At 46.3% G+C, this 72,089-nt stretch overlaps 3 long non-coding RNA genes across 4 annotated transcripts in view; all 3 read left to right on the top strand.

Moving 5' to 3' along the window:
• The first annotated feature begins 30,157 nt into the window (after positions 1–30,157).
• Positions 30,158–41,639, top strand: LOC120842631. Its single transcript, XR_005715979.3, has 2 exons — positions 30,158–30,216; positions 41,501–41,639. It is a non-coding gene; the product is annotated as an uncharacterized LOC120842631 (long non-coding RNA).
• Positions 41,640–46,735: 5,096 nt separating this feature from the next.
• On the top strand, positions 46,736–48,096 carry LOC121047151. The gene is made up of 2 exons (XR_005798466.1): positions 46,736–46,814; positions 47,576–48,096. It is a non-coding gene; the product is annotated as an uncharacterized LOC121047151 (long non-coding RNA).
• Positions 48,097–64,236: 16,140 nt separating this feature from the next.
• LOC115329594 overlaps positions 64,237–72,089 on the top strand; it is an 8,347-nt gene continuing 494 nt past the window's right edge. Inside the window, exon 1 of one of the 2 annotated variants that reach the window (XR_006077302.1) lies at positions 64,237–65,033. This is a non-coding gene — a long non-coding RNA (uncharacterized LOC115329594). The remainder of the gene's footprint in view (positions 65,034–72,089) is intronic. The other variant, XR_003920137.3, reaches the window with a different exon arrangement.

Here is a 72,089-nt window from a genome sequence, read left to right as displayed (position 1 = left end):
TTTCCTTTTGAGCGGCATATTTTTACGTTTAAAGAATAACCCATGTGATGAGAGTTATTAATCTTTACAAAAGGTTTACAAGACGGGCACTTCCGTTTGGATTCATACAAACAAAAGCTTCGCCATTCTTTCATGGCCGCCGAAGTGGCCGAAGTCTCTGCTCCCGCCTGTCTCGCCTACCTCGACTAATCGTTTCGCCGAAGTGATCAGTGTTTCGTCGTTTTGTGCTGACCCAGGTGCTTGAGTGAGACTTCTTGAAGTGAAGTAGTGTGTGTTTAGCGGCTGTCGCAGGTGTTAGTGATAGGAAGCGACGCGGGGTTTTGACTTTCATAGCGCGGTTCTTTTGTTTTCCTCTTTGCTTGCTTAGCGTGCTTTTTCTTTTTTCTTTTTTTTGTTTGTTTGTTTTGCTTGTTTGCGCGTGCAAATGCTAACTTTTCGGAGACGTCAGATGCGTGATCCCGACAGTGAGCCTTCCAGCAGCCATGTCGCCCCGAAAGGAATGCTATTTGGCTGGAGGCAATCGGGCGTTCGCGTAGCGACCAACGTGTCTAGTTACGTTCTCGTCATATCGCTCTGGAGGCCGTCGAGATTCGCCCCTTGTGCACCTAACGTCCGCGACTAGACAGAAAATAAAAAAAAAGCACTATGTCCACTACGTAAAAATGGTCTCAGTTCATGCATCTGTAGGCAGGTACGAAATCGTGCCCAAATTTATTCACACCGCACGATGCAACACGTCGCTGTGCAAGCGCAGTCCAACACGAAGCATAAAAACGGCAGATTTAGGACAACAATTCGGAGTCCATTGTTCAATTAAAACGACGTAATTTTCTTGAAAACAACCGCAGCTTTTTACTCACGGTATGCGTCGGGAAACTTCCACATTTTGAAACAGAACGAGGCAGATTTACTTTTAAAAATGCTCCCAGCGTCCTCCCGGCCCAGCTTGGCTGGATCAGCTGACGACGACGGGACTTAACTGGTTGAACGTCAACCCCACAACCAATTTGCGCTCCGTGTTAGCACCGCATTACACACACCACGAACGTTTCAGCTCTGTCGCATCGCCGTGTTGCACCAAACAGAACGAGATCGCCGAAACCAACGCAGCGCTGTCGTGAACCTTGGCTTGTGGTTGCGCACTCGTGGATTCTGTGACTCCCTTCGCTTTCACGGCGCGCACGACGATTTCGAACGATACTTTCCGTCTTCCGGGAACATCACAGGGGCACTTCTCCGGTCACGTCTTCGCTACACGGCCTGGCGTAGTTGCCAGATCTTGCCGGAAGTCGAGACGCTGCGTCGTTCAACGGTTCAACTCCGCAACGCAAGAAGATTGAGGGGCGGGGCGTACTCCTCTTCCGCGGGGGTCGAAAGAGCGGGAGTTTCAAATATGGAGAGGTTCTGACTCTACTAAATTACGTCCTGTGGCGTAAATATTGATAAAAAAATCATTTTTTTCGCGGAACATTTGTTTTGTGACATGCTTGTCCCAATTAGGCTGTTTAAAAAAAAAACTTTTTTTTCTTTGCAGTTACCCTTTAAGGAAGACTGATTTTATGCAAGCTCTGCATGCTGTGTTGAGCTTCACAAAGTCGCGCCGTGTCTCTTTTGGTGGTCACAATTGGTTGATTGGCCGATTTTGGCTCAGGCAGCGCTTCCTCTCCTCAGCCTGCCAGTGTCCAGTATTAGTGTTGAGAGGGCATTCTCGAAGCTCAGGGCCATATAGCAACAGGAAAGAAAGAGTGCGGATCAACCAGGAGAACCTCGGAATGTACATCTGGGTGTACCATTATAAGATACCGCAATCCCGATGTACAGAAGGTGAAGTTCTATGTTTTTCGGGCATAGGCTTCATATCTGACTTCTTCGTGCTTCTCAGGTTTTTCCTTGTTTCTTTTAGAGCTGCACACATTTGCCAAATAAAGTGCTCCTTTCTTTTTCAATGTACCTATGCCATTATTCTTTGAGTGATCACAAGTATCAGAGCTACAAGGATCATCCGATCCGGTGTCCGTTGGTGTTTATTTTATATTCACCGAAAAAAGCCGATAAACTTTTGTGGGCCGAAAAACACCGAAAATTGAATTTTAAAATAAACACCGAAAAAAGTACGCCGAATTTTGAAAAAAATAGAAACCGAAAACGCAGAACCCTAGATATAACATGATCAAAAGCTTTTCAAGCCAAGGAAGTAAGAGTGATGCGCGACATAAATAGGAAATATACGGAAACGCCAGTGTTCCAAGGCTATATGGCGCCAGTCCCAAGTGTGCAACCCAGCCTTGACTCGAAGAGTTCTTTGTGTAAAAAAAAAAAAAGCAAACGGCCTGACGTTTCTTTTTTTTTTTTTTTTTTTAATTAAATTACGCTCGGTTTTTTGGTGTAACATGAATGCATGGATTGCGTGTCGGATGCGGTTCCAAATTTTGCAGATGCGGTTCGGATGCGTATACACAAAGTCTGCGGGTGTGGATCGGATGCGGGTGATCAAACAAACTATTATCCGCGCAAGGTTCTAACCATTTAGAAGCTTGGCAATCGAGACTACATTTCCTCCTCGCGAAGAAGGACATCAAATTAATGTTAAGCAGTCAATATATATATATATATATATATATATATATATATATATATATATATATATATATATATATATATAAACGTTTATATCCTTCTCGGAGACCACATACGATGGTGTGAAGTGCCCGTGTTGTATATATATATATATATATATATATAGAGAGAGAGAGAGAGAGAGAGATGTGTTTTTCTTCACAGCGTGCTGAAGTTGTACCAAATTTGAAAACCTGTAATTTTTCATAGTTTTTTTTTTTTCAATATATAAATTATACTTCGCTTGGAAGACAATGACACGTGCTTTATATGGCATCAATTTGAAATTTGAATCCGATGTACTCCAAAAACTCTACTCGAGAGAAAAATAATGAAAGATTGGGGCTGCAAAGGCATGTTCGGGAATGTTTACAAAATTCTTTACGATAACTACTACAATAAACATTCGTTTATATTTTGACTGGTTATGTTATACATCGATTACCCAAAAAAGTATCGACGACCTGTCGCTAAAGGTTCGGGGTTGATCGCGAATCGAACATGACAGTCGTCAAAACTCCGCCTTCCTTTCCTTTTCCTTTAGGATTTATTTGCCTGACGGTCATTCGTGAGGGTTCTCGAAAAAAATCGAAGAACAATCGCCAGCACATTTTCCGTCATTGAGGATTTTTCTGAAAAACACAAAATTTCGAAATCAGAAAAAAAAAAAAAAAAGACAAAAAAAAAAAAAAAAAGAAAGAAAGACGGTGTTTTACAAATAAACTTTATATAAGCACAGTGTCACTGGTCCTGAGGGCATGCCTCTTCAGTTTCCTTTGAAATATATAGAACCACTCACAAAAATAGGTTTGCCCTTTGAGGTTCCTTCAGGACAGTGGGTCACGGTACCCGAACTTTATTTTGTTTTTGAAGTTTTTTTTTTTTTTTTTTTTTTTTTTTTTTAATTATAAGTACACAGGAAAATTAAATCCGAATTTAAAATATGGGGAATTAGACAAAAATAAACTCTGACAAACCCACAATTATCAGCGAAAATAAAACCCCCCTAAACACCCTCCGAATTCACGAGAAATAAACTCCGAAAACACGCGGAATCCTAGCCGCATTTGTGACAAGATATAAGAAATTGAAAAGAAAATACGGATGCATCTCACTGCCTACATTAAAATGATTTACTGATCAACCTTTGAGAAACTTAATTGTTCATATGCCACATTTAGGGTGACCATATTCCTCAAGGTAGACAACGGGACATACCAGTGGGGGGCGGGGGCTAAAAATTGAGATTGGGGGAAAATTTTAATGAAATAACTGCTCTCATTTCAAAACGTTACCATATTGCGCTAAGCCCTGGTCTAGGAAACAGTCACACTGCTTCGCGTCCTTCGTTGGTGTGGGTGTATTTTGCCGACGACTGAAGTTTCCTAAGCAGGACTTTTTCTTATAAGGCTCGGTTGTAAAAGTCTGCGCAATTATATAGACAAAAAAAAAAAAAAAGAATTATATCTCGAAAACGGGACATGATTCTTTATTAGGACAAAAAGACGGGACAGCAGAGGCGGATCTCAAAAACGGGACTGTCCCGGTCTGTCTGTGCTAGATCGCAAACTCAACGATGAAGTTAACTCAATCGGTCGCTGATTGGCCGCCCTTTTGGTCACGTGATGTGACGTTGCGATTGAGTTTTTCCCTACGGATTCCGATGAAGTTCGAGCTGTGCTGTTGAAATAGTGAAGTTCGCGGTGACGTCAAAATGTCGTCACGATTGAGTTTGGCGATGGAGATAACTTTGTAGTAGTCGGGCAGCAAAAGTTGCCAAAGTCAATGAAGATGGCGACGTTCATGCCCGCGGACGGGGCGGACCAAAGCGGACTATCGCTACGTTTTTATGTGTTCGCCGTTCAAGGTTCGTCAGGGACGTAATCGGGGAATACTGCCCGACACTCGCTGGTGCTGACATTTGCCGTGGAAGCTTTGGCGGCGTCACGAGGGGCCCCATATCGCGATCCAAACCAACGCTTCTTTTTGCGCCTGTAGGTCGTGCGGCTGCGGATGTGACGTATTTTCGTGACGTCGCGCCGCTTCTTCGCTTCTTCCGGGCGCGCATAAAAAAGTTGGTTGATTTCAACTTCTTTCTCAACGCGCACAAAAACGCGCGGTGACGTAGTAGGACGCTCCTGTGTCCCGGCCAATCGGTGGAGGGCAAGCTAGTTCCGGCTCCGCGTTTCTCGCCGTCTGGCTGCCCTCTCTGGTCTGTCGCAGTTGCACTTTGCTTGTGCGCTCGTGCCTGCGTGCGCGCGTGCGCGCTCGCCCGAAGTTTCGCCCGTCCAAACCAAAGCGCACGGTTCTGACTCAGAAAGCGCGCCCGGAAACAGCAAAAACACCACGAAATGCGTCACATCCGCAGCCGCACGACCTACAGGCGCAAAAAGAAGCGTTGGTTTGGATCGGTGACCGCCGAGCAGCCAGGGTTGCCAGGTTGGGCTATAAATAGCCATATTGGGCTAGTTTTATTTGCAGTTGGCGGGAGGAAATGGTAGTTGGCTATTTGGCTAGTATTGGGCTATTTCTGACCTGTGCATTGGGCTATTTCTGACCTGTGCATTGGGCAATTTCTGACCTGTGCTGGAACCAAAATGCCTGAAAGCACTTGGGTTTATAGGTTAAAATGTGTTTTTTAGAGTAGATAGATAGTCTTTATTCGACCCTGGAGGGTCGCAGCACCACAGAAAGGCCATTGGCCTGTACCTGAGGCCTGTGGTGCCGCAGTATAACAGGAACTTAACACATCAGTAACAAGGACATTAACGGTAATTAATGTTTAACGCAAAGGTCATATGGGATGGTACGTGTCAGTGCGAAAAGGAGGTGTCCGTCACTGCCGGAGAAAGCCTAATGCCTCCTTGCACCAGGCTTTCATGTCCTCTTTCTCTTGGGGGGCGCTTCAGTCCCTTAACCCTGATAAGTATGCGACAGCAAACAAATTCGTCTTCTTTTTGAGCGCCTTGTGCAATTGTTTACCTCCGAATTTTGTCCGAATGCAAGCATGTCTTGTTATTCCTCCATCTCAACAAGTGACGGCGCGATTCCTTGCGGCCTTAGCAGCACCTGTTCTGCGCATTCTTTAGGTTTTCTGTTGACTGGCTTGCACCTATACTTTGTGTTTAATTCTGCATAGTTCTCCCGTGACGTCATTCTTGTCATCATGCCCCGATAGAAAGCGTCCCAATACAGTGGAAGGTATGTTGTCATGCGCTTGTACGAGCGTTTCAGGAAGTTCGCCGAACGTGCAAGGGACGCCATTTCTGGGGCATTTGGTCGATACAAATGTATTGTGTGTCTTTTCTGCTCAAAATAAACGTTTCAAATGATAAGTTTGTTTGTTTGTTTTTTTTTGGCTATTTTTGGGCTATTTTTCTGGATCGACATTTGGCTATTTTTGGGCTATATCTCGTAGACGTTTGGCGGGTTGGAGTTCAAACACCTGGCAACCCTGCGAGCAGCAAGTGCTCTCTTTGAGGCTTGAGCGTTGCTGGCGGCACGTTTTGCTGCGACGAAGACGTCACCGTGCGTCGGTGTGCTGCGAGTCGCATTCTTTGGATGCTACAGAGGCGATAATCGATAACCCGGGGCTGAAGGTGGGTGGGCTTCGCGCGCCAAGTGAAGACGGAAAGACGACGACCAAGAAGTTCAGCGATGCGAATTCAGCGGTGTTGTCGGTAAGTGCTCAATACACATTTTCTCAATGCGCTTGCACGAGAGCTCTCGGTAGAAAACGGGTGCCTCGTTCACCGTGATGAGTGTCGTGTGAGATAGTCGCACGGATTCAAGCTTACTCGTGATTGCATGTGTATCATCCAAATGTCTCAGGCCTCAACATCTGGAAATTGTTCTGCTGCAGCACGTTGTGTACGTTTTCATTTTATGATTGCAGGTTCAAACTGGTACAGTATCTTGTTCTTTGCTTGTGTTGTCTGAAACGTTTCTGCTGCTTTTCTGCCACACCGGGTAGGGCGCCTCGTCAAGCTGCAAGCCATGCAGCTTGACGTTTGACATTATATGCCCCATCTCCCACCTTTGTATATAAAGAAAAATAAAGAGATTCTAAACTCAATTGACACCTCTTTGCTCTGAAGGCATAATTTTGGGTATTGTGCAAGACAAGTGGAATATCTCCACTTTTTTTTCAACTTTTTTATTATTACATTTTCAGCCTTTTTGGGATGCTATGCAACTACTATCTCCAAGTAGAGGCTGCATTAGCATATAGAATTTCTATCTAGTCTTGATGTGCTTTTGGACAACTGAAAAGGTTATGAAACATTCATGTCAGATACCGCCTCACTGTTGTGTGCAGGTGACAGCGACAAAACCCTGAAGCCGTGCTTGCACACCAATTCCTCGCAACCCCAATGGATGCCCTGCTGTTCTGAGGCCAAGCTTAACAAAAAGCATTGCTTAGGATTCTGTCGTAGAGCAGTGAATAGGATGCTGAAAAGCAGGTTCCGGTGGTTGCAAAGGTGCTGGGCACAGCAACATCATTTGACTTTCTGCACAATGCGGGCTTGTATAGCTCTATTTTGGGGCCTCTCCCTTGAGCCCCAAGAGTCCGACCCCGAGGACGGTTTAAGCTTTGACAGCAGAGGACACGCTGTGCAGTGCTGAAAATCTGAGAGGTGGCCACCCCTGCAAGTATGTGCTGCCTACCAGGGTCTCCCTGCTCAAACTTGAAGCCTGGCAGCTGTTGAGGCTACTACAAGCTTTGTCTCTCGTCACATCTGCGAAATATGCTTGTGTGTATCTGCTTGCAATGTTTTGTCATACTTTGTAACTTGCCAAATTAAGTAGACACGGTAAGTCCCTTTGGCTGCAGAGTGGTCTACCTAAGAGACAGTTCAAGCAGAGTTTTGGTATGGCACCTAAAAATGGAAGTTTGTAATAAGGTGATGTTTCTGAAAAAGCTTTTTAACACAATATTTTTGGCAGGTTAACCTTGCAAAAATGCAAACCGCATAACTGAAATGTCGAGGCATTAGAATAGAGAATAATAGAGGGCCTCCTCATGGGTGGCATCTTGTTTCCCATTGACTGCATAAGCATTCTGGCTCTAACAGTACATTGTTCCAAGCATAGAGGAAGAAAAGGTGAAGAATTAACTGTGGTTGCTGGTATCTGGACGATTGAACTTGCACCACCGTGTCGCCGTTAATTGTGAAATTTCTGGTTCCCTGTATATGAAATATACATCGACATCTGAAGTCGAGATACGAGTCCCGGCATATAAACAATTGCACCGAGATTTCCTGACCCAAAATTTGTATTCGATGTATGACAATTTTGTCGGGTATGACCAAGGTAGTGCTGCAAACCTTTATTCCATGCTATACTGAAATCATGACAGACGCAAAATGGTGCCTAGGGAGCATGTTTTATTGTGCATGGAAATTCTGCACCCCCATGAGGGGCAGCACGAGTGTGGTCAGTGAAGATGACTGCTGGCTATCTGCAGCTGCTTGTCCCTCCACAGCCTGCAAACAAAGTACACGAAAAGGGTGAATGTTGATAAAAACAAGCATTTTTAAAGACCATGTTACAGAAATTGCATAGAACAAGAGAATCCCAGGGGTGTGGTGAGCAGTAGTGTATGGCATACCACTGCTTTTATCTTCTTTTAGAACTCTTATGCAGTGCTGGAAATATCAAGAATGCGAGACTCCTGTAAGGCATTTTGTTTATGCGGGCACCTCCCTAACCAAGGAACTGCTCAGACCAGCAAGCTCATGCTGTGGGTCTTCCAGTACAACACGCAACCTATGAAGCAAGCAGCCTTGAGCAATGTGCACCTAGCATGATCCAATTACTTTGCAGCAGACAGGCCTGCTCTGTCCATCACAGGAAAAATGGAAAGCGAAAAGTTGGAAATCACTCACTTCGAAACACAACACAAGGTCCAAAAATGAAGAGGAGCAAAAACAGAAGAGTCCTGCATTCACTTTCCTTTATGCTATAACTGTCTGTCATAACTGATTCCCAATGACAAGTTAACTGTTGTTCCCGTCAATGTTTTTGGTGCTGTGGAAGTCCAGCTCTTCCGCATTGCATTGAGCAAACAACAAAGACTGTGAGCCCAAGCTGCTCTGGGTGTAACTCAATAAAGCAAGGACGAAGAAACTTGGCCTGGAATAATTCATTAGTGCCATATGACACAGGTTTTCTTTCGACGGTTCTCCAAACAATGCTTGCCAGCCAATTTTAGACCTTGACTGCACTTCTCTACATCTAGGGCACTCGTGCTGTAATGTTGGGTGCCCAGCAGCATGTGCAATGCAACCAGCTGCTCCCTCTGAGTGGGCGGGAGGTCCTAAACAGTGCAGCTGGGGGCAGTTCAGGCCCTCACCATCCAGGGTGGCAGTGTACAGCTGCAGCTGAAAAAGATTAGCACAAGTGACCGATGACCGGAGTAGCAAAATTGCGACAGGCAGCGCTATTGTTCCCGAGCGCGCCGATAGCAAGTGCCAGTCATGTTCCATGTCTCAAGGTTGGTGGCTGCCAGAAAATTGAGGGATAAGATAGCTTTCGGAATGCAAGCTTTAGGATGGGCTGCTTTGTGCCGGCCACCACCGTGTGTCGCGAATTTGCTGCTCCGGTCGTTGGTCGCTTGTGCTTATCGTTTTCCGCTGCAGCTCTACCTGATGACTGGTGCACAGCTGACATGACACAGTTTCAGTAGCATACATACATGGTTTGCAGGTAATGTAATGTCAGTATAAAAGACAAGACCTTTGAGTACTTCCAAGGGCACCGTGTTGGTGACCACCACTTGGTACATGTCTGATGTGGTTAATGGCAGAGGCTGCTCATATTGCCATGCACGTCTCCGAGCAAGCTTGCCCGTGGCCGAATGGTTATTGTGCTTAGCTTGCACACAAAGGGCTGAGGTATGATGCCTGGCCGCACATGCACCTTTTTGTTATTTCTGTAAATGTTGCATTCTGGTTTAATTCAAGAATCCCATTGCTTGTTCAAAGTCAGAATGTTCTACGCACCAAACTTTCTACACGGATGTACATGAGGGGCTCGATCGTGCTAGTCCGCCGACCTTCGATGCCTGTGATGCTACCTCTTTATATTTTTGTTTTCGGCACAAGTTTGCCAAATTAAACGTTTAGTTTCTGTTCATTCGTCACCTGACCATCTGTCATTCACGAAATTTTGGTGGATGTGCGGGACATTAACAAAAAGGTGCATGCGCGGCCAGAAATCGAACCTTGGCCCTTCGTGTGGGAACCAAGTACGAGAACCATTCGGCCACGGGCGCGCTTGCTCGGAGACGTGCGGGGAAATACGTGCTAGTGCACGCACTTGGGCTAAGCCTAGGCAGAAGTTTAAACCGTCAAGTGATGATGACAAAGTTTGTCCGTGTTTGTCCAGTTCAGTATGCAGAAAATATTGCTCTGTGTGGTGGCGAGAACCATCTGCTACTTACTCTCAACTGTGACAGATTGTGATATCTAGCCAAAGGTGGAGGACGTGAATACCCGAGTGCAAAAAATGAAGAGAAGTATACGGAACTGCACGCCAATGACTTTGCCGAGTTCGACAGGCAATGCCCAGCCAGGTGCGTCCTGCTTCCACAGCCCTTTGCAGCAAATATTTTTAGAAGTGGACCTTTTATATAAATAGCAAACACCGGTTTTGGAATTGGTGAGCCAGTTTTGTCTTAGTGTCATTCCCTTGTCAATTTCATGGCAGTGGGTAGATGTGGTGTTGCCGGGAATGTTCGGTGGAAGCAGGTTGCTGTTGGGAAACAGGACCGGAGGCACCGTCTTTTTCCTGACACAGTCTCATTAATTGGATCTGTGTCTTGTCCGACACAAAACTCAAGTAACCATGTGTGGATTGTCTCTGCACCATGTGTACACTTAAGTTTTTGTAAGTCTTGCTGAGGTGTCACCTTGCTAGAAACATCAACACGGTTGGACCTACAGTCACCTTGGGAGCTACCGACCAGGCACAATATGTTAATGACAGCATCTTCTACATAGTTATGCACAGTGCAGGTCATGTTCACATTTTTGTGCAATTGCTGAGATGGGTACAAAAGCTGTCACTTTGGGCCACTGGAGCCAGCGCAGTTCACCATGATCACAGTGTAGCAAAGCTGCAACCCCACAACATCAATGGCCACCAGCATGAGGCTACCGACGACACTCATGCATAATACATGTCCTGACACAGGCGCAAACCACGTATTATGGAGATGAATCCAGACTGTTTTTTATACCTACCATTTGGTGGTGGTGGAGCTGCCATCTGTGCTGGGTCCTCACTAGCACCTTTGGCCACAGCAGATGAGTCCTGCATCATCCAATCAAACACAAGTTAATGCACAACAAATTGGCAGCCTTTCTGGTTCCGCGTTGATGTAATGCCCATTGCCTACACTTTAGAATTCAGGTATCGGAGTGCCTCATGCACAGCTCTAGAGAAATTAACTCGTCAGCTTGAGCGCTACGATCCGAGCTTTCAAAGAAACATCACGAGGCAGCACACTCGTGCAAAGTCAATAAGACCAAAAACAACACAGTGTCTGTTTACTACACGTAGCAAGTTTTAGGAGACCGTTACCGTGTTCTGCGGTGGCCACGGTACGGCTGGTAAGGCTTTAAGCGCGCTGAAAAGCGTGCTTCAAAGTTACAGCGCGAGCTCCCAGTAGCAATTTCGGTGCGCACGGCAACGGTACGCTAAAACCGCCCATTGAGATGCCATTCACTTACTTACCGACACTGCAGCCGAGATGCCGTGTGGCGACGGACGAGGCGCGTCCGCCCTCGAAATCATGCGCCTTCTTCCGTGTCTTAGCGAGGAACCTTTCTCATATGGGCCAAGATTCTGTCCTACTCGAGTTCAGCGAGGACACTTGGTTCACGTCCCCCACCAGACTGCCGAGTGGTAATCGTGACGTGAAAAAGCCCGACTTGACAGCAAAAATTCAAAAAAAAATAGGCAAATTTTCGTACAGACACACGAGCACTTAACGTGCGACAACCACCGTCGGTCATGACGGTCATGACCAAGGTATATGTACATGGGTAGCGAAGCTTCCATAGAAGCCCACATGTCGAAAAAATGGCGGCCCATGGAGCTGCTTTAGCGCCATCTATGAGTCGTGAGGACACTTCCGGCGGAACAAAAAATCAACAGGAAATTACGACACTTCCGGAAAAAAACGTGACGTCATGCGTGCGTGCGGTTTGGCGCGAAAATTAAACACAACTAATTCCAGAGATCACAGGTAAATGAACGACATATACACTAAAAAGTCTCAAACATAGCTCCGTGTTTGAGCTTTGTTTGATACTTTTTAGTGTATGTCGTTCTTTTTACCTGCAGTCTCGGCTTTTTCTTGGGGTGTTTACTCTATACTGGAATACTGGATCGTTTACACCCTTATTTGACCTTGCTCTTATATTTTGTTTGAATTGTTTTTTTTTTTCTGCAGCCGAATTTTTTAGCCGACCTGCTATGAGAGTAGTTTCATTTCGTCACAACCATCGTGTCTTTGCACTGTGGTCAAACTCCAGCCGCAGTGTTTTGCTTTTTGTTCCTTCAGGATCTCTGGGAAGTATGTGAGAAACCTTAAAGCAAATTTTGTAATGTCACAAAAAAGAGTGAATCAAATTGCTGGAGTGTGTTGGGCGTATGAAATACACAACAGTAACTCTAATGCAAGTCCAACGTCGCTTTAACAGTCGCGTTTTATTTGTTTTATTCACTTACAATCATTCACTCAGATTACTCACTAGAATTATACAATCGGTATAAACTATTTTCAAAAGGTCATGGTCGAAGAAAATTAGTAGATCGGTACATAAGGCACACTGTTATAACATAAGACATTGTACAATCGGCTGGATGTTGTCAGGACATTGACAGTTGATAGGCAGCCACTAATAACTCGGAGGTTCCACAGTGTTTCGACGACAACTGAGGCCACCACTGTAATACACAGAAAAGCCCCACTTTTCTACACATTCCTTGGGCAAGGTACCATAATGCTGAAAATATCTTAACTTGCATCTGCTGGTGCTGCTACACTGCAACGCAGCGATTGTTTGGTGCAGGTCAAGGAAGCCAAGTGGAGTAAACCCTCTTGGAGCCCTGTGGTATGCTGCACTTCATAAGCCAGTGTTGCTTCACAGCTTTAAACTTTATATATGTGAATAAGTTAGAAGACTACATTACTCCTCAAGAAACCGAAGAAAATGAAAGGCTCGAATAGAACATGCCTGCACTGCTTTGAAAAGTACTCTGGGTGGTCTCACATACGTAGTCTGCGCACTTGCAGCCTAGCTTTACACTTTGCTACTGTATGAAATAGTCAGCATTTTTTTTTTCTCGCGCGAACCAGTGCAGAATGACTCTGGCAATCAGAGAAAACAAATTATCATAAACACTTTCGTCACATACAGTCAGAGACTTTGAAATCTTCTGGTTAAAAAGGACACAAAGAGTCCGTCCTACGTTCTCCTTTGAAATTAGGTTGTTGATACATGTCTCGAAGACTTCCTCACAAGCTTCAACAAATAATATGAAAGAAGCAGAAGGAACTGAGAGGATTCTAAAGTGGGAGTCAACAGTTCCTTTCACACTCAAATACAAGAGCACTTGATTTCCCTAAGAAAAACACGCATTTTCTGTCCTCAACTCATATTTCTGGGATGTTCCTACACAGAAATGAACCTTGAGGAATATCGATGCCAGCCACCCAGCAAAATAAACCATGTTGTTCTCTCCTATTGCCAAGGGGTAGTTTGAAGGCGAATCGTCTGCCGTGGTAAGAAAAACTGTGCTTCCTAAGGCAAGACGAGGAGAAGGTGCCAAAAGGCTTGCTGGGAACGTATAGCAAGGAGAGACATGTCATCAGCACGGTTTGATTTTTCCGACAGCTTGAATAGGTTGCTAATCAAAAGGTGCCTGAACGCAGCCTGAAATTGACGGAAAGTGGAGTTCGTTTTTGCACCTGATTTTGAACGTATAACAGCAAAAGTGTTTTCAAGGGTGTCCTTGTTCAGATGGCGGCTTAAAAGGTGGGAAAAACTGCAATTAACCGCGAGGTGACTGCTGAGCAGCAGTAGATATTTAACTGTTAAGCAGAAGCCACAAATGCAGTGTGGCTGCCTTCCACATCCGAGTACTTGCAGGCTCTTAAAAACCAGAATGCACTCTTTCAGAAACTCCTCATGGATAGAGCCGTTACAGATTGCAGAGGCATATGGCGTCTTTGCAGATTTCTGCGAGCTATTTAGGCTGTCAAAGAGACGGTCGATTCTTTCAACGAATCTCGCTGTGTGAACAGCTGTGGCTGGCAATTGCTAAGAAGTAACGAGGGCATACATTGCAGCTGCGCAGTGATTGCTAAACACTTGAGCTGCTAGCTTCACCGACATCTTTGACGAGAAGGTCAAATTAAAATGCTTCTCCTTCAGCTTTGGCATACAACCGGTCTCAAGTTTACGGTCCTTTTCATAAGCTTCCTTGATGTAGGAACTTTACACTATATAATCACCAACTTTTTAGTCGTATTTAAATAACATGTTTCGTAGTCACTTCAAAAGGTGCGGAGCATCGAAAAGGAAAAAAAGTGGCTTGCCATTGATCTCTACGTAAGGCTTTTCGGCAGTTACGATGCTTGAAAAAGAGACACGTTCTGGCACCGTTCATCGCATACAACAGCTACCGGCTTCAGGCCAGCGTCCACAAGGGCGCTGTAGCACTGGAAAAAGAGATCTTTTAGTACATCTGAAGGTGTGCCTTTGTGAGCAAAAAATAGCAAAGCGGCTGCTTCCACGGTGTTCGGACTCCTTTCGCCATGAACATAAGAGCCTTATTTGCCAGTTTTTTGCCTTGCTGTCCTCTATGTTCTTTAAGTCTTTGAAACCTGTCAGACGAGGGGTTGTATGAAAGCTCTTTTTTGATGTGCATTTCATCAAAGACTATGCTGCAGGCCCGATCGGCTCGAGGAAAAAAAGCTGCCCGCCTCTTTATCAGCTCGAAAATGCTAGGGTAAAATCCAATCTTTAGTGGCACACCCTGAAGCCATAGCTGCAGTGACCTTACTAATGGCAGCCTGAGCAGTCGCCTGCGATACTTATAGCCTTTGGGGCTATGAAAGTAGAGGCCTAAAGCCAAGGCTTTGTTGTGGCTGCACCATCTCTGGCCAAACCGGCTCACATTGCTCATTCTAAGCTGGGCTTCAACGAGTGCGGCGACACGAGGAGACACATGAACGCGGACACTCTCAACAACTTTGGCAACAGTCCTCATCTGACGTTGTCGTTGCAGCCTTCTTTGCAGCCTCTTGTTACGCTCTTGAAGCTGTCGCACCTTGGCTCTCAGGCGTTCACCTTCTTGTTGCCGATGCTGCGGCTTTTGCAGGGTGCTGCAATTTGGCAAATGACCCCCAGATTAGGTTTCCAAGAAAAACTTGCAATCGCCATCAATTTATTAAATGTGTAATCTATTCACGCTCAAGAACATTCCTCAATGATCTGAAGTGTCTTTAAACAAGAACCGCAAGTTTGACAAACTACACACGCAATTCAAGTTTAGGAAAGCAATAATAGATCTTTATGTCGGACTAGGCGCTTCATGTTGGCCAGAGACCTGATAGTCCAAAAAGACAAGGGCGCACACCGAAACATGCAAGTCGGAATAGGCATCCAAACTGTGAAATGCATTTTCTTAAAGCTTGACCATACCTTACTTATGCCCACGGCATTGTAACAGTGAAGCGCTCGCACAACAACAGGCGACTAAAGTTTGGCAGATAGGACAAGGGACCATAACAGGCTCAGCATCACACACATATGACCACGGCAGCTTTTCGATAACATTAAAAAACACTGTCTTACTTGAGGTTTTGCGGGAAGACTTCTAATTCAGTGAAACCGGTTCAGCTGTTTTGATTTGACGGTGTTAACACCTGCGTGTGGAACATTTTTTTTTTGTCTTTTTGTGTGCTTGACAATGACAATACCATGAAATAAAAATGTGGTGAACTTTGAACAAACTTCGATTTGTAGCTGCCAGCTAGTCGATCTGGTGTTATGTGACCCCTTGCGTCATCTGCTTTCAAGATAAAGTTTAGTATCCCCTGGTGTTTTTCGAGCCTTGGCTTTTTATTTTTGCGGCCTGATATCTTATAACTAAGGTGTGTACTTTCCGGTGTTTATTTGTGAGAAAAATCGGCGGATGTTTTTCGGTGTTTATTTATTTTCGACACACCGGTGTATTTCGGTGGAACGTCTCACGACGAGGCTAAAATCGGTGATTATCGGTGGAAAGAAATGCGATTGATCACAGACAGAGAGGTCCAACTTTATTCACATATTTCATACACTTCTGCAGAGAAGCATATATTTCTCACACTTGGCTATTATAGTAGATGCAAGCATACTTCGAGAGGCTTGCATCCGTCATGGCAGCACGTTCCTTGCGGTTCGCAACCCGCAATTTTGAAAACGCACGCTCCACATTTGCGCTGGACAGAGGAAATCCCAAAATGTCCAGCGAGGCTTGGGACAGTAGTGGCCAGTCAGGTAAATGAAGTTTCCAAAATAACACTGGATTAACGGTGCTATATAGTCACAGCATACTGGCGGTAACAAAGAAACTCTGATTCTAGGTCACTCAGCTAGCTCTCGTCTCGGAGGACCAGCCGATAGATACTTTCATAAGGCACAAATCCCTCTGGCAGCTCCACGTTTAAGCAGGGATTAACAATTGGCACGCGGAACCAGAACGACGATTCATTCATGATATCTGTAGCGTAGTCATCCTGAGCTTTCCGCTTACTTCCCATCCTGGTGGCCTTCTACTCCGCGTGACGACGAAGGGAAGCAAGTCTCACGTTGAGAAAACCCGCAGACGCGGGACGGACGCGCCTTCTCAAACACGTCTGCAATTTTTTTTACAGAACGGTCCTTTTATATACAGCCGAAAAACTCCCCCGCCAACAAAACCCTTTTTCCGTTTCCCCAAAAGCCCATGGAAACTAAACATATAACAAGGAACGCATCTCACTTCTGAAAGGTCAGTAGCCCTGTACGACGACACGGATGTTGGCAGTGTCTGCCAGGAACCACAGCAACCTCTGAATACATGGCTTGCACCGACATCACTTGGCCAGACACAATGGGGAAACGGCACGTGAGAGCGTACCCTCCACTGCGTTAATTTTTCCACAAAAGGGGGCCATGGGCGTCACAATGGGAGAAAGGCGTGTGAGAGCTTAGCTTCCACTGCGTTAACTAGACGCTTTTGACCCCCACAAAGGAGGGCGGACTGACGCCACGTGCAAGCCTTGTATAGACACTGGAAGAATGCAGGATCCACCAGATAACACGTTTGACGAACCTCTACGGGGAAAGGGCTTCGCTAGGTCGGGAACGTGCAACGACCGGTGTTTTTCGGTTTTAACCAGGGCAAAAATGTCCAGCCACCGGTGTTTTTCGGTTTTAGCCGATTTTGTATTTTCGTCACCGACGGATGTTTATCGGTGTTTTTCGGTTAAAACCGGAAAATACACACCCTACTTATAACTTCACAAAAAAAAAAAAAAAAAGTTTGCATCATAGAAAGCACTCACATTTGTGAGAAGGCCCAGCAGCACAGCCAGAGAAAGAGTCTCTAGGCGACGGTGAAGAAACCAAAATCTCCATGTCAGCCACGTCCCCGCTGGACTCTTGAGCAGGAGCAGCATCTTGACGTAGAGCGTAGCTGTGATCAACCACAAAAAAAAAAGAAAAGCTTTTGTAAAAACTGCAAGTAAGAAAGCAAGTTCAACAGAGTGGAAAGTTGGACGAGTTGGTCGTTCATTTAAGCTGGCAGAAACAGTGCCTCTCTGTGTACTTTTACTGCGCCTGTATGTATACTCCTTGTTTCCTGTTTTACGTCAAGTTGCGCTGTTTCTACCACTTGAGAAAGCAACCTCACAAAGAAAAGGGAATAAAAAAGACAGCACAAGCAATATTCGGCCACCACTTATTATTGGCTCCTAGTCGACTGTTCTCTAGTAAGGTGCACGAGTATGTGTGGTCCAATGAAGCCACAGAAATCCGCTCTGCAAATTTAATGTGAACTTAGCAAAGGAGAAGAGGAAGTCCACCCTTATTCCCCTATTTGAACGCATAAAAAGTATATTCACCTTCTTTTATGACAGGTTTAATTCAGAAGACTGGTCGTCAGGGTGACTACAGGAACTCCACCAGTCTGAGTGGCCGGAGTATGTGCAGCTCGATGAGGCTGGCGAAATCCTCTCTGCAAATTTAGCGTGAAGTTGGCCATGGAATAGTAGTTTAGTTCCTTCCTATGTGTCTATTCTAACACACGACAAAAAAAAAAAATCACCTTGTTCCCACGAAAGTTTCATTTCGGAAGACTGGTCAGAAGACAGAAGCTCCGTGAGTCTGAACTGCCGAAGCATGTGTAGCTCAATAAGGGTGTAACACTCACCTCTGCAAATTTATGGTGAATTCGCCTATTTTAACACAAAATGTAAATCACTTTCTTTCATGGGCAGCTTTATTATGGAAGACTGGGTGTCGGCAAGGCAAAAGATGCTCTGTGACGTTGATTATGTCACCTCAAGTAAAACATGTCATTATAAACGGGCCTGAAATGAACTTCTAGCAGTACCTCTGTCCATGTTCAACCAACTTTTCCCAGCTAATCTCACCTAGTTCTTTTGCAAAATGCTCAAGTCATGAAGACCATGAGGTAATGCAGTGGTGCTGGCAGTTGCTGCCACTTTATGTTAGTTTCAGTGAAAAAGCTCACCATGCAAAACTGCTGAACCTGGAGAGCTTTTGCTGGAAATGTCGCCATGTGTCGTCTCTGCAAATAATATGAAAATGTAACGAGCCCACAAAAGCAATATTTCAACCCCATGTGGTAACCATTTTTCTAAGAGCGGGTTAACCATGCTTAGTCACAAAGTGCACGGAAGGTTTATTGGTCTGCTTACTTTTTGTGGGAACACACTTGGCAACGCATTGTGACGGAGGTGTCCAGGTGTGCTATGTTGCGCTTTTTGCACTCCCAGGAGACTTGGAAGAGGGAAGTGACGTCAACGACACAGCAAATGCAGATTGGATGTTGACAGAAGAAGACGAAATCAACATCCAATCTGCGTTTGCTGTGTCGTTGACGTCACTTCCCTCTCCCTAGTCTCCTGGGAGTGCAAAAAGCGCAACATAGCCCCCCAGGGCGCAGGAGAGCTGACTCCTCGAAATGTAAGGAGCAAACTACCCTGTCTCGTAGCTGCCATGGAGTCTTCACCTGTAGACTTCGGTTGTTGCAGAACCGAACCCAGGCTTCGCGCCTGCAGATAATGCATGGTGCTATGTGGGTGCCGTGAATACTTACGAAAAAAAAAATGTAGCCAAAATGTCCGCAAACCAAAGCAAATCAGTGCAAGGACCTTAACAAATGCATGACATCACTGCTCTGTGTACATGATGAAGAGTAAAAACACGAGTCTTACGCACAGATGCCCTATTATATATCTCTGTTGTACCACTGATAACCACGCCGATGATCACGACACTAGGCTCCTCAGAGCCAGGCCGGTACAGGTAAATTTTAATCTCGTGGGCACTTTTATAATGACGGCACACAACGCTGCGAAGTCAGAGTGATTTCGAACTTAAAACATTCCTAGTATCACATATTACGCCTTCAGGTGTAGTTTCTTGTGCACATCCAGACAACACCAATAGTTTTAGGTAAAACTAACAAGAGTTAAGAGGAGACCGAACAAGGGGCATACATCACACAGCAGGCATGTCACTGACAGTAGCGAAGTCTCACCTTCGAGAGTCGAGGGAAAACGGGTGCAGCGAGATGCCAGCCGTGCGGGTATTGCTTTCACACATTTCCACGGAGCACCGTTTCTTTGCGTATCGCGCTGTGCTCATCGTCGCAAAAGACGTTGAGCCCCTTGGGCGCAGTAGCGTCCAAGATCCAAGCGCACGACAGCCGAGTTCCCGCGCAGGTAACTGGGCTAATCACGCCCGAGCAAACAACAAAACTCCCGAAACGGTGTTAACTGCCGCTAAAACAATTAAAAGCTAAGAGCACGTGGATGCCCAAACACAAGCAAGCAGACGGACGTCAGCAGACTGCCTTTGCGCGCGCCCACGAGGTCTACAAAAAACTGCAAATATCGCTATTGCTAGTCGGCCTTTTTGCTAGTGGCGTACAGAGGACGCTAATAAGAAGTATGCATAATATTAGCAAAAACAAAAACAGTTTTGAATTTTGTAGCGCGTTAAATATGATTGATATTATCTAATAATTATATTTAGCTTGTTTAAAAATACCAATGATTATACTTCTAGTCACAAACTAATTAATTTTAATGTTTGTCCCCACCTCTCCTAGTCGCGCTTCAATCGCATCCTTCACGTGACCCTCCAGGTCGATGTCGCTGGCGATTTGTTTTGAACCGCTCTTTGGCCGAAGCTTCACCACTGATCTCTATTTTAGTTAGGGGTGTCGCGAACTTTTGTCGAACCAGATTTTTTGGTCGAACTTTCGGGGTTCGACTGGGTCGAACCGGTTCGACGAACCTTCGACCTTTTCACCAGATTCGACCGGTTCGACTTTGTGGACAGTGTGGCCAGACCTTGATACAATCATGTCTAGGTTTGGAGAATGTTTTTTTTATGCAAAGGGTTATTTTATTGTGTGAACAGATGCAATTAAAAGAAACTAATTCTATTCACTGAAGAAGTTAATAAATTAAATTTTAGTACTGTATTGACTGAAATAGCCGATCAGCGCTGCACTTAATTCACCTCTTAGCCATTACCATCCAATCCGAAGCCAACTGGCTCGTCTGTCACGAGACCGGCGACTAGAGAGAACTTCGGCGCGCACTTTATTGGATGAAATTTTGTGACGTCACGACCAATAGGAGCACGGAAACAAACGCGGTCTCCTCAACGCCCGGAGAAACATCGGAAACATCGTGCCTGACGAACCGTCGTCGAACGAAAGGTGAGTGGTTTGAGTTTTCCTGTGATGTGATCTCTATGTGTGTTCGTTCCACGCGTCCGAGCTGTTTCTTCGTTTCAGATCTATTTTGCGCCGCTGCCTACATTGTTTCAGCCTGCGTTCACGATTAAAACAACCATCGCAGAAAGCTGAAAGCCCGCCGAAGAACGGCTGACTTGCGAGCTAAACCTAGTTCAACAAAACCATTTGATCCGACAGAATAATGTGCTTGATATTACATTTCATGTCAACAAAGAGCTGCGCTGTCTGTCTTCGTCCCTACATGTTTTATTCTTTCGTGTTTTTCAAATCTTTACCAACCCGCGTCCAATCGAATGCCCCGATCACAACAAATAGTTGGTCGTGCTCCGATGGCCCTTATCATCAGCCGGTAAGGCAGTTACGTTTTTCGTTTCTATGTTCTGACCCAAGTAACGTCATATTCTCAAACTGTGAAATTCTATCACCAACTCAAGTTTCACATTCTGGTGCACCGTGCACTTCAGCTTCCTGCACCCCGCGAGGTTTCCTGCGATCGTACCCTGTATATTATGGATTTCTCGCCGCACGCGAGTGCTCTCGAAGGCGTGCTATACACTCTGTAACATAGGTTGTGTGCAAAAAAGGCACAGGCGCGAGCACAAAAGCGCCCTTTTTGCACGAGCAGCCGTGCAAAAAGAACATTCTGCGGAGCTACGCCCTCGCACCCGTGCCTCTGCTACACACAACTTATTAATAACCGAGCCGTTCTCGTTTTTGTTTTCCATATTACTGTGAAAGGAGTGTCATTGTTGTTTTCTTCTCAAACAAAACTCACACGCTAGACAAAGGCAAACATATAGGAGTCTGCACATTCACACCCTTTTCTCCCTTGTGCGACAGGTTATAGCAGGTCGCGATTCAACACCGTTTCTTTTGAAGCTGATGGGCACCACAAGGCGTGAAAGAGGTGACTTGCAGCTTTGCCAAGGCAGCAGCAAGACACTACAAGCCTTCGCATTAACTGGCTAGCCAGTGCCGCTCTGTTCTGAACAGCACTGCGTGCCATGCAGAGGGTTTGTGCAAGCTCGCTGGGTGGCGACGCTAGCCACGGTAAGTGCATCCTATGCAGCTTTCTTTTAGGGATATATGTGGCTTGCAGGCCATGTCGTGCATGCGCCACCCGAGGGACAGCAGTGCCAGTGGCAAGGCTGTGCTGATGGTAATCACCACTGCACTGTGTTTTCATTCAATAACTACTGACAAGCAACCAAGTACTTCCAAGAGATTTTTGGTTGTGCTTTGATGAACTCCAGCTCGCTTATGAACAGGTGGATGGCACAGCTGGCCTTTCCTAATGGACTTTATGTCTGTGTTAACAATGCAACGAGACTTCTTTTTAGTTGGGGGCGTTGTTTCTGCTGCGGATGACTAGCGTTGCAGTAGAGAAATATGCGGAATAGTGTAATGTTTGCATTAGTTACCTAAATTAGTGGCGGGAATAACTGACCTACATTTCCACCGACTGCATTTCTCAGAGGAATAGCCTGGACTAGATAGCTCGCTGCACTATGTCCTTCCTCCTTAGCCTGTACAACTCGGCGTCTTTTCCTGATTGTCTTATGTGGCTGCTTCTGTGTTTGCCTAGGCACTCGGTTGAAATAGTGAAAGCTGTCTGCATTGCACATAACTACCATGAAAGCCAGTGTGGACGTAGCTGGGGTAGCCCCCAATATGGCTTCTCTAGCTCGACACAAGTAATGTTCCTACCTCTGTCGTGTTCGCACAAAAAAGACCTGCTTAAAAAATCCAGCAATTTTTTTGGGCAACCCCACCTCAGAGCCGTATATGGGGAGAGTTTGGTCAGTCTATGATCTCGCCGCCGTAACGCTCTCCTCCCAAGTGAGCCAATCAGGGCGCGGCGTAGAGCGAGAGGCATGAGCGCATGCGCGTAAACTCCCGGCTGCTCCCACCTGAGTGGGGAGGGCCGCCATCTTCGATCATTCTCCCGGTGGAATGCGTGGGATCGGCATCTAAATCTCGATTATTGCCTTTTATATCGCTGGCTCTGGCAAGAAAATGACATTCAGTTATTCCTCGGTGCGTTAAAAAGCTAATAAATGAAGATTTTTCGGCGTATGGCTACAAACTTTTATTCAGTGGAAAAAGAAGTCGGCCTGTAGCAGACGACGCGTAGCCTCAGCAGTGCTCTTCTCCGACCAGTCTCCGACAGCGTTGCTAAAAATGGCGGTCGTCTCCTTTCTGCTCCCTTCTTTCTCTCTCGCTCCTTCGGCGCTCTCATTTCATTTCATTTAATTTATTATACCCTCAGGGCCCGAAGGCATTACAGAGGGGGAGAGCAACAAGAAGGTTAATGCAAATAACATAATACATATTTAGACACACTCAGTAATAAAGTAATTAGTTATTGTACTTTTAAAGAGCTCAGAGTCCGTGATAATGGCGATCGACCGGGGAAGGTCGTTCCACTCCTGGGATGTACGGGGAACGAAAGATGAATAAAACGTGGTTGTGATAGAGTTAGGAATGCCCACCTTATGCTGATGATCAAGACGGGAGGAAACATAGACAGGCCGAGCAATTAATTTGTCCTCCCTTTCATTTATTTTTCTCCTCTCCGGCGCCTTCGTCACCACACCCAGTGGCCAAACTCTCCCAATATACGGCTCTGCCCCACCTAACCGCATTTTCGAAATTGCCATCTTTTACTCTTTCTGGTATGCTATTTACTATCACGAAACTCAAAATAGTTATTATGAAATCGGCAAATGAAAATGACGCCAATACCAAAATTCAAATACCGTAAAATACCGGGCAAGCGCCTACTCAAACTCTGGAGATAATCGCAAAAAAATGGGGGATGGGCACTTGTCCGGTCATCAATTTTACATATAAATGTACTGTACGTATTTCCTGAGATCTCACAAATTTGGTAATGGGCACTTAATGTGGAATGGGCGGATGCGCGCGGTATTTTATGGTATACTTGCGCTTTTCATTGCTGTGACATCATGGCAGGCACATAGCCAGGATTTTGTTTGGGGGGGGGGGGGGGGGGGGGGCCTGTTTATGACAAAGTGCTGTATGAGGGGGGTTTACAGCCCAAAGAGTGAACCCCTGCCTTCCCATGATGTCACTATTTCAATGTTGCCAGTAGAGCTTTTCACTTTGAAAAACACGATGATGACCCTAATTGTAAATTCTGTAACTTCGCGAAAAAAAGTTATTTTGGCCAAATATTTGGGTTACTATTTTAGCGATGTTTGTTGGTGTGTTAAGCAAGGTTTTAGGCAAATTGGGGACAATGAAGAAAATGCCGGAGTACCCCTTTAAAGGAGAACTCCGACTTTTCGAGCTACCTAATCCAAGGGCATAATCTGAATGCGGATGGCTTCCTGATTCCGAAATGCTATCTCATTCTCCCAGATTCACTCTAGTTAACCGAAACATCATTCTCCCTAGTTTTTCCCCAGTGTTCCCCGCCGCCCAAGCGTCACGTCACTTTGTGCAGCAAGGCGTGCGGCCGGCAATCGGGTACACTCGCGCCCGCCCTTTCTTGCGTCTAACAGCAAAAAAATCTGGGCGTTCGTGCTGTTTAAAGTTGATAATTATATATATTTGCACAAAGTATGGCCTTGGTCTATGTGCATAACTATAAGAAAGTAAAAGAAAAACGGGAGCAATTGGAATTTCATAAAACCATTTTTGCAACTCGCTACGCTCAAGCCGCGCCTCGCTAGTTTCGTGATATCGCTGGTAAATCCATTCTCTTTTTATTAGAAGATGGCTGGTGAAGAAAGGTCGAAGAGTCGCACAATAAATTTTTTGTGAATTGCCAAAGCACCGCGGAAAATGCTCGGAATGTGGGTACAGATGCACACACGCTCATATGACCTGAAGGAACGTGCCATTTGTTTTAGATTTTCTTTTGAAAAGTTACTGTTGCAGGCGTCAGCACGTGTGACTACTCTTGTGGCATGAATATGCTCCTTGGTGCTTAAGTAATTTAGCAAAAGATCTGTAAACCATTTCTGAAAAGCGCTTCTGGTCGGTGGCATTTTCAGCGTTCATGCGTGTGGCACATACATTGCTTGCCTTCCAAAGCGATGAACATGTGCATGCTGAACTGGGACCTAAGACATGTAGACTGTGATTATCGTAAACAATGAAAAGTATAGTATGGAATGAACTGCGTTCGTGTAGATCAGATGGCAGGTTACTGGTCATGACGATTGTGTTAAAATGACGATTAAAAGAACTTCGCAACCACCAAGCCAAACATCAAGGTGCAGGGGAATGCATATAAAATACACAAATACACTGTTCATCTCCAAATAAAGAATATTTGCTTGAAGATACAATAGTGTGTGAGGTACAGAAAGACATTATAAATCTTTTAATTCAAAATAGGGAAGGGGGTAATTCTATGTAAATTTTTTTTAAGTTAAGTTCGTTTGGCACAGTTTTCATCAGTTGTAAATTTGCATGCCTCCCCTTAACAACATTAATATTTTCATAATTAAAAAAAAAAAAAAAAAAAAAACTTTTCAGCTCTATATAAAATTTTTTTGCAATATAATAAATTAGACATTTTCATCACTTCTTCTGCAGCGAATATTGCACGCCAACCATTTGACAAACCAGGCAAGGATCTATTGTATATTAAAGGGGTACAAAAACAAAAATCGAAATATTCAAATTTCGTTCGGAAATGAGTCAAGCAGGACAGATAATAACCGTAAATGATAATCGCACGTTTGTATTTTGAACGACTGGCTATATTTTTTGTTCCAAACTGTGCACTCGAGCAAGCACTCAAAGAGAAGTGAACGGAGAGCGCGATGCGTCGTGGGATATCCGACGCAAACAAAAACAGAAAAAAAAGATTCCCCGCATTGGTGACATAGCAAGGCTGGCGTGGTTATGAGCTTTGCCCTTGGTGGCGTTGTCAGCGTTATGGTGGTGTTAGTAGTGTCAGCGCGTAACAACCAAGCCGTTCGAAGTACCCGTGGAGCGACGAGCATGTGGCTGGCCCAAGGAGCACATAGCTTCCACAACACTGTCAGCTTAGGGCTGAACGTTGTGGGGAAAGCAACTTTTGTTCGAGTTTTGAGCGACGGGCTAATCTTCTAGGGGGACAATGGATGTGTCCGGTTGCACGAACGAGGGTCCGAGAAAGAGGGGAGTCCTTCCTTTCAGTCTTCTTGGATTGTTTGGTACAATGCGCAATTTGTGAGTTGAGCTAGGAGGAAAGCTAGAAGGAAAACGTTGAAATGCCAAAGAGCGGCGCTGCTCCGAAAGAATCTGCTATGTCACGACTACGTAGCAAGTTTCCCATTGTCGCTAGATTACCTCCCAAATAGGCTCCGCATGCATCCACCAGGTGCACATTGAAAGATTGTTTATTTAGCTTGAAAATTAGTTTTCTTGTGCCTTTCAACGGAAGACTGGTGTTTTTGAGGTTAGGGTGCAAGCTAGAAAATGAGCGCTGGAATTTCGTTTTCCTACCCCTTTAATGGAGCTCAACACCTGATCCATGGACTTCTGTAATAGCAGACAGGAATAGCAATATGTCAAAAGTCATGTCTAAACTCAGACTGGAACTTCGTTTATACATTTCTCTTCTCGTTTTCAACATATCGGCTGCGTGAGTGAAACTCTTAGAGTCGCCCGAGCTAGATTCGACGTCCCAAACAAATATAGTGTTTCTAAAAAATTAAAAAAAAAAAAAAAATTCTGAACTAATTGGGAGTAACAAATGTGACTTTGCAAAATGTTGACTATAGTGCTAGATTCTGTACTATTTTTCTCGGTTCTTAGCGCTCCTCTTTGGACGGATGTTGTAATGGTCACAGCCGGCTTGAGTTTGCGCTTGCCACTCTTGAAGCTGTTCCAGCTGCTGAAGGATACTCAACTCGCAGCACGCGGCTATAAAGTATTTCGAGCAAAAGTGAAAATGTTTCATGTGACACTAGTTCTCTCGCCACACAGCTCGCGCAAAAGCTCCTTGACATGGCTGGCCTCCATTGCTGCTGGGGAACACTTTTTTTTTTTCTCCCACGAAAACAAGGGCAAAAAAGAAGCTTTTTCCCGGCACTGTTTCTATAATCTATAGCGGAGCACAGATTGCAAAGAAACTTTCAACCTTGAAGCTGCGAAAAAATTACCTCGATCGCTGGCGTTCGGAAAGCCACTTCGCGGCTGCCCGAGTCGCTCGTCCGCCTGCACATCCGTGATGTACGTGGGTAGGGAAAAATAGGGATTTTTCATTGATGCCAGTAGAGTGTCGCCTCCTGGAACCGTCCCGGCCGGCATAACTTGAAAGTTAAATAACTTCACGGAAATATATATATATTTTTTTTAATATTTTGGTTATCAGTTAAAAAAGGCTTATTGATGCGGTCTGCGAATTTTTAGCCAAATCGAAGTCTACCAAAAAATCAACGGAGTTATCCCCTTTAAAACATAGAATGCACATAGTACACAATGGAGAAATTGCTTGCCAATCATTCCCTTAGGAGTGTGAGTCGAGCCCCTTCGAGGCAGTTTGCTGCCGCAGCGTGCTCTGTAATCCCCCCAAGAAGAGAAAACAAAATGAATGACCAGTAGGATTTCTTTGTTCCAAGGCTTCTTGAGGCAGGAAAGGCTAGGGAACCAGTATTGTTGCTTCTTACTACCCGGTACGAGACTCAAATCCGACAAGCAGGGAAGTCGAAAGGCCTCTTAAAGTGCCCTCTTTCTGCTTCCTTGTGCCTTGAGTTTTAGCTGTGTCTACAATTCACGCTCGCCTGCATGCCTACTCTTTTGGTCTCTTGGTTTTAAAAGCGCACAAAAGACGAGGACAGAGTAAGAAACACAAACGACGGACAAGCGCTTTCGTTTGTGTTTGTGTTTCTTACTCTGTCCTCGTCTTTTGTGCACTTTTAAAACAAAGATGAATAACTACCAACTAGCCCAACTTTCCACCCTACTGCAGTTCTTTTGGTCTCTTTTTTGTTCACCGTGTTACTGAAGTTTTCTGTCGTTGCTGTCCCAGAATTGCTTTGTGGATGCACAGAAATACAATGTGCTCGACGCCTGCGGCTAATTGGTATTGCTTTTCCCGGTACCACGGCATGAAGGAGGTGGCCTCTCTTCCTTCCAAGCAGCTGCGATATACTATAAGCACTGGGTTACAACTGCAGCTAGCCCATGGGTACCGTTCTGCATCCTGCACTACATGTAGTTCCGAGAGCCATGTGAAAAGGCAGGTGTGACCTTTTGAGGCACTGTCACTTTGTTTTGTGCATTTTATGCCGCTTTTTCAGGGCTACTTCTTTTTAAGATTCAAATATTAGAAAACGGACTCAAGTGAGAGAGGGGTTTTTCTGAGAAGACTGGCTTCTTTGCTAAACCATTGGGGCTGGTATTATATCTATAGAGTTCATGTACACCTTACGTTATGTACTTTTTTTTTTGTTTTATTTTACTTGGTACTTATACTTCCATGTTACACGACAGCCACTAAAAAATTAAGAAAAAACAAAAAAAATGTTGACTTGTCGGTTTTTTTGTTTTGTTTTTTTGCAATATGTTGGAAGAGTCAATGATGTGGTCGGTCATTCATGTTATTTTTTCTACACGCATGTCCAGCCTATGTTTACATAAAGCCCCAATTGCCTCTTAGCAACGGAAATAATCTGTGCGACAGACTAGGCGGCAGCATTGTGGACGGAAACTGGCCTGATTATATCTGCCATGTTTAGAAACTACATTTGATGTCAGGTTATGAATTCAGTGGCAAATTCCCCCCAAAAGAATCTACGTCACTGCCAGCCAATCGCTGCCGTCAGTTGTCGTGACGTCACATCCAGCAAAGAAACTGCAAACTAGTATTATTTTTTTTTTTAATGGTAGGCCTCTGCTGTTGATGCCACATAGCACGTCAACACTCAAGCAATTCTTCCGCTCTTGACCTCTCCGGTTTCACCTTGCGAAGTCGTGATTGTGTCTGCTTTTGTTTGCGGTATTTCCCATGTGTCGACGTGAGAAGGCAGCGGTTGTATCGCCAAGGAAGTAGCAATCAATCTGTGCATTTGCTCCAGCGGCACAGTGTTACAAACAGGACTCTTTCACCAAGGGCAAAGTCTAACGACCGGCCCTACAGTTGCCAGCATCGTGCAGCCGTGAATGCGTAACTTGTCCGAACGCTTTTATGCTTTCGTCTGTGTACAGTGACAAAATGACTCGCTGAATGCGAAATGCCGTACAGCAAACTACAGTAGAGTCTCATTAATTCAAACTCTAGGAAGTCACAGATTTTAGTTTGAATTATCAGAAATTCATTTAAATATGATACTAGACGGCATTATGATTTGTTACATGGATAGCTACTCATACAAAGCAGATTTTTGCCAGTTTCCTCTACATAGGCCTAATTATAAGCAAGTACAGGCATAACACATTAGTGAAAGAGCTGTGACATTAAATTTATTCATCCGGCAAAAAATTTGTCGATTGTGGACCGTTTAGTCAGCACATACGATCTCAAAATAAAATTTTTAATACCAGCCAACACAGGTAGCTCTTTATGGGACTCTTCCTTTGCAGACAGAAACTTCCGGAGCTGAGCGATGTGCTCAAAGCTATGGCTGTGACGGTTGGTAGCAAGTCATCCCTTTCTTCATCGTCATCTTCACTCTCACTGCTGCACTTTGCTGGCGTTACTTCCTGTACTATGTCCTCTAATGAGTCATCACGACAAACACATACATCATCGTCAAGACTAGCATATTCCGCCAGCTTGGCGTTCACATTATGTGGTTCAAGGCCAGAAAGCATGATGCCAGTGAGCTGGTCCTCATCCTCGATGTCGTCTTGGTCATCATTGCTAGTCTTGAAGCACATAATGTGAACGCTGTTTTCCGCTAATGTGTGCCCGCTTGAGCCCCGTTGAGTGTGCTTCTTTATGAGCACCGGTGCACTGCGGAGAAACAACACTCGTGAAATCACGCTCCGCAGGTATCGCTTCTCTGCGGTGCACCGGTGCTCGAACAGAAGCACACTCAACGGGGCCGCGAGAGCAAAAAAAAGATATGAATTAAGCGTAAACGCCATTCGGATTAAGCGGCTTATAAATAATTTAAAAACATAACATAGAACCAAAGTTTTCAAATCTGTTTGAATTGTCCGGAAGTACAAAATATCCAAGCTTCAATTATTGTGAGCCTATTGTATCAATCACTTTCTGTAGCAACTTTGCGCTTAAAATCGCAATACAATGATTTTTAGGCTAAATTCATTTTTTCGGACTGCTCGATTATTGTGAGTTTTGCGCTATCCCCATCGAGTACGAAATATTAGTCGGTGACTATCAAACTTAAACACAATGGTTACACACCACAGGTCCCGAGGACCATGACATCAATGAGCTGGCTTTCACCTTGTTCAAGGCAGCAGCGGAACACTATGGGCGGGACCCCGGGTCGACGCACCGGCCGGCTCATGGCTGCTGTCCTGTACCCCGCACGGCACTGCGTGTGGCTTAACTGGCCAAGCAGAGGGCCATCGCATGACTTTTATGAGGCGCTGCTAGCCATTGTAAGTATATTTTTTGACACTCATGTCTGGTGATGTACTTTGGTGCTGTACAACGGAACACATTTGGTGGCAGTTCAGTCTTGCCAATTAGGCCATTTTGAAACAGAACACATTTAGTGGTGGCTCGGTTTAGGTTTCCTGGCTTGGCAATCTTGCAGCAGTGTCTAGACTCAACACAAACCTTTTTGTACTTCATTGTCAGGGATAGTGTAATTTCTGCAATACTGTCGAAGCAACTTCTGCACGCGAACAAGATGCAAGACGAAGCCACATGCTTGTGCCCAGTGCTTGTGCCCAGTGTACTTCACGACATACCTCGGCGAAGTCACTCACGAACTCGCTCACTCACACTCACTCACGCTCACCGCGTCATGGTGAAGGGCTGTGAATGACTTCGTGAACTCGGACCAAGTCGTGATGTGAAGGGGACGTGACTTCGTGAACGCGGAAGGAGTCGTGATGTGAATGGGCGTGACTCCGTGAACGCGAAAGAACCCGTGATGTGAAGGGGATGTGACTTCGTGAACGCGGAACGAGTCGTGATGTGAATGGGCGTGACTCTGTGAACGCGAAAGAACCCGTGATGTGAAGGGGGTGTGACTTCGTGAACGCGGAACGAGTCGCGATGTGAAGGGGAGTGACTTCATGAACTCGGATGGAGCCGTGATGTGACGGGGAGTAAGTAAGTTTATTTCCCATCAACACTGATGGCGGAGGTCGAGAAAAAAAGCTGTAAAGTACAGCTTGACAAGGTCCTCGACCTCCTACATAGGCGAAATAGCAGAGGCACAGGGAAAAAAAAACACATACAAAAAACATATTTCATACCAAAACATGGTTCAAGGTGAAACAAGAGGACACTATAAAAGCACAAAATGCGTACTAAGCAAACAAGGAAAAAAAAGATATATATATATTTAAAAAAAATATATATATATTACATGAAAGATGAAGTGAAAGATGAAAGACCTCGTGAACTCTAACGCACCCGTGATGCAGTGGTGAAGGACTTCGTGACTCTGGTGTATACGTGATGTGATGGTGAATGAATTCGTGAACTGAATTTGTGATGTGATGGGGACTGAATTCGTGAACTAGGAGTCAGGGCTCAAGAGATGTCGGTATGGATTTGCTTGCGTGTGCGTACTCTTCGCGACTGATAGCCGACGTGACATTTGGTAGTAGGGGTGGCCTGGTAACGTTTGGGGGAAGCAACTGCAGGGGGCGTTTGCTTTGGAGGACTTTGAGAGAGGATGTGACATTTTTCGTGTGCGACTGTGCGCGGCTTAAGCGCGAAATCGGAAATGGGGAGGGGACTGTGTATTGTAGACGAAGCGGCACCAGCGTTTCCCAGATGGGGATTGGGGGGGGGGGGGGGGGGGGGGGGGGATGTTTGGACCGGCACAGACTCAGCGGCGACTCCAACGAGTTTGCGGGCCTCCGCTCCTCTGCCCCGATACTGCGGGCGTGCGTGCCCGCGTCGCGTAGTGCACGTGCAGCAGGTGAACATTAGGGGGGCTTTGTCTGTGCGCGGCAGACGTTTGAGCCTCCTGCATGGCCGTGGAGTTTCGTTTACGCGGCGCGGCTTGGCGGCTCCTTTCGGTGTGTGTGTCATTGTGTGTGGGGGGCAGGGGGAAGGTGTCGTTTTGCCACTGTGCTATTCTGCCACGGGAGGGTTTCTCTTCGCGTTGCTTGCATCTGCGTGCGTCCGTGCGCCCATGTTTTCGTCTTTTGTAAGCGCGTGCGTGCCCGCACCCCTCAAGGAAACACAAATAAAACCGTCTTCCCGGAGCTTTTACGCGAGTACTGGTGTGACCCTAACTGGACTATACAATGTTTGTTTTCTCGCTCTCGCTTAATAATGCTTACATGTATTCTATGATGCTGGTAATATGCGGCATACTCTCGTTTTTATCCGTCCACACGAAAAAGCGTGCGCCGGATTTGATCTGTTTCGGCCACTTCCGGATTTTTTTCAAACGCTATTTAGCATCTAAAATCTCGGGAAGGCTTGACGCTATCCTAGAAAAATCACGGAGGTTTACGGGCTTTATCCATATGCCAGAGAATTATGAAAATCTTAAAAATGTGAGGAAGCAGCCGATTGGCATCACGGTTTGTCGCCCACGTTTCCTAACAAGCGCGCGGACGTGTCCGTTGCAATAACAGGCGGAGAGGATTTTACGTGCTCTCAGGCGTTTAGGTGCGGGTTTCGCTTGGTGCTGCCGATAGTAGTTTTCATCATAGTCGTGCATATGCCCGAGTTCTTGAATTCTAGGAATACGAACAGAGTTCTTTGATTTCCGTTGAACATGAATATTGACTAAAGAGGTTTTTGTTTCTGTTTATTTGAGCAAAAGTCAGCTACTGGCACGATACTTGTGTGTAAAAGCTGGACTCCATCAGAAAATATGCGACGAACACGTGGTGAAACTCAATCCACTAAGCAGCCTAGCCTTACTCCGTGAACAGCGCTTCGAACGCGAAGGCGGAGTACGAGTGTTCAAAGATTCTTGATAAAATGACATAAATCTTTTCCAAGGGGGGAGACAGATAGTCCGTCCCCCTTTCTCAATTTATCTCTTTTTTTATGCTAGCTAGTTTTGCATACGAACCACATAGGCCACATTTTGCTGGAGTGCTTTTCATTTGAAATCGAGACCACTCTTCTTACATAAGCGCTTAGACATTCGTCTCCTCGTTATTTTCCTGAGCAAGTGGCTCGTTCAAAGGTCTACTGAGTGTTTTCAACAGCGTCGGAGCGATACGAATGGCTCTTACTTCGATCGGAAGCGAGAGCCCATCACACAGGACCACAAGCAAACCGCGATTGCGTTGTCATCACCGTTATCCTTCCGTTGCAAGCAGGCTACCAATGAAAAACAAGGTGCGCGGTCGAGGTTGAAGTCAAATGCGAAGTAAGTGTTTATACGACGTGCAAGTAGGGGTACCAAAACGTGTCTTCCGCGCTTGCGAACGTTATCGTGACCCATTGAAAAGAATGGCACAACAATCAGCGGGAAACATAAAGGGCGCGCACAGAACGCGCGAAGACGACACAGAAAAGCGCGCGCCGTCATTGGTCAAAACGAGGTATAAATAGATGTACGTCAGAGCGTCTGAGGGGTAAGCAAACACACGAGGTGCGCAAAGAGCTGAATAAGCCTGTTATTTTTAAAACATAGAAAACTATTGAACCGGGCTTGCCGCGTTCCTTTAAACTTTTTCCATGCACGTCGCCGTGCTGTTCTGGGGCACGTATCGTCAGTTCACTCAAAGAGCTTTTACTTTCCCACGCTCTTTAGAGCCTGACATTGCACCTTTTTGTCAGATGAGCCGGCGATGTTCATTTTTTCTGACAGGCTGTGTTCCCCGTCTAGAAGTGTGGACTAGCTGTTTGCCCGTCCTCCCATCTTGCATTTCCCACCAGACCTTGTTCCAAAATGACCCTTCTTTTGTAACAAAAACAAAATTAAGAACCTGCCTCTATTCATCTCAAAGACTATGTTTGATGTTCGCTGAAGGCGTCCTCACTGGCTCTGTCTGCTTGAAGAAATCACCGGTTATCAAGGGGAGCTGAAGGAGCGAAGACGACCTCTGTTTCCTTCCCCTTAGCTTGCTTCTCTTTGCCAAGTCGTCTTTATATTCACTAGGAAAACGATAAACGGTAGGGAGTTCTTGTAGACGGTTCTTGTGCTCGGTAATGATACCCAATAACGATACTATGCAAGCACAAAGATGACAGAGGAGTAACGGCTATCCTTACAGGGGCGGTGGGGGTGGGGGGGGGGGGGGGGGATTTTCGGAACAATATACAAAACTCCCTAGTTTCTTAGACGTGTAAACAGGAAGTATAAGCACTTACTTAATTCGTCCCCAACACGCTCGTTTGTGATTAGTGCTTTTGTGTTTGAAGCTTGGGGTAAGCTTTTGTGTTTCAAGCTTGAGGCAACCTGTAGGTACAGTTTGACCTTGCCAAGTGTAGGGAAAAGTTCGCTGTTCGGGTTTTTCCTCTTACGTCCTTTGTCGACTCGTTGTGACCTGTTCTTTTTTGTTACGGGTTACGTGTGGAGTCTGTCGGTTTTGATTTTAAGGAGCATCTCTGTTACGCCCGACGCGCCACCACTGCGCCGTGACGTAACAGAGAGGAGTTCATGTATAGGCGAATATATCGCCGAAATTATGTTCCGGCTACACACGAACCAACGAACTCATCTCTGTTACGTCACGGCGCGGTGGTCGCGCGTCGGGCGCACTTCCGGTCTGGGGCTGAAGGCGAAAGTCCCTATGTGAGACGTGTATTCTAGCGTTGTATTAAAAAAAAAAAAAACCTGACAAAGACTTGCCTTCTCGTCAAAACGCCGCGACTGGGGCTGTACCAAAAGAGTCGAGAAAGGTTTGAAGATCAGTTTTCATGTGCTCGGTTTGTCCGAAAACGTGGATATGTGCCGTGAAAATGGAAAACCAGTCGCCGTCGGACCACGATTGCTTGGGCGGGAAGCAGTTTGGGTTGAATTCACGGATACTTGTTGTCATCAAATTTATTTGTTTTGTTCCGTCATGAAAGCCGGAATACCGCCAAGTTGTTGGGACCGCCCGCATGCGGACGTTCAGTGCGTTCGGAGCCCTCACCGGCCTGGCCGGAGCGGCTTGGTGGGCTGTGGACTTTTGACAAAGACTGTTCATACAAGGGAAAACGGCGCAAGAGGACACAGGGAAAGCAAGTAGAGGACAGAAAGCGCTGTGCACGTGTCGCTGTTCTACTTGTGTGTGTGTCCTTTTGCGCCGAGGTTCCTTTCATGTTTAGTCAAACGGAGCTTCGGATGCGTAGGAGTTTAACGAAATACGGAAACATGCCACCCACAGGTATCGACAAAGGTGTAGCGTGCCAAGTACGTTCAGCACATTGCGCTATTGTACTTATATTCAGTGACCGGTGAAGACCGCAGCGCAAGGTCTGCCTGCAGCGCGAGGTTTCTAGCCTTCGGGTCACCACTGCGCATTCGACTATTGGGGCTGGTATACGTTCTCTGTGCCTCGACTCTCGAGGCATGCGTATTCCGCGCGCCCCGGGAACTTCGTCTTTTATTGATTTTGTATGCATGTTGTTCTCGTAGACCTGCGTCACCAGAAAAGCACAAGCTTGCAAGCGCAGCGAATGCTCGGCGGAAGGGAGCGAGTGCGCGCTGGGGGCTTCGAACTGCAGTTTTAACCAAGTTAAGAATGCAGTTAGCTCCGCATTTTGCGTGAGCTTACTACAGTATAATTAGGGCTCCGCGTTTTTGAATAAACCCTATGAAATCCGAAGAACACTTGCCGTTTAAACTTTTGCCGATTCGGGTTTATCAAAAAAAAAAAAAAAAAAAACACGAATATTTGGGGCTGCCAGAAGTAATAACGCCGACAGGTCTTCATATTTCCCCGGAATTTACAACAAGCTTTACGTTTGTCATCGTTTCTAGTTGCAACTTATGAACTTATCCCGTTATCATAGAAACGAGGTAGCTTCTCTTACGACCACAGTCGAAGTCTCGCATATGAAAAGGCTGATTTACTAAATTCGCAAACGGCTGTTTTCTAAATTTAATTCGCATCACTGAAGAAGCCGACAAACTCCGAATTTAGTATACCATTAAAAAAAGCTCCGAAAAACACCCCGAATTCATTGTAAAAAAAATGCAGTGGCTTAGCTCGGCTATGCCAGGATATACGTAGCGTGAGCTTAGGTTCAGCTGGTTATTCTTAGCTTTCCTGGTTGTCTAGGATTAGCTTGATTATCATGCTTACTGCTGCTTCAATGCCACAGACGGTTTACGGATTATGAGACTACTTCAGGATCCGATGAGTTAAGCTTCTCCGCTCTTCTTATTGCGGAGGAGGCGCCGTGTAACCGAGCCTTCGGTTGCACATCCAAATATCCCCAGATGGTCCAAATTAATCCTCCGCTGAGGCGTGCCAGATGCCCGTCGTTGGTCTGGCCAGGTGTGCGCCGTGTTGTTACATGTATCAAGCAACCAAGCTGCCGCCCAGAACAACCGGACAGCGCGAGCCATGATCTCGAGCGGGTCCATGTGCGCGGCGCGTGCATCGGGGACTGACACGTGTGACGTCACTGCTCCTCGCGCATACGCAGCACGGCTCGCCAGAAGCCACGCGAAACTGCTCAAACTCGGCCAGTGTAGCCTACGCTACAAAATAAACTCCGAAAAACACGCTCCGATTCTATTCAAAAATGAACTCCGAAAACACAGTACGCTACCTATTGGCGACGTGAGCGATCGAAAGCGTCGCTGTGGTCGGCCTACCACGATTGGCCGAATGCTGACACTGACGTCAGAAAAGGGTGTCTCATCGACGGAAATAAGAAGAATGTAAGAACTCTAATTTCGACGGTGTTGGCAGTGTTGCTTTGAGAGCGCTATGAATTCAGGCTTCCACGATGCCCATTACAAACACCATCGAACTTGTTGTTCGCAAGGTAATGACGTCACGAAAGGTAACCGAACGAGGGCGCCACCGAAACATCTCGCCGCTAATTATACGAGTCTATGCGCAGCCAAACCCCGGCGTAAAACAACGAGCGCGAGGCGCGCGTGAGTCGCGCGCCTCGCCTCGGTTCAAAGCTGCGAAAAGTGGAGTCGACCGCCATCATTAGTTATCTCGACTGCATTTCGCTCAAAGTAGGTTGAGCGACACGAACACGCTCAGAAGGAAACATTGCTTTGAGGTGAATGATCCAATGAGTGGTTTAATTAATGATCAGGTGTACTCTGACCAACGGGTTCGAATAAAACACAGATTTCATTGCTTCGGCAAGCTGCAGGTCGCCTCCTTAAAGGGGCCCTGCAATGACTTTTTGACTGGTTTTAATTGGCACCGAACATGAGCGCACTGAACGTAGTAACTTAATCAAACTTTTCTTTTCTCAAATTTCGCTTTATTTTAAAAAGTTATAGGCGAATTAGAATTACAAAAACAAGCAAAAAATAACCTCCTTCGTGACGTTGTAGGTCCTGGCTTGAGTGGCCGTGAACTAGAGGAGAGGTAGTGAGCTCATCGAGCGTTCACGGTTTCCGCACTCCGGGTCAACGGCTCGAGAGGGCGCCACTAAAGCATATGTTGGATAGGCTCTATGAAGCGGGCGGCCGGGGCGGCTCGCATTGCATTTGCTGCGCGATTAAAGACTATTTCGGCATAACACTTCATGGGCCACAAACGACAGCAAACACGGGGTAAAGATCAGTTCAGAACGGGAGCCGCTTCGCGCTGCCATGCCGCCAAATGGCCAAATCGTCAGCAGGGCCCGCGCCGAAGGCCTTCGGAACGCTCGGAACCGGTGGGATCGTTGAGCCGGTATACGACCGCAGCGCCGCCGCGTACATCCGGGGCTTTTCTACGCTGGCCGTTCGTCGTAGCCTCATCCCACTAATTCTTTCTAGTATGCGCCGTTTTTTCCGCCGCTTGGTGGCGGGTATGTCGACGGGTCTTTTCTTGTTTCCGCACTTTATAAACTGCATTTGTTTCTTTTCTGATCTAAAATACCGAACAAAACCTTCTTTTATAAATAATTGAAACGGTTCGCGCCACTTATATTTTGTATTTCGACTACGTAAAAGCTTTTAGCGGCTCTGACCAGTAGTAAGCCTAGGACCAAACACGTCACATTTTGCGCGCTTTCGGTACCGCGGGTCGCCCTCGTCGGTGGAGGTGGTTTCCGCGCCGTCCACGCACTGATATTTAGTTACTCTCTCCGTGCCCGCTGGCTTGCCCGGACCCCAAGAGACGTGGAAACCTCAAAAAAGGTAGTTGCTTAAATGTGATTGCAGGGCCCCTTTTTAAGAGGTTTTTCAGGGGAGGCACTTACTTTTTTTTATTTATTTGTTTAACTGACATACCCTCAGGGCCATCGGCATCACGGAGGTGAGCGGGAGTTAGAAGAGAACAGAACAAAGCTGTACACTTTGGCGCTCAGTCTGAGCTGTATAGATTATTTACGGCAATTTTAAACATATAGTAAGTGGCAATTGTGGCAACAGATGTGGGAAGGTAGTTCCAGTCCACTGAAATTTTTGGGAATAGATGACTCTTGTTTTGGAATGTCTACTTTATATATATATATATATATATATATATGATGAAATCCGTGACAAAATATTAGACGGGTGATTCAGCGGTCGGTTGGGAAGTCTTGCGTTATTATGGTATCTCTTATGAAAGTGACGTCAACGCGCTATTTTACGACGCAAAGTGAGGTAGGCAATGATAGGCTGGTTGCCATGGATCATAATTATTAAGATAAAACACACAGAACAATTTTGTACTGATCGAACGACGGTTTAGTGAGCGAAACCTGGCCCACGACGTTTCATCGAATGACACTTTAGCGAATGGCGGCGTTCATTTGACCGAATAGATAAAATGGAGGCCGCCGCCGTCCTGTTTTTGAGCTTGCCGAACCTTTGGCGATGGACGCTCGAACTTGAGTTCATATTATTTTCCCCAAACTATAGCAAAGCACCCCTTGCTATCGTTCCGAACTGACCGCCTGGCGCGAACTGTTAGGATGCCCAGTTTGCCGCCCCTACAAATGCCTAAACGTCGACTCGCGTATGTGATCTCTATTCGCTAAAATGTAATTCGCTAAAACGTCTTCGTTCATATAATATGGACTCGTATTAATGTTTGTACGATGTTTCACAAAAATCGTGCACGCAGGTTCGTGTCTGTCTCTCCTTTTTGCCCCCTCGGCGAGCGGTCGTTGGCAAAAATATAAGCGCCTTCTTTTTTTTTTTTTTCGTAGAAAAAACCGTGCGCAACGAAAGTAAAAAAAAAAAAAGAAAAAAGACAGGTCAGAGGGTTTTGAGGGGATCCCCTCCACAATCACAACGCCGACAACCAGGCGAAGTCTAGGGAGCCTTCATGTGCGCTTTGCTAGGGTGATGCCATCCTTTGTAATACCGCTCGCCTACAAACCGGAAACAAGCACCTTATCTCACAAGTTCGGAGCAGGGATGTCAAGAAGCCGCTTGCTCTCCACAGCATCCGCGCACGATGAAGAAAGCGCGAAACAAAACGAAAATAAAAGAAACTGGACAACAAAACTAAAAGCCAGAGGGAACAAACTAAGTAAACAAAATGACAAGAGCAGGGTGCGTCGTCCAGCCCACCCCAATACCCCCCCCCCCCCCCCCCCCCCCCCCCACACACACACACACACACACACACACACACACTGACACACACATCTGGAGCCGTCAGCGCCGCTGCGAAAGAACTTCGAGGATGGCTGAGAGCCGGAGGCAGTGGCGGTGGCCGCGGCTGCAGGGGCCGACGCCGCTTTCCGTGACCTTGGTGACTCGGTGAATGGCTGTGACGGCTGTGACTCGGTGAATGGCTGTGACTCGGTGAACGGCTGTGACTCGGTGAACGGCCGTGAAGTCGAACCGGTCGAACAACTTCATGAATGGGATCAGTTCACGGACGTGAGGGGAACGACTTGCTGAACTCGATGAGCTCGTGATGGGACGGTGAGCGACTTCGTGAATTCAGAGTTGGCGGTGACGGGATGGAGAATGCTTCATGAACTCTGTCGGATTCGTGATGTGACGGTGAGCGACTTCGTGAATTCAGAGTTGGCGGTGATGGGATGGGGAATGCTTCATGAACTCCAAAGGATTCGTGATGTGACGGTGAAGTACTTCGTGAACTTGACAGATTCGTGAAGTGACGGTGAATGACTTTGTGAGTTCAGAGATTGCGATGACGTGATGGGGATGAGTTTGTTGTCCGGTTGAACTCCGTGATGTGAATGGCCGTGACTTTTGGACGTCGGTGTACTTTGTGATGTGAAGGGCCGTGAATATTAGACATCGGTGTACTCTGTGATGTGAAGGGCTGTGACGTTTGGACGCCGGTGTACTTTGTGATGTGAAAGGCCGTGACTTTTAGACGTCGGTGTACTCTGTGATGTGAAAGGCTGGGACTTTTGGACGTCGATGTACTTTGTGATGTGAAGGGCTGTGACTTTTGGATGTTGCTGTAATTAGTGATGTGATGGTGAGTGAGTGGGTTCGGAAATGCCGACCTATGCTTCACGAGTTCATTTTGGCGTTGCCACTCCACGCGTCCATGCACTCGCTGCACCTTGAGAGTCAAGTGTGCACCACAAAGCACTCCCGTCATGCAGCACTCAGGAGAGGAACGAGAGCAGACAACTGGGGTTTTTCGGCCATAAGAGACGGGAGAACCTAAAAAAAAAAAAAGCACGTCCCACGGGCAACAAAATCGGAGGAGAGCTGCGCTGTTCATTCTGTGAAGCAAGCAATCGACAACCTGTGCTTCATTTGCAAGTTTTTAGTCATTTTGTTGCCAGACAGACGTTGAATTACATCAGCGGATAAAGATAGGTTCAGAACAAATGTCAGCTACCGCGAGATCTGTCGCAATCCGTGCGGGGGTGAAAAGTTGGGACGTTAGTTGACAAACCTCGCCCGCCCCCCTGTCCATCACCTGACCCCATTCTGCGAATGTGGCTATAAGCGAGGGAGCGTGATCATGTGGCAAAAGATTCTCAAGTGCGACTGGCCCAAGGAGCACATAGTTTCCACAGCACTGTCAGTTTAGGGGTGCACGGAGGATATTTGTGCGTAGTACTGTAGAACCCACAGGCCGGAGTGGGCGGGGGATTGGCAAATTTCGTCCGAATGTTGAGCGAAGAGCATCAAGGGGCTAATTTTCCAAGGGAAGAGTGGTGATGTGCGGGTACAAAAATAAGGGTCCAAGCACTGTGAGCAAGAGGGGAGTTCTTTCTTCCTCCTCTTGAACTGCTAGCCGTATACTACCTTTAGGTCTACCCACTAGTCATTCCAACCAGAGCTCTGTGTTCTGACGTCCACACACATTCTCGTCTCCCCCTCTCCCTCAGTGTTTTGGTGCATACTCAAATGCTCTGCATCATTAGCAGATTTTTTTTTTTTTTAAAGGAGGGGGAGTTGTTTCTTTTTCAGGTTAACTTTTTCTTAATGAAAAATCAACATACCCCAGCTTTTCTTAAGAAGAAATTATTAGTTTTTGGTGACATAACAAATATTAGGTCAACAAAACAGATCTGGGCTGCATTTTGCCCGTGAAATAAGTATCTCCTTGCAAACTCCCCCTTCTCCCCTCTCCACCCCACCCAGCCTGACCTATAAATTCGCCCCTGCTCTTCATTGCCCTGCATGTTTAGGTCAGATATTGTTCCTGTTGACCTGATGGACTCCTTTGTTCTCTTCATTAATCATAGGTTCCAAACCGTCCTGAATCATGGACCAAGCCTTGCAAGACTTCACTCTTATGCCCTGTCCCTTTTGGTGGATCGGGACTTGCCATCTTCCCCTCTCGTGGCTCCCTGTCGTAATTAAATAAATTAAATTTTTTTCTCATGACAGTGCACACCTACTGGTACACGTCACAAAAAGAGTGTGGTAAATCCATTCCACAGATTACTGTGAAACATGCGAGAAGGTAATTGTTGTGTTCCGAGGCGAGAGGAAGGTCAAAGCCTGGAGCCGCAAACCAACACCCGTGAGTCCTTTACCGAACCTTAAGCATATCTGCCAGTCACGCGCATCTCAGACCCTCACGCATGGCCCAGCCAGCTCACCGTCTCACATGCCGCCAGACTTCGTCTTCTTTATACGACGCCTCCCCCTTTCAGCCTCATTGTCCATAGCGTTCCGGTGGTCGTGAAATTCTCCCACTTCGTCTTATGGTTGCTTGAGGATCGTTCTCCCGTTAACCGGCCTGCTGGCTGTCGCTGTCGGGAATCGCGGGCTGGAGATGGTGCCTTGTGCGTCGTATCGTTCCTTGGTTGGTTTCTACAAGGTAAGACCAAGGTGGTCCGGCCGCTCCCGCGTGAATCCACACTGCTGCATGTGGGTGTAGCTCCCTGCCATTTCTTGTACGGTGGCGCCTATTATAGTTAGACGCCTATCTTGTCTTCCGTTTCCTGTATCATTGCCGATACCTCCTGGAGTGTTGCCAGAGAGGTACGGGGCGCCGTTGGAAGAGTGGAGCGTAACTTCTGCCCCATCAAAAGTTCGGCAGGGGAAAACCCTTTGGGCCCAGGGATGGTTCGGTGGGCCAGAAGAGCTTATGCTGAATTCAAGGTTTTCTTCGCAGTCTGCACCGCTCTCTCCGCTTCTCCGTTACTCTGGGGATAATACGGGCTTGAAGCAAACAGTTCGACTCCCCACTCTCTGGCGAATCACCGGAACTTGGTTGAGCCAAACTGGGGACCGTTGTTGGAGCGGATGACTTCTGGGCAACTGTGTCTAGCGAAGTTCTGGCTGAAAACCTTGATAATGTCCTCTGTGGTTGTTTGAGGTATTTCTTCAAGTTTGAAGAACTTCGAGTAGTAGTCGACGATGACTATATACTTCTTCCCCCTGAACTGGAAAAGGTCCGTTCCAATTTCCTGCCAGGGACGATCGGGTAGTGGAGTCTGTAGAAGGGGTTCTGTATGTGGTCGTCTATATTGCTGACAGGTAGGACGGCGACTCACATTTTCATGTATTTTCGTGCTTAAGCCACGTCACCAGACGGACTCTATGGCTCTTGCCCGGCATCGGACAACACCCTGATGGCCGCTGTGCAATCGCTCCAAGACTTCTCCTTGCAGACTAGGCGGGATCACCAGCCGGTCGTTACGCATTAGTAACGTTACGCATTAGTAATTCCTGCGCAACCGAAAGGTCTGCGGCGAGACTCGCGAATTTGCTTAAGTTCGGAGGAAGTTTGTTCCTTGTCGGCCATTGTTTTTCGCAGTATTCCATAACCCTTGATGTGGTTGGGTTTTTGGAAAGCTCTGCCTTCAGTCTGGACAAAAATGAGGTAGAGGCTGGAAGGAGCTCCACTGTTAGCATTTCATACTCGTGAACCAACGTTTCACTGATCTCCACGGTGTGCCTTGAGTCTGTAGACTGGCGTGTGGTCGGTAGGGGTTTCCTGGAGAAGACATCCGCAGTGAACATCTCTTTGCCCGGTACGTGGGATATCGCAAAGTCATACTCAAAGATGCGCATCCTCAGACGCTGTAGCCTTGGTGTCATTTCGTCAAGACGTTTCGTTGTGAACAGTGGCACCAGAGGCTTGTGGTCTGTTTCGATGTGGAATCCCTTTCCTACCAAGTAGGTCCGGAAATGTTCACAGGCCCATACGATGGCCAAAGCCTCCTTTTCAACTTGGGCGTATCTCTGCTCCATTTGTGTCGTGGCTCTCGATGCGTATACCACTGGTCGTCTTTAGCCGTTTTCCTCTTGGAGCAGAACCGCCCCCGGTGCAAACGAAGACGCATCCGTCGACAATGTAAGTTGTGCATCCGGTTTATAGAGTGTGAGCACAGGAATCTTGCATAGGAGATCTTTGATGTTAAGGAATGCTTCTTCCTGAGGCTCGCTCCAGAGCCAGCTAGCATCCTCGTGTAGCAGATCTCGAAGTGGCTTGGTTTTCTTGGCTATGTCGGGAAGAAATTTCCCAAGGTGGTTGACCATCCCCAAGAATGATCGCAGGTCTGCCAAGCTTCCAGGTGCCGACATCTGGACGATCGCTTCCGTTTTCTTGGGGTCTGCCGCAATGCCCCTGCTGTCCAGAAGGTGGCCCAGAAACCTGATGCTCTTCCTGGAGAACTCACACTTTGAGGTGTTCAGGGTCACTCCGGAGTCGTGGAGGCGGCAGAGTACCAGCTCAAGATTTTTGTTGTGTTCCCTTTTGTCACGACTGAAAACTAAGATGTCATCCATATGACATACTTGTCCTGGGATTCCCTCTAGGATCCTTAGCATCTCCCGCTGAAAGGCTTCGGGCGCTGTCGCAATGCCAAACGGGAGTCTTTTGAATTGAAACCGTCCCACTGGTGTGATAAAAGTCGTCAGTTCCTTTGACTCTGGGGCTAGTGGTGCTTGCCAGTAGTCGGCATTGGCATCTAGTTTGCTGAATACCGTCGCCCCGGCGAGTCTTGCCAAGCTCTCCTCTACGGTTGGCATGATGATCCGCTCCGGCACCAGTTGCGGGTTTAGCTGTGTATAGTCCACGCAGATACGAAGAGAACTGTCTTGCTTTTTAGCCACCACCATGGGTGCGCACCATGCTGCGGCATGGTCGACTCTCAATAACGTCCATGTCTTGCATCCGTTGCAATTCCTGTTGAGTGCTGGGTAGCAGAGGTAGAGGTACCCGTCTCGGGTATGCGATTGCGAATGGTCTCGCATCAGGGTGAAGCGCGATCTTCTACTCCACATTCATTTTCCCCAGTCCTTGGAAAAACAAGGGGTATTTTTTACGGAGGTGGTCATACTCCGGCTTGCTTTCGGCTTTGACTTTGTTCAAGCTAGGTAGTACCTGAAGGGCTTCAATTGCAGGCTGCCCCAGCAGTGGGTGTTTTAGCTGGTCGGACACATAGATGATTTCTCTAGTAGTGCGCCCATTCCACGTTACCGTCGCTGTGAACTTGCCTAGCATGTTCAGCGGAGTGTGGCCTGCTCCATAAAGATCCGTCCCTGTTGTCTGCAAAGTTGCAAACGTTGTCGCGTCGCACATATTGGGAGGGATAGCTGTGACGTCCGCCCCCGTGTCCACCTTGAATGTGATGTCTTGGTTGTTTACTTTGGCTGTAATGTACCAGGCTTCCCCTGGTACATTGCCCGTTGCTTGAGTGTACCAACTCGCCGAGGAAGACTTCATTCAGTCTTTGTCCGTGCTCTTGTATACTGAAATTTTCTCGAGTGTGTTTGGAAAAACAGACTCTCTCAAAGTGGCCTAGCTTTTCGCAGGCGTTGCACTTCTTGTCTTTTGCGGCACATTGAGACTTGGCGTGTTTCCGTGAACTGCCACACCATCGGCACGTCCATGGCGAATTATTAGACAGGGCTTAAAGAGGCAACATGTTCGGACGTCGAAAGTCCTTGTTCTCGCTTTTTGTTTTCGGCTGTCTTCTGAGTTCTTCAAGAACGTCGCCGTCTGTCTTTGTGCTGCGTAGCTCAGTCTGTTGGCGCTTTACCGTTTGATGATCAAGCTGCCGTAGTCGCGCGCTGCAGTGTAAGCTTAGCATCGAGCTGGAGTTTCTCGCTTAGTTTCCTGTCCAGGAGTCCGACGACAATGCGGTCCTATATGAGCTCGTCCCGTAAAGGGCCGTAGTCACAGGTATCCGCCAATCTGTACAATGCCGTGATAAAGAGCTCCACAGGCTCGTCCAGCTCTTGCTTTCTAGAATTAAACTTCGCTTTCTCAAAGATGACGTCCACCCGCGGAATGAAGTGTGTGTCGAACTTAGTTTTGACTATGTCGTAGTCGTTCAGCTCCTCTTGTGTCATCTCGAGCGAAGAAAGGACATCCTCTGCCCATCGCTTAGATGAAGGTTTTCACCTTAGTTAAAGCGTCACAGAGATGAAGCCCCGAGATGATCCGGTAGCGGTCCCACTGAATGATCCATCGCCTTCCAGTCCTTCCAGTCGCTCGGATTCCTGAAATCTAGCTTCTCCGGTAGCTCGACCGCAAAGGGGTTGAAGAAGGAAGGTCCTCTGCTGGCCTGGGAGATTGAAGCCCCCGAACCGTCTGCGTTGCTAGTCATGGCGTAGATCTAGCAGCGGCTCGAATCTTCTTTGCTGGCCGTTCGGTCGAACTGCAGAGTTTGGTGCGGCTTCTCAGGTCCCGAGAAACGATGGAGGATTGTTCAGTATCCCACTGCTGCCACCATGTCGTGTTCCGAGGCGAGAGAAAGGTCAAAGCCCGGGGCCACAAACCAATACCCGTGAGTCCTTTAACGAACCTTAAGCGTATCTGCCAGTCATGCGCATCTCGGACCCTCACGCGTGGCCCAGCCAGCTCACCGTCTCACATGCTGCCAGACTTTGTCTTCTTTATACGACAGTATTTATACAAAAGATGAAGCTCCGACAAGTTTGATGAAAAGAAGATAGCTATCCCCGTTTAATTTTTCTTGCCACCTTAGCATGCTATGCCCGAAGTATTTCAGCTTATCATGGCATTGACTTTTGACCATTCACACTTTCAAGGAAAGGCTATCAGCAAGAAGGGTTCTCAGGTCTGTTCTGTTTGCATTTAATTACTGAGAAAAGGTTTATGCGGAGTGCAGGTTCTGCTTTTTTTTGCAGGGGTTGTAGTGACGTCGAAATGCCAAGCTCTGATTGAAGGATGGTGGGTACACAATGCTAGCTGCCTTCAGGTCTATCCACTATCCTCCAATCAGAGCTCTGCATTCTGACATCACCACAACCCCTGCAAAAGAAACGGACGAACTTGCACTCCACGTAGACATTGCCAAGTGTATTTCAACACGTCTAAATGCCTAAACTTTAGACTATTTTGTCACCATGATTTTAATGAAGTTTTTCTAGGTAAAGTATGTTTTCCAAAGCGTTTCCAGGTGCTACACATAAATTTAAAGAAAAAACATTGACTACATTTGTCCTCGGAGTTTTTACAGAACACACATCGCTATCACCATCACTATTTTTATTTTTCCAAGATGGCTGTTTTGTTTCGTGAACGTGCTGTGACTTCGGCGATTTACTTGATTTACGAACAGCACTGCCCAATCGGTACGTTAATTTTGGTGACTATTTATCTCTTAATATCCTGGGTATCTTGTATTTGTATAGAAAGTAGTATTTAAGGTTGAGATTGTTCGTACAGAGCATTAGCTGGGTGGGTCGACTCGTCTGTTCTAAATTGCTTGTGTTTGCCTTTTGTCCACGTTTCTTTCCCTTCCAAACCCATCACACACTCTTGTTCATTTTCCTGTTTTCATTACCTAAAAGTTTGCTAACGACAATCATATTTTGTATGAATCCGGACAAGTAGAAAGTGGCCATGCAGCTCTACCTGCACTGTTCTGTTTATGTTGCGCAATTGCAAGATAGGCTTTTACTGTTTGAAAATATTCTTTAACTTATGGCGTTCTAAAATATTGCTAGGAAGCCGAGTTATGTTCGTAAAGAACATGTGGTTAAGCAGGGGTGGATAGTACTTGTATTGAGATGTTTCCGCATGTCCGGAAAGTATCCTTGCGGGGCAGCTGTCAACAATGCTACAAGCGCGAGCATGTGGCCCAGAACAGTGCTTGCACTGCACGAGCGCGCATGCTTGGCAGGGATGCTGAAAGCCCGGAGCTGGCGCTTGTAGCTTTGACTGCCTCTAAACCGAAGCTGAAACGAAGTATACTGACGAGCCGAAGCGGGGCGGTAATGTTGGAGGTATGAAACAGAATAGTACCCCGTGTTAAATATTTATTTGTTTAGTGGTCTGCTAGGCATCACTGAGGTGCGTTGTTTGGCTGTGTGCCTTTATTTTATGCTTACAGAATGTGCTGCACCTACAACTACTGCTCAGTTTCACTCGTGCAGAGGTCTACGACAGTTGACCGAAGACAATTCCATAGAAGCATGTTTTCGAGAACGGGACCATTTTATCGAAGCTCAGTTTACAGCAACATTAGTTATTGAAAAAGGATGGCCATTTAGTGAATCTATTCAATTGGCATAAGCAAATCTGGAAGCCCCTAAATGCTAGCGCGATTCACTGAGGCGTGTTTGCCTATGCTTCGAGCACTCTCTTCTCTCTTAGGCTGTAAACCAGGCAGAATGTAATTGCAAAAATGGCAGGGTTGTGACATGCACAAAACATGTCCATCATATTCTGAATGTGCTGGCCGCCCAAGCGAGCGATTCGCTGACTGGCTCGGCTTTACCGTCGGCCAAGGCAGAGCAAGCAGTCGAGTTCGGTGAATTGCGTTTTCCTGAATTTGCGAAAAGCAAGTTTGTTGCCATTTTCTCTAAACTGTGTGTCTTTTTGAAAGGATTGAATAAAATGGGGGTTTCTAAACTGGTGCTTGAGAAAATAGGTGCCTCCACTCAGGCCCTACATGGCAACATTCTTAGATCTATCAGTTGACAAGCTCCACAGAAAAGCAGCATTCGAAAACAGTTCTCTGTTGCTGGCATGCAAGCAGGTATAGGTAGATAACATTCCTAGTGCCACAGCGTCAATGCCTCCATGGTCAACAGAGAACATTTTTTGAACGACGCTCTTTTTGCATTAAGTATTGTGAAGACCTTATGTTTATTGTAAGGTATTGTGTTATTGTAATAAAGTCACTTTCCGCCGCAGGTAATGTGCATCCAATGTTTCACCGGATCTGTCCATATGACCATATGACGGGCCGATCGTGTAGCAGGTGCCATTAAGCGGATGCACCGCTAAAAGGCGTCGGGCGTTTTCCGAAGCTTGTCAACTGACCTAGATCTAAGAACATATGTACACACATTGCTACCATTGCCAAGCGGGTCCGGATATTGTTTGAGATCTGCTGTTTCCAAAAATGTTTTTTTACATCGTTCACACGTTGGTCAATAAAAGCACATCTTTTTTCTTCAGTAATATTGACTAACATTTCAGCAATCAAGGAAGTTGACACCGAAATGTTGAAAGCAATAAAGAAATTAAAGCTGGGCTGTTTTTGGGTCCAGATTTATCTTCTTTTATTGTTAAAAACAGCACCGATTTTGTTTGCCCCATCATTGAAGCATGCATATCCCCAGATTTAGAAATTAGTTTCTGCACACTTGAATACACGGTGCCATTTCTTCTTTCTTGGAAGAAAGTCGATATTTATTTCGATTTATAGCAAGCTTTTGATAAGATCAACCAGAAATTGCTTTTGTAAAAACCGTTATTGTATGGTGTAGCATTGCCACATTTAAAATGGTTTAATAACTCTAGCAACTCGCAAGATGAGGACAGTAGGGAGAAGCTTCCTACTTTTGGCAATGCTTCAAGCCCGGGCATTTGTAAGACACGCCCAGACGTTCTCATTCCGTTAGGGACTATATCTAACATATCGCCCAAATCGTGTTCGGGTGTTGAATAGACTTGTATGTTTTTGTACTGACCTGGAGGACTAAATGTAGGACAACAAGAATTGCAGGGAGGAGCCTCCTACATTCGGCAATGCTTTGGCGTCTTGCAAGCCTCCAGAATGCACACGCAGACAGAGCATGAGAAAAGGCGACAAGTGCTTGCTGGAGGCTGGGCGCTAAGAGATGCCCTGCGTTTCTCATCTTGTCGGCGACTATTAGCACAGAGATGTTCTCGTGGCATCTTTTTTCATTCACATCAGAGGCAGTTTGATACTTCAGCACCATGTTCCAGGTAAGAAAAAAAAAAATTTTTTTCATGCAAGGCTTGTCAAAATATTAGGTGCTGGAAAATATCAGCCATCCACATTGTCCTTATTGAGAACTCTACTCTATGTTCATGTCCTGCGGCCTTATTGAAAAGTACTGCAAAAGAGCGCAAGCATGCACCTGATCTCGCCACACCAGTCTCCTCCTGGACAATAAATTCTGCTTGCTATGGTCACCAAATGTCAACAGATGCACATGCCAACACAGCGATTGAAGCCAGCTACCGCCACTCCATCTTCCAAATGTAGTCTCCTACCAATGCAACAGTAGCTTGGGCTCCCAAGCTATTCAATCCCCCCTGCAAGTGGTTGTATGGCATCCCTTCAATTTATTTCTAAAATTCTATAGATTTTTTTCACCCCGTCGCATGGGTGCTGCCATCTTGAAATCATGTCACATAGCCGCCATAAGGTGGCTTCAAATCGTCGCGCCTCCCTCCCCTTCGCCAACACGTTGCATTCGTTTTTTCGTTGAGTTTTACCGCAATTTTACAGCGAAGCTGTATCTGACTCGTTGGTAAGTTTTCTTTTGTGTCTGTCAACAGAACAGTAGTGGACAGAAAAGCATTGTGCGCTCCTTGTCTTCTATCGTGTAGTTTTGACGCTTGTATTTTTCAATAAGAAAACCACAAGTGTTGGAACCACATGATAGATTAGGCGTGCACAATGCGAAACACATAGTGCTCCCCGCATGCGTCTCTCGGTAAAAATTGCGGTTTCATAAGTTGCCATGGTAACGGCACCATACAGTCTTTCACATAGGCCCTTTCGCTGTTTACAAACATGAATTGCTGCTTGCGTCCCAAGCGACTTCTGATCGCACAGTCTTTACGAGTCTGTCGAGTTTGCTTATGTCACCCATGCTAGAAAGTATAAATGCTACACGGACAACAAGGTTGGAGATTTAATGAGGGCATTCGGCTGTACAATTTAATGTCTTGGAGGAGGAAAGTTTGTTTACAAAATATTCGAAACTTATTAACATACTGTAAAGGACTTAAATTTTGCAAACCGCCTACATTTCGTAAAAAATAGGTCACGCGAACGATTCTGGTAAAACGTGAATACATTGGAATTTATATTGAGATTCCACCGCATCGCGAAAATTAGAACCCGCGAATTATTCCAAAACTTCAGCTTTAACGTGAATTGCGAAATATTGAACCCGCAAAAAATAAGTCGTTTACAGCATCTCCCATTTCTTCGTTTTTTTTTTTTTTGGCATTCACCTGAAGAATTGGTGGTTAAACATTTCATCGACATTTCAGGCAGCTGTCTCAAGGTGGGTTTTGTTCATTCCTTCTGTGAATCGGAAGTTCGCTGGGACGTCAAACTGGAGCACCGCCTGGTGGCATTTGCAATGAAAAGGGTCTTTACAAAAAACGTTTTGGTATAGTGCAGTGGGCAATCGTTGCAGTGATACCACAGCTTCGCTGGCCAACTAACTGTCTTTACAGTGTGAATAGGAGCCCCAATTTTTTTTATTTTTTTTGTCTTGCTTTGTGAAGTGTTGTCTGATACTTATATTTACTACCTAACTGCATGCCATTGTTATGCGTGCAACTTCTGCACATTATTTTATATATGCACCGTCGGGGAAAGGAATCGGCGTTAGCACTGGCGCATATAGAGTATGGAGAGGTCCCCAAGACGGACAAGGGTTGAGAGGCCAATTATTTATGACACTGGAAATTTGCTTAAGTGTTAGTTGTGCAATAAGAAACACAAGGTATATTTACACATTTACGATCTTAAAGAAGGCTGCAAATATGGACAATGCAAGTAGTCACTTTCTTGAAAGCATCGTGCTCTGCCTTCATAACGAATCCAAAAGTTACTTTTGATTATATGGGGGAATCATGATTGTAGTAGAAACATTTGTTTGACCTATTTATGAATTTAAATAAACTACAAATAATTTATTTAGACACACAGGGTTGCCTCCCGGGGTGAAAAACGTGTCGAGGAAAACTTGAGTGCCTGGCAAAAGTGCCCGAGGCACATAATGCACGACGCTGAAGAGACCATCATCATGGAAATCGCTCGGGTGCAGCAATGTCGATGCCAGATTTACCCTCGACGCCGCTGAAAGAGCGTACCTGTTAGTGATGCAAAACTATCAATAGTAGCGAAAGTAGCCAGAAATCTGACACGATAGCAAAAAAACTATCGATAGTCGACTATCGAAAAACTAGACACTACTATCAATAGTCGACTGTCGAAAAGCTATGGATAGTACTATCGATAGTCGACCATCGTAAACCTATCGATAGTACTGTCAACTGTTTACTATCGATAGTCTAGCGACACTAATTTGCGTCGCTCTCTTCTTTTTTTCAAATGGGACACCAACTAGCCCAAGCACTTACCATCCCAACTTGGTTCAGTTTTCAGTGATGATGAAGACGGGAGTTTGGGCGGAGAGGAGGAAGGGAGGTGAGCGGCGGTGCGGCATCTGTGTTCGCTCTAGTGGTGCAAAAACTATCAATAGTATTGATAGTCAATTTATTGATAGTTTTGAATCACTAGTGCATGTTCAAACAAATAACATCTGTCTACACAAATCCATGAAGGGGTACCTGGCAATCGAAGTCTTGTCTAGAAGACAAGACTTCGATTGGCGGGTTTGTCTCTTATCGCACATAACACAGCCGCGAGCCCACTGAAACCAAAAACCAACCAAACTAAAGCCATTCTATGGCACCATGTGTGTCAATGCGGCAGTTACCAGTCAGGTAACTGCCGAGATGAAAAGGTCTATAGGAATACCGAGTTTGTGTAAAAGATAGCACACCACGTCCAATTGAGTTTAGCTCTTCCTCACTCGCCAAAGCGAGCACGTCGGCAAGCTTGCGCAAAGGTAGCACAAGAGAAACAAGTGATACACACTAGCGTACATAATTTCAAACACAAAGAAAACTTCGTAGCCCTTATTGCCGGTAGCATTTCTTTCCAAGTGTAAATGGGCGAAGACCGATGCCATGATCTTCTGAAAAACTTCAGACATAGCGTGCCTAGCAGTTAAAGTGGCGAGAAAAATTAAAAACTGAGGAGATTCATTTCCTTTCTACCAAAATTTTTGTATCTTAACCTTTCAGTAATCACCCGACATATTTCAGAGTAATCTGAACCTTGGATTAACCACACTCTTTGTACAGTGGAATCTCATTAGTCCAAGCCCTCTTAATGCAAACTCGCAAATAATTCAAGCTAACATGCAGGTCCCATCCTATATGTTTCTAGAAAGGAAACTTCCGGTAATTTAAACTCGTACAATGTTTTGGTCCCCCTCGGGTTCAAACTAACAATTGGAATGTAAGATGTGGTCGGCAGGCTATGCGCATTTTCTTAAGAAATACCAACAATTTATATGACAGAAAGGCCTGAGGGGGTGGGGGACAACACTTGATCCAGGCACTGGGCCTAAAGAGAAGTTCCATCTTGCAAGGCTTGATCCATGATTCAGGGCATTTTCAACCTATGGTGTATGTAGAGAATGAAAGTGCCTACCAGGTGAACAGAAACAGTATGTTATCCAAACATGTAGGGCAACGCAGAGCCGTATATGTAGAGAGTTTGGTCAATGGGAGGCGCTGGCAGTCAGGGCGTGCGGCAGAGTCGGAAAGAGGGCTTGGCATGCTCTCTTGACCAACCAGAAGCCGAAAAGAATCCCCTAGCGGTGGTAGCGGCAAACAGTTCTGATCAAAAGTCTATGTTCGTATATGGTTTTAATAAGCGCATAAGAGTGAAGTGTAGTAACTCTTTGTGGTTGAAAATAGGGTGCACGTGTTGTTTTGATCATGATCATGCAGAAAGATTAAGAAACGAATGCGCCGCACAACTCTGTTTTGCACGAACAGAGTGTGACCGTTCGGACGGCAGATTCCCGGCCCTGGGTGCTTGGCGTAAGGATTATGTCGATCGTTCCGCTAGTCGCACTCTTCCACCATCTTTTTGGATTAACGTGATTGAAACATCGCATGTACCATATTTTCAGCCGTTGAGAGTTACTCCAATGCAGTTATCAGGTTTGTTTCTCGCGACCACCGCCAGGGTATTATTTCCGGCTTCTGGTTGGTCACATTTAAATTTCTGAAGACGCCCTGGAACACGCCCAGTCCGCTTTCGGCCAATGGCGCCTCTTCATTTGTCTCCTATACTTCCCAACGAATGGCCAAACTCTCTACATTTACGGCTCTGGGGCAGCGCACAGTAGTCGAGTATACAGTAAACTCTCACCTGAGCGAACGTCAGTTTAAAAAATATTTCGGCACACGGGAAATACCACACACGTCGACACACGGGAAATACCGCAAAAAAATAAAGCAGACACTGTCACGACTTTACAAGGTAAAACCGGAGGCCAAGAGCGGAAGAATCGACCCCTTGCAAAACGTACAGCGCCACGACGGCAGGGAATTTCGGGAATCCTCGGTACAGATCACGCGCTTTCTCCTTGCGACTGCCCACGTGTCCCGGCAGCTACCGCCAGCAGTTGTTGCAGCCATCCCGCCCATCAGGGAATTTCGGGAACCCTCGGTACAGATCACGACTTTCTCCTTTGCGACTGCCCACGTGTCCCGGCAGCTGCCGCCAGCAGCCGTTGCAGCCATCCCGCCCATCCGCCAAGCCGTTTGGCGGCGTACTGTATCTGTAACAGCGTAAAGGCATTACGACAGGTGAGCTTATTTGAATACGTTATTCGTCGTAACGGAAGTGTCACCGAATCCACTTATTTTGCACCACAAGCAAGCAAGCAAGCAAAACTTTACTTTGTGTAAGGGCCTACGTCTTGGTCCGGACGGTCCGTCCGGCGCACGTCTCGCGGATGGATTCCGCAAGGGGACTGGAGTGATCAATTAGTGCTTCTAGTGCGGTGGGTATGTCAATGCCCATGGGTAGGGCCAGCCATTCCTCCCAAGAAATGATGTGTGAGAGGGTTGGGGGAAGGGTGGGTGGGTTACGAGACCAGTAGGTATGGGGGATAAAAGGGTATTCTCCGCATTTTGGGCAGGTGGGGGAGTCTGGTCGTTTGTAGATGTGGTGGAAGATGTAGTGCAATGGAAGAGAGTTGGTCTGGGCTTGCCTGACGAGGGAGGATTGTTGCCTAGACATGGTCTTTGGAGGGTGAGGGTAAATGGTCCGCTCTTCACATTGTTCTTTTAACCTCGACTTCCGCAGGCTCTGCGAGCGTTCCTTGTTGCGCCTGCCGAGTAGATAGCTGGCCATGACGAGACGGGACCCAGGGAGTTTTCGAGCGTGAGACGATGGGCTGTCTCATTACCCTCCACGCCTTGGTGGCCAGGCGTCCATATGAGGCGGAACTTTTTGTCCAGGTAGCGGACATGTATTTCACAGACTAGGTTATCCGTTTTAAGTGTAAGGTGTTGTCGGTGTAGTTTCGCATTCTTCCAAATCGTCGATCGTTAAAGGTTTTGTGAAGGTTTCGGAGCAATGTGTATTAGTGCGTGTGTTAAAGGGCAACTCCGCTTCATTTTCGATATTTAGAAAACTATGTAGCTCTCTTCAGTATCATATAGGAAGACCCCATGTCAAATATTACGATCTAATTCCGTCTATATATTTATTAAACTGGCCAGCAAACCTTCAAGGGAGCCAAGTGGCCGAAATCTGCCAACTCTAGCATGCGGCGGGAGGCGCAATCATCAGTGCAGTCAATGCCACGGAGTTCAAGTAGCTGACAATGAGCCACTATGGCTACATCATTCTCACGTTTCGTTTGTTTTTACTTCTCGGAGCAAAATTGAACGATGACGTCATGAGTTTCTCCTCCCGGTGTTGGCTGAACAGCGTCCACGTGGATGCGCTAGTTTGCATTGCCCTGCGTGCTCATCAGTCTGTTTCTCCGCTCCCCTTCTCTTTCGTCTTCTCCCCTTCCCCCTCTCCCCTGGGCCATCACTGTCCACGCCATGCGAAGCAACCTGCCCGCGTCGCGTGTCCTGTCCCTCGCCCCCGCAAGCGTCACAAGACCATGTGATTCGACGTGACGTGGCCATGACTCTGACGACGTGAGACCAATGTTGCCTGACGCAACCGAAGTTTCGGTTTCGGTATCAGCTGTTGTTTAAATTAGGATTACACAAATAATATTCCACATTTCGCGAATCCGAAGATGTAGAGCTGTTTAGTAGTGCTTTGTGAAATGGAATCGCATGTAAGCCTAAATTTTTCAAAATTGAGCGGAGCTGCCCTTTAACGAAAGCTATTTTGCCATGCGTGACCTGGTGACTGGCATCAGCAAAATACATATCGTGATTTGTCTCATGTAGGTAGCATATTCGCTTTTTGTGGGCTTTGGCGCGGAGTTTTCTTGTCTCAGGGTTGTTGTGGGGGTTCATGTTTTTCGGTAGTGGTTCTACTGTAACATTTGGGTTGGCGCTTTTCCACGGAGGGGGAGGTATGGGGACTGGGGGAAGTGAGTCCGTGCTGATATCTAGTGTCTGCAAAATTGTTTGCCCTTAGTTTGAGGTAGAGTCGTAATATCTACCCGTCTTTGTGCATTTGTATGCGCTCTGTAATGATGTTGAAAGTTCCCGTGTTGAGAAGGCGTTCGCTGGACGTGTAGCGCGGCACTCCCAAGGCGAGTCGATACAGTTTACGGAGACTGGTTTCGAGCTTTCTGATTTGGGTACAATGTTTACATTTAAGTGATTTGGGTACATGTTGTCGTGAGGTACGGTAGTGTGTATAGGAGACGAGATATGACGAAGGCGTCAATGATATGGAGTAGATTATGCTCTTTGAGTCCGGTTCTGTGATATGTGGTCCGTTGTAGCAGATGTGCAATCTGATTGATTTGGGCGTGAAGGCGGTTGAGTGATCCTTCTGGTTTACCGTTGAATTGGAATACTACTCCTAGAATTTTGATTTGATCAACTTGTTGAATTCCCTTGTCCTGTAGCTTGATTTTGATGAGTTTTCGGTCGGGGTCAGGTCCTCTCTTGGAGGATGTGACCAGTAGTTGAGTTTTGGAGGGAGATAAGGTGAGTCCTATTGTGGAGGTGTAGATTTCGACTGCATCACAGCCCCGTTGAAGAGTTTCTTCGATTTGTCCGGGGTTTCCTTGTGCTGTCCATAACGTAATATAGTCCGCAAAAATTGAGTGATGGAGCGCCGCAACTGTGGCAGGTTTCAACGAAGCGTTTCGACGAAGCGTTTCAACGAAGGAGAGAAATGAGAAAGGGGCAGCCGGTGGCTTGTCGCTCGCCCGACTCGGCTGTTCAAAAGTTGTTGCCGTGGTAACCTGTACCTGCTCGCGTATGCCATGTAATCACGTGGTAGCGGGAGGAGCGTACCGAGGGCTCCCATTATTCATCGCGCGGTGCACGAAGCCTTTTGGGAGTTTTGCAAAGGGTCTATTGCTTCAAGTGGCAACGTGCTCCGTGGCATCAACAGCCAAGACCTGCCATTTATAACAAAAAAAAAATATATACTACGCAAATATCAACGCATGGAGTGTCGGCCAAAACGAACTCGCTCCACATTTCGAGTAGGTACACATGGGCACGAGTGCCCATGTATACATGTAGTCGTACACTGGGCACGAGCATGTGGCTTCGTCTTGCATCTTGTTCGCGTGCAGAAGTTGCTTTGGCAGCATTGCAGAGATTACACTAGCGCTGACAGTGAAGTAAAAAAAGGTTTGTGCCGAGTCTAGACACTGCTACAAGATTGCCGAGCCAGGAAACCTAACCCAGCCACCACTAAATGTGTTCCGTTTCAAAATGGCCTAATTGGCAAGACTGAACTGCCACCAAATGTGTTCAGTTGTACAACACCAAAGTATATCACCAGACATGAGTGTCAAAAAATATACTTACAATAGCTAGCGACGCCTCATAAAAGTCATCCGATGACCCTCTGCTTGGCCAGTTAAGCCACACGCAGTGCCGTGCAGGGTACAGGACGGCATCCATGAGCCGGCCGGTGCGTCGACCCAGGGTCCCACCCATAGTGTTCCGCTGCTGCCTGGGACAAGGTGAAAGCCAGCTCATTGATGTCATGGTCCTCGGGACCTGTGGTGTGTAACCATTGTGTTTAAGTTTTACGGTCACTGACCAATATTTCGGAACATGAAGGGGTCGCGCAAAGTTCAGAATAATCGAGCAGTCCAGAAAAATGAATTTAGCCTAAAAATCACTTTATTGCAATTTTAAGCGCTAAGTTGCTGCAGAACGTAATTAATACAATAGGTTTGTGATAATTCAAACTGATATCTCGTACTTCCGGTTAATTCAAACAGACTTGAAAATTTTGGTTGTCCCGCTATGTTTTTAATGTATTTATAAGCCACTTAATTCAAACGGTGTTTTTGCTTAAAGGGCCCATGAAACAAATTTTGGCTGGAATAAATCAATTTATATTGGGATTTTACTAATAACACATCATTCAGTTGGCCAAAAGAAAAAAGGTAGAAAGTCAAATGCCTGTGACTTTCGGTACGAAAATTCGAAAACACAAGGGACTATTTCGTAACTCCTTCCCTTCGTAAGCTCTCTGCCTTTTCACTGTGATACATCCGCGGTCCCCGTAGCGCGTTGCAAAGCCCCCCCAGCGCGTCACCAGGTCCAAATGCACGTCACACGGCACCGGACCTCACTTAATCCCTTCACCCCTAAGCTGACATTGTGGTGGAAGCTACGTGCTTGCCGGACAATCAGCCGCCTCCCTTTCATCACCTGGCCTCATTCTCTGCGCATGGGTATGCGCGGGAGAGCGTGATCTTGTGGCAGAAATGTGGCTGGCCCGACGAGCACGTAGCTTCCGCAGCACTGTCAGCTTCGGGGTGATTGAGGTGGGGAAAGCAACTTTTGTCTGAATTTTGAGCGACGGGCTAATCTTCTAGGGGGACAATGGCTGTGTCCCGGTACTCAAACGAGAGTCCGAGCAAGAGGGGACTGCCCCGTTTCCATCTTCTTGAACTGCTTGGTAGAATGCGCGATTTATGAGTTGAAGAGGAAAGCTAAACAGGAAAAAGTTGGAAAAGCATTTCATGACTCCTTTAATTCATACTTTTGTACTCGCGGCCCCGTTGAGTGTGCTTCTGTTCGAGCACCGGTGCACCGCAGAGAAGCGATGCCTGCGGAGCGTGATTTCACAAGTGTTGTTTCTCCGCAGTGCACCGGTGCTCATAAAGAAGCACACTCAACGGGGCTCAAGCGGGCACACATTAGCGGAAAACAGCGTTCACATTATGTGCTTCAAGACTAGCAATGATGACCAAGACGACATCGAGGATGAGGACCAGCTCACTGGCATCGTGCTTTCTGGCCTTGAACCACATAATGTGAACGCCGAGCAGGCGGAATATGGTAGTCTTGACGATGATGTGTGTGTTTGTCGTGATGACTCATTAGAGGACATAGTACAGGAAGTAATGCCAGCACAGTGCAGCAGTGAGAGTGAAGATGACGATGAAGAAAGGGATGACTTGCTACCAACTGTCACAGCCATAGCTTTGAGCACATCGCTCAGCTCCGGAAGTTTCTGTCTGCAAAGGAAGAGTCCCGTAAAGAGCTACTTGCGTTGGCTGGTATTGAAAATTTTATTTTGAGATCGTATGTGCTGACAAAACAGTCCACAATCGACAAATTTTTTGCCGGATGAATAAACTCAATGTCACAGCTCTTTCACGAATGTGTTATGCCTGTACTTGCTTATAATTAGGGTTCGGAGTTTTCGGTTTAAACCGATAAAAACCGATAAAAGTACGCCGAATGCATTTTCGGAAATTCGGTTTTAACCGAAAAAGGTCAGTTTGTAGGTTCGGCGTTTTCTGTTCAAACCGATAAAAGTACGTCTAATCTGTTTTCTAAAGTTCGGTTTTAACCGAAAAGGTTAGTTTTTTAGGGCCGCGTCGAGGTGGGTGGAAGAGAGAGAGGGGGGGGGGGGGGAGAGGAAAAAGGGCTTCGCAAGGTTCGACATTGTGTGACGTCTTCGTGATTACCCTCTTCCAAGCTTCAACATGCAAGAGAAGAGATGTTGGATTGGCCTTCGAGGGACATCTGTGTCTTTTTTGTGATCGAACTTAGTTTGTCAAGTTTCTGGTCCTAAAAACAAAGTTTGGTTACCATGCACTTCAGAGGACATCGAGGAAAGCCGTTAATAACTATCTTAAAAAAAACTGTCTCTCGGAGTTCCCTGTGGTTGAGAACAAAAATACAATGGATTTTTATTGCTTTGCCATTCCACTGGTCATTGTACGGTCAACACCTCAGACGGTCACGTCGTCAGAATTGAAAGGAAAAAGAAGCGCGCTGAAGATTATGACCGCGAATTCGGTGTTTTTGAGGTGTGTCCTGACGGAAGTTGTAGCGAAGACCACGTATGTATATGTGCGGTTTTTTCCTTTGAGTGATCACAAATATCACAGCTACAGGGATCATCTGATCCGGTGTCCGATAATGTTTCTTTCATATTCACCGAAAAAAAAAAAGGTAAACTTTTTGGGAAAGAAATATACACCGAAAAAAACCGAAAATTGAATTTTAAAATAAACACCGAAAAAAGTATGCCGAATTTCGAAAAAATAAAAGCCGAAAACGCGAAAGCCTACTTATAATTAGGCCTATGTAGAGGAAACTGGCAAAAATCTGCTTTGTATGAGTAGCTATCCATGTAACGAATCATAATGCTGTCTAGTATCATATTTAGATGAATTTCTGATAATTCAAACTAAAATCTGTGACTTCCTGGAGTTTGAATTAATGAGACTCTACTGTAGTTTGCTGTACGGCATTTCGCATTCAGCGAGTCATTTTGCCACTGTACACAGACGAAAGCATAAAAGCGTTCAGACAAGTTACGCATTCACGGCTGCACGATGCTGGCAACTGTAGGGCCGGTCGTTAGACTTTGCCCTTGGTGAAAGAGTCCTGTTTGTAACACTGTGCCGCTGGAGCAAATGCACAGATTGATTGCTACTTCCTTGGCGATACAACCGCTGCCTTCTCACGTCGACACATGGGAAATACCGCAAACAAAAGCAGACACCGTCACGACTTGGCAAGGTGAAACCGGAGAGGTCAAGAGCGGAAGAATTGCTTGAGTGTTGACGTGCTATGTGGCATCAACAGCAGAGGCCTGCCATTAAAAAAAAACAAAAAAACTAGTTTGCAGTTTCTTTGCTGGACGTGACGTCACGACAACTGACGGCAGCGATTGGCTGGCAGTGACGTAGATTCTTTTGGGGGGAATTTGCCACTGAATTCATAACCTGACATCAAATGTAGTTTCTAAACATGGCAGATATAATCAGGCCAGTTTCCGTCCACAATGCTGCCGCCTAGTCTGTCGTACAGATTATTTCCGTTGCTAAGAGGCAATTGGGGCTTTATGTAAACATAGGCTGGACATGCGTGTAGAAAAAATAACATGAATGACCGACCACATCATTGACTCTTCCAACATATTGCAAAAAAACAAAACAAAAAAACCGACAAGTCAACATTTTTTTTGTTTTTTCTTAATTTTTTAGTGGCTGTCGTGTAACATGGAAGTATAAGTACCAAGTAAAATAAAACTAAAGAAAATGTACATAACGTAAGGTGTACATGAACTCTATAGATATAATACCAGTCCCAATGGTTTAGCAAAAAAGCCAGTCTTCTCAGAAAAACCCCTCTCTCACTTGAGTCTGTTTTCTAATATTTGAATCTTAAAAAGAAGTTGCCCCGAAAAAACGGCAGAAAATACACAAAACAAAGTGACAGTGCCTAAAAAGGTCACACCTGCCTTTTCACATGGCTCTCGGAACTACATGCAGTGCAGGATGCAGAACGGTACCCATGGGCTAGCTGCAGTTGTAACCCAGTGCTTGTAGTGTATCGCAGCTGCTCGGAAGGGAGAGAGGCCACCTCCTTCATGCCGTGGTACCGGGAAAAGCAATACCAATAAACTGCAGGCGTCGAGCACCTTGTATTTCTGTGCATCCAGAAAGCATTTCTGGGACAGCAACGACAGAAAACTTCAGTAACACAGTGAACAAAAAAGAAACCAAAAGAGTAGGCATGCAGGCGAGTGTGAATTGTAGACACAGCTAAAACTCAAGGCACAAGGAAGCAGAAATTGGGCACATGAAGAGGCCTTTCGACTTCCTTGCATGTTGGGTTTGAGTCTCGTACCGGGTAGTAAGAAGCAACAATACTGGTTCCCTAGCCTTTCCTGTCTCAAGAAGCCTTGGAACAAAGATATCCTACTCGTCATTCATCTCGTTTTCCCTTCTCGGGTGGATTAAAGTGCACGCTGCGGCAGTAAACTGCCTCAAAGGGGCTCAACTCACACTTCTAAGAGAATGATTGGCGAGCAACTTCTCCATTGTGTACTACGTGCACTCCATGTTTTAAAGGGGTACTCCAGCATTTTCTTCATTGTCCCCGATTTGCCTAAAAACTTGCTAAACACATCAACAAACATCGCTGAAATAGTAACCGAAATAGCTTTTTTTCGCAAAGTTACAGAATTTACAATTTTGGTCATCATTGTGCTTTTCAAAGTGAAAAGCTCTACTGGCAACATTGAAATTGAGACGTCATGCGAAGGCAGAGGTTCACTCTTATGGCTGTAGACTTTGTTCACAACTGATCACAAACAGTTTCATGGTGTCAAAAGAATGCTTTGGAAGGTCGCCCCGAATCCCACCCAGCAGCACGAAACAAATGCTGGGCATAGTTCCTTTCTACACAGCCGCTCGAACCGTGAGACTGTCCCATCCCGTGACGCAAGCACGTAACTAGAGGGGGTTCATGAAGCCCGGCCCGACCCGCCCCGCCGCTGCCGCCCCCAAAACAAAATTCTGACTATGTGCCTGCTTGACGTCACGGCAATGAAACGCACAAGTATATTTCAATCTTGGATTGGCATCATACACGACAGTGGTAGGAACATTACTTGTGTCGAGCTAGAGAAGCCATATTGGGAGCTACCCCAGCTACGTCCACACTGGATTTCATGGCAGTTATGTGCGATGCAGACAGCTTTCACTATTTCAACCGAGTGCCTAGGCAAACACAAAAGCAGCCACATAAGACAATCAGGAAAAGACGCCGAGTTGTACAGGCTAAGGAGGAAGGACATAGTGCAGCGAGCTATCTAGTCCAGGCTATTCCTCTGAGAAATGCTGTCGGTGGAAATGTAGGTCAGTTATTCCCGCCATTAATTTAGGTAACTAATGCAAGCATTACACTATTTTGCATCTTTCTCTACTGCAACGCTAGTCATCCGCAGCAGAAACAACGCCCCAAACTAAAAAGAAGTCTCGTTGCATTGTTAACACAGACATCAAGTCCATAAGCGACCTGGAGTTCATCAAAGCACAACCGAGACTCTCTCGGAAGTACTTGGTTCCTTTTCAGTAGTTATTGAATGAAAACACAGTGCAGTGGTGATTACCATCAGCACAGCCTTGCCACTGGCACTGCTGTCCCTCGGGTGGCACATGCACGACATGGCCTGCAAGCCACATATATCCCTAAAAGAAAGCTGCATAGGATGCACTTACCGTGGCTAGCGTCGCCACCCAGCGAGCTTGCACAAACCCTCTGCACGGCACGCAGTGCTGTTCAGAACAGAGCGGCACTGGCTAGCCAGTTAATGCGAAGGCTTGTAGTGTTTTGCTGCTGCCTTGGCAAAGCTGCAAGTCACCTCTTTCACGCCTTGTGGTGCCCATCAGCTTCAAAAGAAACGGTGTTGAATCGCAACCAGCTATAACCTGTCGCACAAGGGAGAAAAGGGTGTGAATGTGCAGACTCCTATCTGTTTGCTTTTGTCTAGCGCCTGAATTTTGTTTGAGAAGAAAACAACAATGACACTTCTTTCACAGTAATATGCAAAACAAAAACGAGAACGGCTCGGTTATTAATAAGTTGTGTGCAGCAGAGGCACGGGTGCGAGTGCGTAGCTCCGCAGAATGTTCTTTTTGCACGGCTGCTCGTGCAAAAAGGGCGCTTTTGTGCTCGGGCCTGTGCCTTTTCTGCACACAGCCTATGTTACAGAGTGTATAGCACGCCTTCGAGAGCACTCGCGTGCGGCGAGAAATCCATAATATACAGGGTACGACCGCAGGAAACCTCGCAGGGGTGCAGGAAGCTGCAAGTGCACGGTGCACCAGAATGTGAAACTAGAGGTGGTGATAGAATTTCACAGTTTGAGAATATGACGTTACTTGGGTCAAAATATAGAAACGAAAAACGTAACTGCCTTACCGGCTGATGATAAGGGCCATCGGAGCACGACCAACTATTTGTTGTGATCGGGGCATTCGATTGGACGCGGGTTGGTAAAGATTTGAAAAACACGAAAGAATAAAACATGCAGGAACGAAGACAGACAGCGCAGTTCTTTGTTGACATGAAATGTAAGATCAAGCACATTATTCTGTCGGATCAAATGGTTTTGTTGAATTAGGTTTAGCTCGCAAGTCAGCCGTTCTTCGGCGGGCTTTCAGCTTTCTGCGATGGTTGTTTTAATCGTGAACGCAGGCTCAAACAATGTACGCAGCGGCGCCAATTAGATCTGAAACGAAGAAAGAGCTCGGACGCGTGGAACGAACACACATAGAGATCACATCACAGGAAAACTCAAACCACTCACTTTTCGTTCGACGACGGTTCGTCAGGCACGATGTTTCCGATGTTTCTCCGGTTTCTCCGGGCGTTGAGGAGACCGCGTCTGTTTCCGTGCTCCTATTGGTCGTGACGTCACCAAATTTCATCCAATAAAGTGCGCGCCGAAGTTCTCTCTAGTCGCCGGTGTCACGAGCGATTCGGAGGAGAAATAGGCAGTGTCTGCGTCGACCCGGTCTACGCAACGCCCAGCGTTGGGTAGACCCAGAATTCTGATTGGCTATTAAGAAAAAGTCACGTGTCTATATAAATTGAGTGAATTATTTTGTTAAGGTTATTTATATAAATTTTAAATTAGTAGAAATGAAATTATATTAGATATATGCAATGCATTCTGAGATAATTATTATGTGTAATGTCACGTGTTACATTTGATGAGGGGCGGGAGAATCCCTTCGGTTTCCCGCGTTTTGACCGTTGTTTACTTTCTTTGGCTCCTGATCCTGCAACCTTCGCAAGTCCACCTCCATCTGTCGTGAACCCTCGTTTCTGAGCGTTGATCTTCCCTTCTTGGTGTCTTGTTGATTTTTTTCACGTATGTATTTCTTTCGCGAGATTCCGATTGCCTTTGTATTTAGCCCAAAACTCGGGTGTACCACGTGCTTTGATATCTGGGGGTTCCGTGACTGGGACAACTGGGGTTTCTTGTGGAAAGACCTTAGGCATTTTCCTATTGAAACCAGACGTGGCTGTCGAGATTCAGTCGATTCGTTCTTTAGCGGCGATTAAGCGTCTGTTCGTCATGACTGCTGGATTGACGGTCATCCTCCCGAGGCAAAGCAGCCCGCAGTGGACGTGCCGAGGTTCTGCGGGAAAGAACAAGGATGCCCGGGAGACGAACACTTTCTGCAGGAGCCACAAGGCAGGCCATGGTTTCATCGAACAGCCGGGAGTGGAGCGGGATGCTGAAGGATAGCGGCGCTCACTTCAGTGAGGTCAGTCGATATGGTGAAGTTTATTTCTTCATCTGTCATTTGATTACAGCAGCACACCACCCTCGTTCTGAAAATAAGGATGCAGGGGTAAATGTTTGGCAAGCAGAGGCAGTTTGTGTGCTATATAGATCAGCATGAAATATTTGCAGTGGTAGGCTCATAGGTTTAACCTCTTGTCCAGTTAAGACCATAACATGCTCTGCATGCTGACGTTGTTATTATATCTTTCTTATGTTGACATCTATTATGCTTAACATACTCTTTGTCGCATCCCTACAAAAGCCCCAACAGAAGGGTGGGCCAGGTAATGGGCGAAGTCACATAATCACTTTCCCCAAGCCCTTAATCTAATGACTAACAAGCCTACCTTCACAATTTTGAGCTTGAACCACAGTTTGCTCTCGCAACAGTGGCCACGGGGCAACCGTTGCCAACTGCACCACCTTAAAGCCCCTTTACGTTTCAAAAGTAGCGCAAGGTGCGCCGATGCACAAGGTACGTGCTACGTGCAGCCCTTGGGAAGATCACGGCAGCACAGCGCAGCACTGAGCTAAATTTCAGACGCCATGTTCTTCCTAGAAGGTGGTGCGCGGCGCAAGTCTCGAGCATTTCCACAAGAATGAATGGTGCCGCTTTTCCCAGGATAGAGGGGCTTTACACCACCTACGAGCCATCGGAGCCAATCCAAGGCCCCGTGAGTGTTAAGGCTGATCCACACATACAGCGGAGCGCTCAGTTAGCGCTTCATGAGCGCTGGAAGCAGCGCTCAGTTGTCGCTTTAGCAGCGCAGTGTAAGCGCGCTCCTTGTGCCGTGCCTGCGGCTGCGAAACAGTGCATGCACGGCGATTCCATTGTTATTTTTTCTTTGGCACTGAAAGAAGAGGAAGTAAAAGAGCCGCTCTCCAAGCAAAGGGTCGGGCAGACGATTCAGAGTCATGGACTCTGAGCGACTAATTGATTGGGTATGACCTTATCACTTTCTATTCGACATACGTGATCCTGGTTTCAAAGACGCGCAATTAAAAAATAATCACCTTCGAAAGAGCTCTGTGTCTCGGTCCCTCGGCCTGGGAACGAGGTTCACCGGATACCCGTTGATATCTCGGTGGCGAAAGATTTCGCGCACTCAGAAGGCTCTTCTGGGCGTTAAGTTGTACACACACATATGCACTAATTTTGTATGTAAGGGCATTTGTCGCGTTTCTATTTCAGCATCCCGCATGTCCGCCATGGTACGTACTGTTGATGCACACCCAACCACAGAAACCTGAACATCAGTACACATGCTAATCTGCAGCAATAACGGTCGTGCAAGGAGCGCTACTAAAACGCTGATTGCACGCTATATTAGAACTAAGTCACGCGCAAGGAAGCACCACATGAGTGCTCTTTGGAGCGCTCACATAGCGGTAACTTAACGCTCCGCTGTATGTGTGACCAGGCCTTTACTTGACCTTGAAGAGGGTGACACGCGTAGAGCATATTACGTGCTACGTTCGCAGAGCTGGGTTGACTGAGATGGCTCGGAGCATCCGCTGCGGTGGGACGTGATGTGAAACAGTATGTAGACCTGTTGCAAAAATACACATTGATGCTATAGTTGTTGAAATAGGGGAAGTACTCTCACTGTCAGTGGACGATTTTGCAAATGTGGGTGCTTCCAGTAAGCACTGTAGAGAATGGACCCTTTTCCTGTCTTCCGGTTCGAGAGTACAAAATGCATGTGTTGCTAGGCTAGGTGGAAACAAGGCTGCCATTTTGCTTGAAGCAAGGGCACTGTGCGATTCCCAGTGGCGATGCCAAAGCGCTGTGTTGCATTCAGATGACGGGATCGGCACCGACCGGGGGAGGGGACGAGTTTTTTTTTCGGTTTCCTTCCGAGAAATTGAATCTTGATGGAAGAGCGGCGTGAATTTGCACGGTTATGGTGTACTAGATTCTAGTACACCATAGCACGGTGAAGGGGATTGACTTGTCAGGCCCTACAAAGGCTTGGGAGGCAAATGAGCGTACCCGACTACTGTACACAACTTAATTTTTCACAAATTTCTTGACTTAAAAATTGCTGCGAAAAACGCATCCCACCAATATATGGTAAAGAATATATAGCTCACCACTCGCAAAATTTTCTGCGCATGAAATATTCTCCAAATTTGCGAAATATTGTGGCCGCAAAAATAAAGTTGTTCACAGTATGTGTGGCTAATTAGTCGTGGGTTAATAACATTAATGGCACTTTCGAAAAGCACTTCAGAAAGTTGCACGGTTGTTACAATGATGCTTTATTAGACAAGAAAAGCATAGCTATAGACCAGCGGTGGCCAGGCCGACCAGTCCTAAGAGCCGCAAACGAAACCACGAAACTTCTTAGAGCCACCGGGGGGGGGGGGGGGGGGGGGGGGGGGGCAAGTTTAAATTTTGTTCAGAGTCTGACTGTACGTATGAGTGCACAAGGCTGTACGACAGTACGTATGGAGGTATAAGGCTGCCAAACCGCTAGCCGTACTTCATTCTGCTTGAAATCCCTCCTTTTTTTCCTGGGAAATGTGTTGAGGGGGGGGGGGGTCCCCTTACGAGGGATCCGCGAGCTGCACCGGGACCAGCTAAGAGTCGCATGCGGCTCGCGAGCCGCAGTTTGGCCACCCCTGCTATAGACCCTTTCAGGCAACATTTCATTGGCGCCGGCATCTTGATGTCACGTGACCCTGCCGCCATAGCCGACCTTCAGCTTCTCGCCGTTCCCCCGCGTTGTGTGCTGCACAGGCCACTACCGGAGCTTTGCTTTCGTGTTCTTTCACATTCCGCGCTGAAATTGTGTGTCTTTTCGATGTTAAAATTGTGTCTTTTTAATATTTCGGGCTTTTGTTTAATCATTTGATATCTATATTTCAACACAGCTCTTGTATTTTCGTATTTATGAAATGGAATCGGACAGCGAATGGATCGACGATAAAAGATTATGGTTTCAGAGACCATATAAGTTCATCCCGTTCTAGCGTTTTTCTCGCTAATAAAGGGCAGTCTATACCATTGCGACATATGCAAATTTCAACTGACGCAGTAAGGCTATCCAGTCGTGCTTCTCGCTGCATGTGCACACTTGTTTCCGTAAAGCCGACCCGCATGTAAGCGATTTAGCTTGCGACGAGACGACAAGGCACGCGGGAAGCGACAGAGATTACTCACTGTCACTTGTCGTGTTACTCGGTTTTTGGGTTTCTAGAAAACGCCGCTCACCGTCCTGGTCGCTTGCTCCATCATATTTATGCGGTTTGCCTCGTCACGCGACTGACCCAGCGACAGCGAAGCGGGTCACCGTCACTTGTCTCGTTCTCGTTGCTCGCCGAATCACTTGCATACAGTTTATACTTAAAATCGAGGCGCCAATGGTTCAACGTTGTGTGCTTGTAAATTAATTGAGTATAAACCCCATGTAAGCGCTTTGGCGAGCAACGGCGACCCGCTTCGCTGTCGCTCGGTCAGTCGCACGACGAGGCAAACTGCATGGAAGAGACGGCGAAGCGACCAAGACGGTGAGCGACGTTTTCTAGAAATCCCGAAAACTGAGCGATGCAACGGGCGACAGTGAGAAATCTCCATCGCTCGTCTCGTCGCACGCTAAATCGCTTACATGCAGTGAGAAGCACGACTGCGATGGCCTTACTGCGTTAATTGAAATATAAGACTTCTGGAGTGGCGGTCTCCTGCACTCTTCCATGCAACCGGGTGCCACCAAGTTAACAAATCGGCAGCCATCTTGCTCAGGGCAAAAAAAAGAGGCTGCGCTGATAGGGGTGCTAGCAGCATCTGTTGCTTTTGGGGCTGCGTATTACAACGAAAACAAAACAATTATTTTTTTGTTTTAAAGGACTCTAAAGCCGCTTAACGTTGGATTCTTTTTTCTCGGATATCTTATTGCAAATAATCCACGCCGTGGTAATGAATACGTAGCGTCCCTCTCACAATTTCGGAAATTTGTGCACCTGACTGATCACCAAAACTGGCACTTTGAGAATTTACAGAAATATCAAGCTCGCAAAAATTTTTTATAATACTTGTTTTGCAGATGCATGGCTGTTATAAGCGCACCGTCTCGAGTTTTAGATGAAACTAGCTAAAATACAAAATAAGTGTTTACAGTCACTATGATACTCACTGCTTTCTGCAGGTATGCTGGAAATGAAGGAAACATAAACATAGTTGGAATGCTACCCGGTCGAAGTCTTCTCGCTTGACCGCTTGTGTCAAAGCAGTAATCTTCGAAGTGTGCCGAACAAGGGACGTCAGTATTCTTGCGCAACCAACCATCCCCCCGTCGAACAGCATGCTCCCTCGCAGCATGCAAAGTATTGTCTTTAGGAAACAGGCGACGTGCAAACATGTTTAAAGGGCCTCTGACACGGCAAAAAAAAAAAAACTTTCTTTTTTTCATGCTAGGCGTTGAAATGGCATGTCAGGACATTACAAAAAAAATTGTTTCACTGAAGAGTTGCGTAGTTTTTTTATAAAAATAGAAATAGGAGGCCGAATTCAAAGTTCCCGCCAGTGCACTGTGACGTAACAGTGTACCGCAAGGTGTCGGGACGGTCAGAAGGGAGGCATCGACCTACGTCACTAAAAGTGGGTTCGCAGGAAGTCACGTGAGTTTCACTCCTCGTGCTCTCCGCGACCGTGCCTAAGACTTTTTTTGTGGGGGGGGGGGGGGGGGGGGGGGGGGGGGGGGGGAATTGGGGGCATTTTGGGGGGGGGGGGGGGGGGGGCAGCTTCATTTTTCCTACAGATTCAGTGTTTTTTGTGTGAATTGGTGAAGTCATAACCAATTTAAACAAAACCACGGAATCTGCAGGAAAACATTAAACCCCGAATTAAAATACCCCCGATTTCGTGAAGAAAAAAAAACACCGAAAACGCGGAACCCTAACCATAGCCTTTAGTAGGAAGAAACGACAGCAATAGCAACAAGCGTTGAATGAAGAGGGCTCAGCTCAGCCGGAAACAGACTTGCGTCATCAAGATCCGAAATTGGGTTGTGTGTATGTTTATACAGCCTAGAACTTGGTATGCCTCAGAGGGCGACGAGTCTCCCCGCTGTAGATGAGCAATTTAGCGAGTGCAGTACAACCGCTAGCTTGGGGTAACGTGCACCACCCAGTAGTGATACCCCAGGCACGTAGCCAGGGGAAAGGGGGCCCAGGGGAAAGGGGGCCCAGGGGAAAGGGGGCCCATGGGAAAGGGGGCCCATGGGACCTGACCCCCCCCCCCAAAATCTTCCATTTTGCTGGGGCCTCCCCTCCCCCTCATACAGCATTTTGTAATGGACGGCCGCTGACTTTCCTTCTTCATCAGAGTGGAAAGGCTGAAAGTTTTAAATTCGCACCGAACCTGAGCGCACTGGACATAGTAACTTAATAAAACTTTTCTTTTATTTGAATCTCGCTTTATTCTAAAAGGTATAGGCAAATTCAAATTACTAAAACAAGCAAAAAAACACCTCCTTCATGACGTCCTTGGTCGCTTGAGTGGCCGTGAGCTAGAGGAGGGGTAGTGAGCTCAGCGAGCGCTCACCGCTGCTGCACTCCGCGTCAACGGCTCGAGAGGGCACTACTAAAGCATGTTCTGGATAGGCTGTATGAAGTGGGCAGCCAGGGTGGCTCGCGTTGCATTTGCTGCGAGATTAAACACTAATTTAGTATGACACTTCACTGGCCACGAACGACAGCAAACACGGGATAAAGATCAGTTCAGAACAGCAGCCACTTCGCGCTGCCATACTGCCAAACCAGCTCCGAAGGCCTTCGGAACCGGTCGGATCCTCGACCGCAGCAGCGCCGGGTACATTCGGGACCTTTCTACGTTCACCGCTATACTCTGTTTCACCTTATGATGTACCGCAAGAAAGGCTACAAACACGAGCTCCTTGCTCTGGGGCACATCTCGGCGGCACAAGCTCTCGTGACTTAATTAAGAGTGGCTGCCAACACTATGAGCTCGCGGTTTTAGAAAGAAGTTTTTGGCGGCTCTGACCAGTATTAAGGCCAGGACCAAACGCGACACATAGCATGCACTTTCAGCACCGCGGGTCACCTTTGTAGGTAGAGAAGGTGTCCGCGTCGTCCGGTTAAAATGGGACGCACTGATATTTAGTTATTCTCTCCGTGCCCGCTGCCTTGCCCGAACCCCAAGAGATGTGGAAACCGCAAAAAAGGTAGACGCTTAAATATGATTGCAGGGCCCCTTTAATGATACCTGCAATTTTACATAACAGCTAGATGACAGGACAATCAATCTAATGCTTGGCAAAATCCAAAAATACATCTATCTCCCCTACTATCAATGCACTGGCTGCAATCATGAAAGACGTCAATAAGCCGTGTTTTTTTTTTTTTTTTTTTTTTTTTTTTACATGAGGTGGTTTTATGTTATTTTTGTGTCCACTCCAGTTTGTGCGCCTTTGTGTCCTTTGTGTCTAGTAATGTTATGAACTACTCTGGCATACCACTGCTAAAGCATCAATTGCAGTGCCAGTTTACCTTTTCATAGTAGAGTGAATATTTATAACAAAAATGAACAGGCTTTCAGTGACATTCCTAATAAAAAAAGATCTACAACAGTGGTCTGTGATTATGATCAAAAATGCCTCGAGCACTATTTTTATGTGAACTAATGTGCTATTTTGTTCCATATTTAATGCTTTCGCTCGGTACGAAAGCATGCAGTTGCCATTCTTAACGTTCATAAGATGACGTTGCCAGCATGATCAACAGATGAGTTTTAACCTGGGTTACAAATGATGCGACGAGTTAAATATTTGTATGAATTTCCTTTCCTCCCACTTCAAAATTAGGGACGATCTATATTCGAATATGTTTTTACTCAACAATTTTGATTACTTGTTGAATGTTCAAACTAACTTGTCAAGCTCCTTGCTGTCAATTCGCTTTGTTTAGGGGATCATTATCCAAGAGTTCTTGTTTTTAAAAGTAGTAACAAACTCCTTAGTGCACTGAAGTGGTGTATGTCTGTTCCACATGGTCTAAAATTGATGGTTACGGTGCT

This window comes from Ixodes scapularis, unplaced genomic scaffold, assembly GCF_016920785.2.
Source record: "Ixodes scapularis isolate PalLabHiFi unplaced genomic scaffold, ASM1692078v2 ptg002596l_1__unscaffolded, whole genome shotgun sequence".
Classification (NCBI taxonomy): domain Eukaryota; kingdom Metazoa; phylum Arthropoda; class Arachnida; order Ixodida; family Ixodidae; genus Ixodes; species Ixodes scapularis.
This window is presented reverse-complemented; position numbering and strand designations above follow the sequence as displayed.